Source organism: Lithobates pipiens, unplaced genomic scaffold (assembly GCF_037356315.1).
Source record: "Lithobates pipiens isolate NorthernLeopardFrog02 unplaced genomic scaffold, aLitPip1_a1.2 Scaffold_10, whole genome shotgun sequence".
In the NCBI taxonomy this organism is placed as follows: Eukaryota; Metazoa; Chordata; class Amphibia; order Anura; family Ranidae; genus Lithobates; species Lithobates pipiens.
Genome location: NW_027507686.1, coordinates 40,337,162 through 40,409,250, shown reverse-complemented (window position 1 = coordinate 40,409,250; position 72,089 = coordinate 40,337,162).

The following is a 72,089-nucleotide window of genomic DNA, read 5'->3' as shown; positions in this document are numbered from 1 at the left end:
AGTGTTCCTTAACTAGCGGCATCACAGTTCGGATCCTCTCCTGCATTTGAGAGACATATTCAAGAACACTCTTATGCTGAATTGGTTCACTTTCCCATTCTTCTTTAACAAAGTCCAGTAATCCACGAGGTCTCCGCCCATATACCAATTCAAAGGGCGAAAACCCAGTGGAGGCCTGGGGCACTTCTCGGATAGCAAACAGGAGAGCTGGTAACAGGCAGTCCCAGTCTTTCCCATCCCTTTGTACCACTCTCTTGAGCATAGACTTAAGGGTCTTATTAAAATGTTCTACCAATCCATCTGTTTGGGGATGGTAGACCGATGTGCGCAGCTGTTTAATCCGGAACAGTTTGCATACATCAGCCATAACCTTCGACATAAACGGGGTGCCCTGGTCTGTGAGTATTTCTTTGGGAAAACCTGTCCGTGTAAACAACTGGAATAACTCCCGTGCAATAGCCTTAGAGGAGGTATTCCGCAGGGGTAGCGCCTCAGGATATCGAGTGGCATAGTCGAGGATCACTAGTATGTAAGAATGACCTCGAGCCGACTTTACCAAGGGACCCACTATATCCATGGCTATCCTCTCGAATGGGACCTCAATTATGGGCAGAGGGACCAACGGGCTCTGGAAATGGGTCGCCGGAGCGGTCAACTGACAGGTGGGACAAGAGGTACAGTATCTCCTTACCTCTGCTTTCAAGCCTGGCCAGTAAAACCGGTCGGCGATCCGTGCCTCCGTCTTTTCAACTCCCAGGTGTCCCCCTAAAACATCATCATGGGCCAGGTCCAGGACCTTGCGTCTATATTGTTGGGGTACCAATAATTGTTCTACCACATTTTCTCTCACTTTAGTAACCCGATAAAGCAACTCATTACATATTGAAAAATGTGGCCACCGCTCATTAGCACCTGGCTCTTGGGGCTCCCCATTTATTACTACAACCTGTTCCTGTGCCCTGGCCAAAGTGGGGTCCTGCATCTGGGCAGTACCAAATGCCCCCTGGGGAACACCCAAATCTAGCAAGTCAGGGGTAGAGGCCATTTCCTCATCGTCTTCCCCCAGCATTACCTGAAGCGGGGAAGGTTCCCCCCCCCCCCCTCAGTGTTCAGGTAGGTCTGAGAACCCCACATATTGACATCCTTAACAGTATCAGCACTATTTTCATCATTATTAACCAAAGTCTTGGCGTTTTTATCAACTGGGTCCATATTATGAACATGTGGCATCTCAGGGTTATTACCCTCCACAACAGGAACAGAGGGACTAGTTTCTTCCCAGTCTCTGGACCTTTCAGATAGTTCTCCTTGTCTCCAAAGTTTTGCAAACAATGGACAGTCTCGTCCTATGATAACGTCATGTACCAAGTTCTTTACCACCCCCACCTCTTGAGTACCAGTGCCACATGCGGTGGAGATGGACACCGAGATGAGAGGGTACTCTCTAGTGTCCCCATGAATGCACACAACCCGCAAAATTTTGCTTACCGGACCGATCTTCCCAATTACTCTAGGGTGAACCAGGGTTACCATGCTTCCAGAGTCCAGCAAGGCCAGTGCAGGGTGGTGGTTCACTTGGACTTCACACTCAAAATTCCTCTCTCCAAGGTCAAGATGTGTTGTACACGATTTATGGGCATAAAAAGACCCCCTCCGAAGAACCCCGCATTCCATGGGTTCTTCCTGCAATGGGCAGTGGGCCCGGGTATGGCCCCAGGCATGACATCGCCAACATTGTACATCCCCTCCTCTCCGATCAGGAACAGGTCGCTGAGGGGGTAACGGATGTGACTCTTGGCCTTCCGGGGTGTTGGTTCCAGGGCTCCTGGGGACATCCTTTCGAAGAGCGGCAGTTGGACGGAAAGGCCTTGGCAGACTGGGCCCTTGACGCTTGGCGGGGCCAAGCAGATCCTCCACCACTGTATATCGTTCCACCATCTCGACAAGGTGGTTCGCGGTTTTGGGGTCTCCATGGCTGACCCACCGTTGAAGGTCGTCTGGCAGTGACCTTAAGTATCGGTCCAGCACGACCCGCTCCACAATTTGGGGGCCAGACAACACTTCGGGCTGCAGCCATTTTTTTACAAGTTGCACCAGGTCATGCATTTGAGATCACGGTGGCCAGTTTGAACGATACTTCCATTGGTACACTCGTTGGGCCCGAACAGCCGTAGTCACTCCCAACCGAGCCAGTATTTCTGCCTTTAGTTTTTGATAATCTTTAGCATCTTCTGGTGGTAGGTCAAAATAGGCTTTTTGAGGATCTCCGGTGAGGAAAGGAGCAATTAAGCCAGCCCACTGGTCCTGGGGCCACCCTTCTCTCTCTGCTGTCCTCTCAAATGTTGCCAGAAATGCCTCTACGTCATCACTCAGGGACAACTTCTGCAAGAAATGGCTTGCCCTTATGGTCACCTGGTTGCCAGGGGCAACGGCCACTTGTTCACGGCCCTGAGAAAGCTGCTGCACTACTTCTTTTAAGGCAGTTATCTGAGCCTGCAACACCCCTTGTTGGGTCGCTTGCTGGGCTGCTAACTGGGCCACCAACAGGCGAGTATTTTCTTGCTGCAGAGCCAGCGCCTCATTGTGGTGTGTTTTTTGTACCTCCAGCTGGGTTGCTAAGCGCTGATTAGCTTCCTCATGGCGAGTCTGCGCTTGCATATTAGCCAAGGACAGCTGTTTAATTAGCTCCTCCATTGTTTCAGCTTTCAACAGTTGTGCAGCTTTAACCCAGGACATAAATTCACTGTACTGTCCCTTTAAATGTCAGTTCAAATCCAATGCAAAAAAAAAAAATAGCAAGAAAAACGCCTGTTACTTTGTCCTGCCCGCATTCGAGCACCACTTGTAATGTTCGGGGGAACAGGTAGATCGCTGGACACAGGCTTTTCACACAGCAAAGGGTTTATTAAACTTAAATAGCTTACAGCAGCCAAAAAACAAAAGGAAAAAGGTCTGTAGTCTCACCGACTTGCAAAGTCCAGAACAGCTGTCTTTATCAGAAACAGAGCTTGGTCTTGATGGCAGGTAGCTTCCCCTGCCAGGAGCCTTCCAAACAGGACACTGCTGTCCACTTCAGTTGCTGCAACCTAAAACAAACACCAAACACCATCCACCATGTGTTCTCCACTCCTCCACACCCATCTACCACTTCCTGTCTTGTTTTTTAAAGGCACTCCCTTAACAGGTGGGTTAATCAATTTTATTCATTTAAAAAGACCACAACCCAAACAGAGGGGAAATATAGCGTCCTTCCAGGACCCAGCCACGGCGTCCTGTACAGTGGATAGAACTGAACAACTGAAAACAAGAGAAGTATGTCCTGGGTTCTGTATCGCTCACCATACACTCAGGGCCGGCGCTACCGCTAGGCAAACTATGCAGCCGCTCAGGGCACACTGCCACCTAGGGCACAGCCACAGCCACTGTAGAAGGACAGAGTCTGCACAGCCCATATACACTGACATACTTTCACCACGCCACAGCCATATAAACAGGAAGATGATCCCCGTTCTTGTTGCTATCATTTGCAGTTAAGCACGGCGGACCAATCACAGGTGCTGATGTCAGTGGTGGGCGGTTTGTCTTTCACCCCCACAGAGCCGTGCCACCTGGGTGGCCGGTGCTCAGCACTTGTAGTGTCTTCTTCCCCCATGGAGGAGTAAGCAGGGTCTAGTGTGCCAAGCCTGGCCTTCTTTTCCAGTCATGGAGCCGGGAGTGTGCAAGTGATGTGCCGGGCACTAGAGGACTTGTATGTGCTGACAAGGGATGTGTGGTGAGGTCAGTGGCTGATGAGGCACTGGCTAGTATCAGAGCCAGGTTACATACCCCACGACCATTAGAGCAAGAGCAATAATTCTAGCACAAGACCTCCTCTGTAACTCTAAACATATAACCTGTAAACATTTTTAAAGCTTCACCAATGGAGATTTATAAGAACATAAGTTCTCACAAGTGTGCACAATTTAAACCATTTAAGGACCGGCCTATTTTTAAAACTTGTTTTAAAAATACCACCAAAGGGGGTTCACCTGACGCCACCACCATAGGGATTACCTGACATCACCACTACCATAGGGCATCACCTGACACCACCACCACCATAGGGCATCACCTGATACCACCATCAACATAGGGGATCACCTGATGCCACCTCCACCATAGGGGTCACCTGACTCCTCCTTTACCATATGAGGTCACCTGATGCTACCACCACCATAGGGCATCACCTGACACCACCACCACCATAGGGCATCACCTGATACCACCATCAAACATAGGGGATCAACTGATGCCACCTCCACCATAGGGGTCACCTGACACCTCCTTCACCATAGGGGATCACCTGACACCACCATAGGGAGTCACCTGATGCTGCCACCACCATAGGGGATCACCTGACACCACCACCACCCTAGGGGGGGTCAGCTGACACACCCTCCACCATAGGGGGTCACCTGACAACACTTCCACCATCGGGGATCACCTGACACCACCTCCACCATAGGGGGGTCACCTAACACCTAACACCACCTTCACCATAGGGGATCCCCTGACACCACCTCCACCATAGGAGGCCACCTGACACCACCCCCACCATAGGGGGTCACCTGACACCACCACCACCATAGGCAGCCCGGGCACCGTGATTGATAGGCCTGAAGGAGGGAGAAGGAGGAGAAGGTAATGTAGTGTGCAGTTTTTTTTGTTTCTTGGGGGGGAAGGGGGTGCAGGAAGCTGGTCTTGCTTAGGGCACAAAATAGTCTAGCACCGGCCCTGGATATACTATACAATCAGATTTTACACTGATTTTACAATCATTTAGATCTGCTATCAACAATTCAACTATGTAGTGCAAGGGCCTGCCTGTTTGGAAACTGAGTGGTTGGATAGATGGTGTGTCAGATTGTATAGTCCATGGCCACCTTTATAACCTAAAATTAACTAGTTGCACATTGAAAAATTAGCAAAAAATTGAGCAAAACACACAGTAAAAACATGCAACCCACAATATGCCAAAATTGTGCATGAAGTACTTTTCCATGTTTAACGCAGCCTATTGAATTCAATGGGCTGCCCTATGCGTGTGATGGGAAAAATGTGCCCAAAAAATGTGCACTCTCACTACACTAGGTGTGAATGGGTCCTAAAGGTGAAATTGGTGTTGCTACTCCCTCCTATGTATTTGTATAAAGCTGGCCATGCACTATGCAATCTAATTATACAGTCTGTATAATTTCCTTGAGATTTACAAGAACTGTGGAATAGGACGACGCACCTGTCAATGCATTCACTCACTACCCAATCAAGCAGGTCTTTGCACTAGAGATACAAAAAACACAGTCACTTCCAGTGATAATATTCCAAGGTTAGGAGTAACAGATGTTACTTTTCTTGCATGTCTGCCTCAGATCTACAGCAACTGCACTTCCAAGTGCACTTTCAAGTTCTGGCCAATAAAATGAATTAACACCCATACACTTGATGTGGGTAAACGCTTTACACACTTTTACACGTGTCAAGCATTTTTTTTTCTACCAAAAATGCCCCTAGCCAGGAAGAAAGTCATCCAGGGGGCAAAGCATAACATCCAGTGTGCATGAGACCTTAATCTGGATTAATTCATTTGAGGTTAATTTGTAAGAATTGTTGGTAAATAAACATTTTGCTAAGTCCCAGGGTGAGACAGCAGTATGCGTACTCTTACCCACCCCCATCTTTCATGTACTCCAGACTGTGTCCAGAACTAATGCCCCGTATACACGAGCGGACTTTTCAACATCCAAAGTCCGTCAGACCGAGTCCGTCAGACTATCCGATCGTGTGTGGGCTGCAACGGACTTTAGCTTCGCAAAAGTCTGACGGACTTTAGAAATGAAGCATGCTTCAAATTTTCCCGACGGAACTCCGCCGGACCCGGTCCCCTTCGAAAAATCCGCTCGTGTGTATGCTACTCCGACGGACTAAAACCGACGCTAGGGCAGCTATTGGCTACTGGTTATGAACTTCCTTATTCGAGTCGGGTCGTACGTCATCACGTTCGAATCCGTCGGAGTTTAGTGTGATCGTGTGTGGCCAAGTCCGTTCGGCCGAAAAGTCTGTCAGAACTCCGGCGGAATTCCGGCGGAACTCCTTTGGAAGTCTGTCGGACATAAGTCCTCTCGTGTGTACGGGGCATTAGGGTTTTATCTCCTGACGGAATATCTGAAGGACCACCCTACTAGGGCAATGCCTCAGTGGCTGTGGGAGGAGGATGTGATGGGTGATCAGTGGAAGGAAGCCTTTCATCTGGCTAATATATGCTCTCTTAATGTATCTCAGAAGGTATCCCAACTGTACATTCTACTCAGAGTGCACTATACCCCAGTGAAACTCCACCGGATGGGCAGGTTACCGGACTCGCTGTGTGGTAAATGCAGACAAATGTCTGGGGACCTTACTTATCTCCTCTGGCTATGCCCAAAGCTTCATTATTGCTGGAGCGAGGTCCTCTCCACGCTCAATAGAATTTTCCAAGAGTCTGTTCCCCGGAATCTTATTTACCGTTTGCTTGGAATTCTTGAGGCGGTGAGCTCAGAGAAAATGACAGGGATAGCCTTTACTATGGCTTTATTCCAGGCCAGGAAGGTTATTCTCCTTGGGTGGAAATCTGCAACCCCCCCAATCAGTTAAAACATGGGTGATTTATATGGGGACTACACTTCTCCTGGAGAGATAGATCACAGGGGCCGGCTAAATAAATTAGAAAAACTGTGGTCTCCATGGCTCAATGCCCCTGGGATGTCCCCCAGGGAGCTTGTCCTGATAAAAACTCTGCAGTGTCCCGCGGGACCCTCGGAGACTCCTGGGATCACAGAAGGGGTATGTACGAGATATACATTACTCTATAGGTCCCATGACCCAACTATTTGATCCCCATATATTTGTCTGTGCAGATTGCTGTAGTCTATAGGGCTGGGATATATCAAGCATGACCGGATAAAGATGCAACATGCCTTTGCAATTGTTATTTTTGAAAGGTAAGTTGTATATGGTTATATATTTGGATCTATTGTTTTGGACATTTTGTACTTGTCTTTTGTACTTTGTATTCTTTCAATAAAAGCTTTTATGATTAAAAAAATAAATAAACATTTTGCACGTTTATACCTGGGTGCTATCTAATCTTTCGAACAGAATAGTGATTCCTTTCTACCCGCCAGATCATAAAATTGTCTGTCTTCGACAGGGCAGGGGTTCCCATAAACATGAAAGTGTTATCCCGCATACACACAATCAAAAAAGGATGTTTTTTCCGTTGGAATTCCTATGGAATTCCGCTCAAGCTTGTGTTGCCTACACACGGTCACACCTACACGCGGTGACGTTCAACACTACGACGAGCTGCGAAAATGAAGTTCAATGCTTCTGAGCATGCGTCGAATTGTTTCCGAGCATGCGTCAGAATTTTGCGTGTCAGAATTGCCACAGACGATTGTAATTTTGCCGTCTGAAAAATTGAGAACATGCTCTCAATCTTTTGCTGGCCAAAATATCAGCAGCAAAATTACGATGGAGCCCACACATGGTTGCATTTTCCAATGAAAAGCTCTCATCTGTCTTTTGCTGGCCGAATTTCCGATAATGTGTACGCGGCATAAGACCGATTCAACATTAATTGGCCAGATCCAGTGATCATCATTACCTTTAGTGCCTGGGGTCTTAGTGGAGTCATTATTGAGCCTTTCTAAGTATATTTATTCCCCCTCTGTTTATGGTTCAGTATTTTTATATTCTTCTGGCTCCTTGTACTTTTCACAGTTCTATTAGTTGGCACAGATGTCCCCAGTGTATGCAGTAATGCATACAGAATCGAATGAAGTGTATTGTATATAGGAAATGTTAAAGTGAATGTAAAGTTTTTTGTTTTTTTTTAAATAACAAACGTTATACTTACAAGGGTTTTGCACAGAGCGGCCCCAATCCTACTTTTCTGGGGTCCCCCCGGCGGGGCTTCTGGCCCTTCCTCTTCAGTGAGTGCCCCCATGGAGAGCCGATTTCCATGGGGGCACTCCTGCGGGCATGCTCCTGAGTCCTGCTGCTGCGTCCATTGATACAGACAGCAGCACTCGGCCCCACCTCCGGCTTCTGTGTCACTGGATTTGATTGACAGCAGTGGGAGCCAATGGCTCCTGCTGTTATAAATCTATCCAATGAGGACCCAAGGCAGTGGCTGGAGCTGCTGTGCTTGTCCCCGTCACTGGAACGATCGGGTTCAGGTAAGAAAAAGGGGCGTGCCATGACTGGATTATGGTGAGTTGAATGATTTCATTCTATATTGCAATGTAATAATAGTAATAATGCGTCTCAATCATCCTGACACCACAACAACCATGGTGCTGGGATGATTGAAGCGCTAACACCAGGTATTTGGAGTATCTTTATCTGCTGATTTGTTAAACTCTGGAATACTTATTTCTATTGTGGTGTAGGGTCTGGGCCTGCTGTCCCTCCATCCCTCTTTCCTTCCTTCTCTCTCCGTCCCTCCTTCTTTTCTTCTTTCTCTCTCCCTCCCTCCCTCTTTTCCCCTTTCTTTCTCCATCTCTTATTCATCTCAGATTCTAACCACACCCCCATTTGAACCAGGTCCATATACGACACGCCAACTATTTCATGTTAACTACGCCAATTTTTCGGCGAGGCACACTGCGTGAGCCACATTTTTCTTTTTTTGCTATGTCACGCCTACAAATGCATGCCCCGCCCCTAATTATAATAAGTCTCTGCCTACAGCCAAAAAACTGTTCCTATACATTTTTTTTCAATGTTGGCAACTATGGGTCATGCAGCCTCATAGGACAATCAGAGGAGAATGAAAACCCCTCCTACAAGCTTTAACCAGTGACCAGACACTGATAGCAGTCACAAGACTGTATATACTACTGATGAGAAAAGTTTTTTAGCAGTTTATATTTACAAAAATAATTTAATCTCCATGTTCTGTGTACTGTGGGAGACCGGATACAGTGAATGCAGGGTCCTGGGTTTAATAACATTTAGTTACTATATAGCTGGTTTTAGTAAACATATAGGAATGTATATCATATTCTTCATCAAGTGTTTTCTGGTTTTCAGGTCTAGGCAAATGATGTCATGCACTTCCCAGAAGCAATGTATCTTTTCTACATTTAAGAGGAGAAATAAACATAGGGTCAAGCTGTACAGTGACTGATCACTGTGATAGCCAATCACAGGCTATCACAGCAGTCAGGTGACTCAGATCCGGTCCTCCCGGTTCTCAATCAGTAGTACAAGACCCAGAGCATGGCATCTGAGCAGGGAGTGCACTGTGCAGCATGACTGATCCCAGTACAAGCACAGCAGGGCTTATATGCGGTCCCACAGATAAATACCTACTTCCATGAAGCCGCATATATTTGTACACTCAGCGGGAAGGAGTTAATACAGTGTTGAATCTGAGAAACCCACCTACCCATAAAGACTATGAAGCACTGCATCCATTTTGGCTAATTGCATCAGAATGTTGGTATGGTTGTGCTCAAAGCATGATGCTGGTTCATAACCATTACTGGTCTACTTTTAATATAAACTCCAGGCAAATATAAAAGACACTTAATGCAGATCTGTATTCATTAAAGTCCTTCTAAAAGCTGAATGCATGAAGGTAAAAAAAAAACTTCAGTGTGCAGCACCCCCCCCCCCCCCCCAGTCCCTCCTAAATACTGTACTTACCTGAGACTGATCCAGCGATGTGCACGAGAGCATCAACTTTCCTGGATTTCTGCCTCCTCATTGGCTCAGAGACAGCGGTGGGAGCCATTGGCTCCTGCTGCTGTCAATCACAGCCAGTGAGGAGGTAGAGGGGCATGGGGCTGAGCCATGCTCTGTGTGTCTTATTGACATACAGAGCAGGGCTCAGGAGCGAGCACACATGAGTGCTCTCATAGCAAGTAGCTTACTATGGGGGCACTCAGTGGTGGGGGAGGAGTTAGGAGAGCCAACGGGGCACCAGAGAAGAGGAGGATCTGGGCTGCTTTGTGCAAAACCACTGCACAGATCAGGCAAGTATAACATGTTTGTTATAATTTTTTTTTTTTAATTGCCTTTAATATCACTTTTTTGTTTTGTTCCAGTAATGTTTTATTCAAAAGAGGGCAGAAAAAACAGCAATATGCATCTTACAACAGTTTCGGAATAACAGTAAGTAAAGAACATGGATATAAAAACTGATGGTCCACAAGATACTAACACCCACACTTGAAGTACGACCACTGCTACAGGAAAATAAATTGAAAGCTGACACTTTGAATAAATTAAATATGAAAAAAACATTTACCCAGTGTGTCTTGTATCTCACCAACATGAGCATCACTTTCTGGTTTAGCGTCCAACATCACATCACTGGTTGCTGTACAGCCACATCCCGACGCATTTCGTCATTACGAGTTACTCATGGGATTGCTCATGGTGTGGTGGAAGATTTGGAAGATATTATTTTTGTAAAATGTCACATGTGCCATAATGTCTCATCTATGGACTGTTTAATCACAGACTATGATTTTAACATCATTATTTATTTTTGATTTACTTTTGTCACTGGGTGGTTATTGTGTATTTTTCAGGCAGTAGCACCAATATTTACTTTGATACACAGGCTAAATTTTTTTTCAAAGAACGTGGATAATTGACAATCAAGGAGATATAGTTACAACATGTGACTCAGAATGGTAGAATATTTCAAGTGGCCAATTTTTTATTTTTTAATGTAATAAATAACACAGATCTACCTGTAAGAGGGTCAGGTAGACAGTGGTAAGGGTAGTAAGATATCTGGAGCCTCATTGGAATAGGTTCCAGGTTTCTTTAGAACAAGGGTGCCCAACCGGGGAACCTTCTGATGTGACCAATGACCCCTTGCTATGGGATGGCGGGTCGGCAAGCCCAGATTTCAGGTTCCCGACCTGCCATCCCAGAGCATCAGTGTTCTTAATGTAGCCAGTGCTAGAGGAAGCACGGCTGCGGAGGGGGCAGTGCCGTATAAGCTGATGCTTCCTGTATAGTGCCGGCTCCTATCACAGGTGGAGTTATACCAAATGCCTGGGACAGCAATATCTGGCAATACCCGTAGCAAGGGAGATTCCTGAATAGAAGTCTATTAAAGATCCGTTTATATTCTAAAATCACAGTGTAAATATGGGCATATCTCTTCTGCAGTAGTTACTGGGCTGCTTTCAAACTGATTTGTAAGTGCACCGGGTTACCTGCACTGAGCCATAGCCTTCTGTTATTATCTGTGGGTTTGGTGCACTTTCTGAAAGTGCACCACACCTGCAGGATATACAGTAATAGAAGTCTATGGCAAAGTGCATCTAACCAAATCCACAGGTGCACTGCGCTGCACCCGCAGAACGTCTAAACAACAGAGCATCAGTGTGAAAGCAGTCTAATGCCGCGTACACACAACCGCACTTCCCAGCAGACTAGGTCCCGACGGACTTTTGACAAGGTTCCGATGGCCTTCCGAATGAACGGACTAAGTCTGTTTGAAAGTCTGTTTGTTTTGAACGTGATGACATAAGACGGGACTAAAAAAGGAAGTACAATAGCCAGTAGCCAATAGCTTCCCTTGCGTCATATTTGGTCCATCGGACCTGCATACAGACGAACGGTTTTCCTGATAGGAATTGAGTACGTCGGACAGATTTGAAACATGTTCTATTTCTAGGTCCGTCTGATTTTTTAAATGAAAAATGATCAGATTAGCCCACACAGGATTGGAATGTCATAAGGCCTTTTTCACACGATTGGTCTGATCGGGTCTGCCTGTCCATTTTACAGGTAGGCCCAATCGAAACCTCCATTCACCTCCATGGAGCGGCATATGTAAATGGACTTGTGTCAGTTTATACCAACTTACCGTGTTTCCCCGAAAGTAAGACAGTGTCTTACTTTCTTTTTATCCCCAAAAGCCCCACTATGTCTTACTTTCGGGGTATGTCTTATATTGGAAAAAAATTGTCGAATTTTTTGTTTTAACCATAAAATTAACATTTATTAACAACCTGAACAGTATTGTATTCACCACAAAACAGTTTTATAAAAGGAAGTGCCAAGAATGTCTTGTTACAACATTGCATAACATGTAAAACAATGAAAAATGGTAAGAATGAACAGTGGAATACTGGAAGATAAAACAGATTTATGTGTGATACAGTACCACCTGCTGTATTTAATCCAGTGTGACACCTGCTGATACCCACTGGGTTACATACAGCAGATGATACCCCAGTATGCCAGTGTGTATGTTTTACTGATGTATGATTAATACTGTGTGCATTACCGTATTTTAAGCAGGAGGCGGCAGTGACAAGTGCAGGGGACGGCGCGGTGACGTATGGAGAGGGGGACGGCTCAGGCGTGGGTAGTAGGCGACGCTCATTAAAATCAGAGGGAAATGGCAGACGCGGCGACGTATGGAGAGGGGGACGGTGCGGACGTGGGCAGGAGGCGGCGCGCAGCTAGATGAGAGGGAGGCGGCAATACCCCCGTGTTTCCCCGAAAGTAAGACATATGTCTTACTTTCGGGGTACGGCTTATATTAGCCGACCCCTCTGAAACTCCCGATACGTCTTACAATCGGGGGTGTCTTACTATCGGGGAAACAGGGTACCTCCAATCCGATCCTCTAAAAAAAAAAAAAAAGAAGGGAGTCTGTCCCCTTCCATCTTCAGATCGGAGAACCCATAGAGTAGAGCCCTGACCAGTTACCAAGTCACGTAAGTGGCCCTTGCTCTTCAAAAGATTGGGCACCCCTGCTTGAGACTCCCCTAACTCCTTTAATAAATCCCTTCGTTATGGGCCACCCCCCCCCCCTCCTAGGAAAGGGAAATTTAGGCTTCATACACACGGATATTGTTTAACCTCTCCTTAATGATTTAACTTGACAGCTAGAAACCGGCGTCTAAAAACGTCACTTTAGCCACGTTTACATGCTGCGTTTAGCCGTTTTTGCGTCTAGAAGCGTTTGTAAAAAAAAAAAAAAAAAAAAAGGCTGTAAATGAAATGCTGCTAAACGCGAGTTACCGTGTTTAGCTGCGTTTACAAGCTGGTACAGGCATTTGGCATTTCAAATGCCTCTGAACATCCGTCTGAACCCATTTTTTGCGTTCCAAAATATGCTTCTTAACTCAAATGCCTATAAATGACTATAAACAACCCTGTGCACATGTAATGATAAGATAACGTAGAGGAGAGTTCAGGGGCAGCTGAAAAAAGTCCAACTGCTCCTAAACATCCGTTTACCACCAGTAGTGTACATTAAGCCTAAAGGGAATACTAGGTCCATGATTGCCTTACAGGGAGAGAGCTAGGACATATGGATAGCGGTCATAAAGGTGCATACATTTAAGGGATAGATTCCATCAGTGGCGGCCCGCCCATAGGGGGCGCCCGGGCGCGCCCCCCCCCCCCCCCCCCCTCCAGGCAGTCACCAAAAAAATTTTGAAAAAAAAAATATTTTTTTTTCAAATGGCCCTTTAAAAAAAAAAATTTAAAAAAAAATGTCCCTTAAGTGCACTGTGTACGAGCGCCGGACACAGTGCAGCGCTGGACACAGTGCACTATGTGAAGCGCCACGTCAATGCAATCACAAGATTGCAGACGCGACGATTCATTTGCGGGGTTTTAACCCGCCTTGTGGCGCAATGAAAAGTGCCGATCTGCATCTGCCCGGCGCCCATAGGTTTACTATGCTATGTGCTTTGAGTGACAGACTAGTTAGTCTGTCACTTCCGGTTTTCCCCTGTGTCAGACCAGTGCGCCGAGCGGAGGAGCAGAGGAGTGAACTCCTGCACTTGCCGCTATGAAACAACAACAAAGTAGATGCTGGAAATCCACAGGAGGGGTGCAGAGCTCAATGATTCCACTGACAGCCAAACGAGGCACAGCAACACCAGTGGAGATATTAGAATCACTGACGATCACACAAGGCTGGTCTCCTTATTTCTACAGGATGGATGGAGGGGGAGGCTTCACACGGGCTGTGTGTTTATCAAGTGCTGATCGTCAATGCTTCTATTATCTCCACTGGTGTTGCTGTGTCTCGGTTTGGCAGTGTCAGTGTAGGCTCTTGTGAAACACACAGCCCATATGAAGCCTCCCCCCACCCACCCATCCCTCTGCCCCTGATTCATCCCACCCACCATCTCTCTGTCCCTGATCCTTGATCCATCCCACCCACCCACCATCCCTCTGTCCCTGATTCATCCCACCCACCAGCTATCTGTCCCTGATCACTGATCCATCCCACCCACCCACCATCCCTCTGTCCCTGATTCATCCCACCCACCAGCTCTCTGTCCCTGATCCCTGATCCATCCCACCCACCCACCATCCTTCTGTCCCTGATCCATCCCACCCACCCATCCCTCTGTCCCTGATTCATCTCACCCACCATCTCTCTGTCCCTCATCCCTGATCCATCCCACCCACCCACCATCCCTCTGTCCCTGATTCATCCCACCCACCAGCTCTCTGTCCCTGATCCCTGATCCATCCCACCCACCCACCATCCCTCTGTCCCTGATTCATCCCACCCACCAGCTCTCTGTCCCTGATCCATCCCACCCACCCACCATCCTTCTGTCCCTGATCCATCCCACCCACCACCTCTGTCCCTGATCCATCCCACCCACCCACCATCCTTCTGCCCCTGATCCATTCCACTATCCTTCTGTCCCTGATCCACCCCACCTACCATCTCTCTGTCCCTGGTCCATCCCACCAACCATATCTCTGTCCCTGATCCATCCCACCATCCTTCTGTCCCTGATCCATCCCACCCATCCATCCCTCTGTCCCCGATCCATACCACCCATCCATCCCTCTGTCCCTGATCCATCCCACCCACCCATCCCTCTGTCCCTGATCCATCCCACCATCCTTCTGCCCCTGATCCATCCACCCATCCCTCTGTCCCTGATCCATCCCACCCACCCATACCTCTGTCCATGATCCATCCCACCCACCATCCCCCTGTCCCTGATCCATCCCACCACCCCTCTGTCCCTGATCCCATCCCACCCACCACTGATCCAACTCCCCACCCCACCTCCATCCCTCTGTCTCTGATCATCACCATCCCTCTGATCCCACCACCAAAGGCAAACATTTAAGATATTGCATTATTGCAGTCACTAAATGTGATGACTGTATTTGTTTTATTTTATTAGGCTTTCTTGTACTTCATTGTCTGTGGTGACCTCTGCCTATTGCTGTTTCCCGAGCACCTTTTTTGTGTTTCCTATTTTTTTTTTCTCTGGTGAACGAGGAGTGTGGCTGGGCTGTCAGACATATTGATGTGTCATTAGAACCTGGTGCATAATGTAGAGCCTGGTATATGATGTACAGAGCCCTGTCTATAATGTAGAGCCTGGTATATGAAGTATAGAGCCCTGTGTATAATGTAGAGCCTTGTATATGATGTACTACAGGGGACGGAGTTGGTGGATTCTATAATGGGTGTGGCTTATGAGAAGTGGGATGGGTCAAAAGGGTGGGCGTGGTCTAGCGCCCCCCCATCTTAAAACTTCACCAGCCACCACTGGATTCCATGGGGTGTTGGAATTGGTCAGTCATTTGAAAGTTAAGCCAATAAATGTGTTTTTTATTAATTCAGTAAAAGTATCTGAATTTGACATTAGCTTCCTGTGTTTCGTTTATTTAAACGTAGTTGAAATTATAAAGGTGTTCTCCAAAAGCATGTATGTTACTGCCATTGTGAATGGGGCCTTACAATCCTCTAAACCAGTGATTCTAAACCAGGGTTCCGTGGAACTCTAGGGTTCCTCCAGAGGTTGCTAGGGGTTCCTTCAGCATTGGGCAATGTCTGCCTTTAGATAAGTTCCCACTGACACCATTGATCTTTTTGGGAATATGTAAGGAGATAATTCTTCCCAATGACCACAAGTGTAAGGACCATTCTTCCCACTGACCATCACACAAATGCATTATGAGTTGTAGATTTCAAAATTTTAGCAGGTGTTCCTCAAGATCGGAGAACTATTTCAAGGGTTCCTCTGTGTTGAAAAGGTTGAGAAAGGCTTGTCTAAACATACTTTGTGTGAGGGGAAGAAGCAGGACTAGGAGCCAAGTGTGTTATGCAAATCTGGTGTGCAACACGAAGAAAGGAGCATGAAACGGGATGAGCAGAAGAGTGATCTCATTAGCCCACTGCTGTTCTTTCACTGTCCAGTAAGAAGGCTGGAAGAGAAGAGAGGACAACATTGTACACCTTCTTCAATATATCACTATAACCAGAGTTTATGGTGTCATCTGCTTGACTATGCTATGTGGCAGGGCTGTGTAAGACAAAGTAATACTTTAACAGAAAAAAAAAGACTTTGGCAAGTTAAACCACTTCCTTATATATCCTTCCTCCATATTTAGAAATTATTTAAAATAATAAGAATTCAAGAATCCAAGCAATAAAAAAAAAGCCAACATTTTATATAAGCTATACCAAAAATGTTGACCCTTTAAAAAGATTTGTGCTCATACATACATTTTTCTTCCATTATTTTACTAACAGTTCATTGTGAGCATCCAAAAGCCAGCGTACTCTGGAAGAAAGACCATTAAATATAAGTTAATAGGAGCAGAAAGGTCATCCAACTTCCAAGTTACAATGGCTTAATAATTACAATTCCCTAGTTCATAATTATTGCCAACTGCAACATTTTGGAAAATGTGTATTTTTACGAGAGTCAGTATTCTATTACATTTATTTATTACAATTTTTTACTTTTTATTTTTGTGCTAAGCAATTCTATCTAACCCTTTATTTAATAAGATGTCTTGGAAATAATGTTTTTGTAGAAAAACATCTGTATTAAGCTTGCAGTTTAATAGAATGCTAGCTGAAACCTTTCCATGGCCATAGATTATTGATGCCAAGATGCCCAGGCCAAATTTAGTAGCATCAACATGCATCTGTTAACTTAAAAATAACTCACTGACTTATTTTCATACCAAAATCATTTTTATGTTTAAGGTTTTTTTTAAGAATACTTTTTTAATTAAAAACCCCCGCTATATTCTTTTATTATAGGCTGGCAAATGTAATGCAGATTTTTGTTTCTATTTTTTTCAAACTGTAATTGTATCTACCATTTATACTATTAAATAGGTAATGCTGATGCCACTGCAGCCCGAAGGTGGCTCATCTGCAAGCTACAGACCTTTATTTTTTCATGCCTGCATTAGATCTGTATAGCTACCTTAGTTATCACATAATTGGGAACCACTCTGGTTGGTTCCTTTTCATCAGTGGGGACCCCAGCTGTCAGTGACCCTGTCAGTTTTAGGGCCTGAACTTTGGCTGTTAGGGCGTTTGTCTGAACATTGGACTTTTTACTCATTTGACAGTAGACAAATGTCATGTATGGTAGCTGTAAAAATACCAGGCACCCTTCTCATCCTTAGGAACCAGAGATATCACTTGGCCCCAATCATTTACTAGTCGAGAATCCTCTGACATGTAAACAAAGGGGCAGGGTTAGCATCATATCACTGATCTCTTCATCAGGCATGTGAAGGGATCATGCAAGACTCCGAACCGTTGCTTCTGCAATTATGATGTGATAGCCGAATAAAGCTTTGAACCTGTTCTGGAGATTCTTGCCACTACCTGAATAATTGCCTGTCCAGCCACCTAATGTGATGTCTTCATCACATCCCAGGAGGCAATGTTGCAGTAATTTTGCACAAAATCCTGCATATGCACTGACATGCCTTTCTGCCTGCCTAAGGAACCTGACAGAGACCCATGGTGTGTCTGCTCAAGTGCAGTGTAATTCCAGCATTTGCTGACACCCGTGGCATGTCTGTGGATGCATAGGATTTAATTTCAAGATGATAGTGTGAGAGCAGATCAATTAAGGAGAATTTTTCAAGTAAATGTATATTTTATTTTCATACAGATAGTTATCAGGGATTAGAAATGTAATTTTAACTACTTGCCACCCGAAGCTTTACTGCAAGCAGGTAGTAGCTACATACCAGACACTGTACCTGTACGTCACCGGCATATGCGGTTGGTGCATCCCCTGAGGTGTGCATGGCGCCACGCTTGTGACCGATGTGTCCGGTGGTGTCTCCAGGTACCTGCCCGCTTTGAGCAGCCAGGATATCGCATAATCGCTATGCAATCACATAATCACAATGTCAACACAACTCTCCTGAATGGATTTCATTCATAACAGCTGTGCTTAGTATGCGATGCAGTGATTGGCCCACAGCTATCACGTCGTACCTAGGCCAATCGCAACACCCTGTACCATGTGATAGATGTGGGCCACTCATACTGTCACACTAGTAATCACAGCTGTTATGAATGAAACCCATATATGAGTGTTCAAAACTGAGTAGTACAGAGACTGAACTACACTGATGACAGAGGTAAGACATGTAAAAAAAAGAAAAAAAAGTTAAAAAAAGTAAAGAAAAATATATATTTTTTTAACCTACTGTCCCCAGTAGGGATGAGCCGGACAAACCCCCCCCCCGGTTTGGTTCGCATCAGAACATTCGAGCGGACTGAAAGTTCACGTGAACTTTCGAACCCCGTTAAAGTCTATGAGACTCAAACGTGAGAAATCAAAGGTTAAAGGCTAATATGCAAGTTATTGTCCTTAATAGGGTTTGGGGACCCAGGTCCTGCCCCAGGGTACATGTATCAATGCAATTTTTTTTTAAATGGCCGTTTTTTCGGTAGCAGTGATTTTAATGATGCTTAAAGTGAAAAAATAAAAGTGAAATATTCCTTTAAATATCGTGCCGGGGGGGGGGGGGGGTGTCTATAGTGTGTCTGTAAAGTGGCGTGTGTTTGCCGTGTTTAGAACAGTCCCTGCTTAAAATGACATTTCTAAAGGAAAAAAGTAATTTATTGCTTGCAGTGTTGAGAACCCCCCTCCAGCACATTACCAGCCCCTTTGGGTCTTGTATGGATATTAAGGGGAACCCAAATTAAAAAAAGGAAAGGCATGAGGCCCCGGCCCCCAGGCCCTATATACTCTGAACAGCAGTATACAGGCGGTGCAAACAAGACAGGGACTGTAGGTTTGTTCTTAAATAGAATCTGTTTATAATTTTGAACTGGTACATTTTTTATGTGTAGCTCCAACCCAAAAATTCTATTTTTAAGCCTTTTGGAAAAAATAGGGAAGGATTATCACCCCTGTAACATTTATTTTGCTGTCTGTGCAGCTGTTCAGAAGATTTCCCCTCACTTTCTGTCCCAATGACAATTGGATTTTTTAAAATTTGGGGTTTTTAGTGAAACAATGAACTCTTACAGGAGAGAATTTCCCTTCCTAGGGGTAGATTTCCTCTCACTTCCTGTTGTCTCCTGTTTGCAAGTAGGAGTTGTTTGTAACTTGGATGTTTGAAAGTAGGGACCTGCCCTATATACTGTGCAGAAATTTGGGCCTTAGGTGTTGGTGTTGCCACAACACTATAAGCCCTCACAGTTACTCTTGGTGGGCACAGGAACGGGCCCTGCAGTGAAATAATAGATCAAGAATAGTAATTACATGCCCCTGTTGAACAGGGTCAGAAAAATTGGGCCTTTGGTGGTGGTCGGTGTGGTGGTGTTGCCACAACACTATAAGCCCTCACAGTTACTCTTGGTGGGCACAGGAACGGGCCCTGCAGTGAAATAATAGATCAAGAATAGTAATTACATGCCCCTGTTAAACAGGGGCAGAAAAATTGGGCCTAAGGCACTAGTGCTGGTGCCACAACACTGCAACCGCTCACAAATACTCTAGTTGGAGCACAGAAATGAGCCCTGCTGCAAAGTATTGCATCAAAAATTGTAATTACACGCCCCTGTTAAACAGGGGCAGAAAAATTGGGCCTTAGGCACTGGTGCTGGTACCACAACAGTGCAACCCCTCACAGATAATCTAGTTGGGGGTGCAGGAATGAGCCCTGCTGAAAAGTATTGCATCAAAAATTATAATTACATGCCCCTGTTAAACAGGGTCTGGAAAATTGGGCCTTAGCCACTGGTGGCAGTGCCCATAACCAAAAACGTTCTTACAAGCTATCAGCATGGACATTGATGAGGGAGAGGATAGTCACTCAGCATAACAGGATAGTAACTCAGCATCAGCATAGGCAGTCTTGAAGGGATCTCACATAAAAAAAAAAATATATATTTGGTTACATCAGCATCAGGTGCTTGGTAGCTGGTGATCCAAAATGTATTCATTTTTATGAAGGTCAGCCAATCGAACGATTCGGTGGACAGGCGCACCCTGTGATCGGTTACAAAGCCTCCAGCAGCACTGAATGTGCATTCCGAAAGAACGCTGGATGCAGGACAGGCCGGTAGCTCAATTGCATACTGTGCAAGCTCTGGCCAGCGATCCATCCTCAAGACCCAGTAACCCAGAGCATTTTTGGTGGGAAAGGTGTCCAATTCTGATCTTGCCCCTAGGTATTCCTGCACCATGTAAATCAGACGCTGGTGATGGTTGCTGGAACTGATCATACCTTGGGGCTCTGGACTAAAAAATCATCTGAACGCATCGGTCAGACGGCCACCTTTTCCACCACTCCTTCTGTGACTGACCAAAGCCTCAGCAACACATTGTCCAGGAGGACCAGGAAATTGTAACCTCCCAGGCTCTGGAAATGCGTTGCACAAACCTTTCTGCAAGGCCTTTCAAAGATGTTTCATCCTCTGCTCCCTCTGCGCTGGCAAGATAAGGTCCGCAACCTTACCCTTGTAACGTGGATCAAGGAGGGTTTCCAGCCAGTAATGATCCCTCTCCTTGATACCACGAATACGAGGATCCTTCTGCAGGCTTTGCAGGATCAGGGAGGCCATGCAGCATAGGCTTTCTGAGGCATTCGGCCTGGAGTCCCCTGGGTCACTAAGGATGACATGATCCACAGCCACCTCCTCCCAGCCACGTACAAGTCCATGGGTTTCTTCGGACTGTAAATGATCCCTTGAAGACTGCTGCTGATGCTGAGTGCTAGGCTCCACCTCTATGCTGACACAATCATCCTCCTCCTCATCCTCTTTCTGTGTGATCGGTGGGCACGCAGGAACACTGTCTGGATAAAGGGGACCTTGAGAGGTAAGGAAGTCCTCCTCTTCCTGACTCTGTTCTGCCTCAAGTGCCCTGTCCATTATTCCACAACGTGTGTGCTTCAACAGGTGGACAAGAGGGACAGTGTCACTGATGCATGCACTGTCACTGCTCACCATCCTTGTGGCCTCCTCAAATGGTGACATGACAGTGCATGCATCCCTGATCATGGCCCACTGGCCTGGGGAAACAAAACCAAGCTCCTCTGACCCTGTCCTGGTGCCATAGTCGCACAAGTACTCATTGATGGCCCTCTGCTGCGCATGCAGCCGCTGCAGCATGGCCAAGTTGAGTTCCACCTGGTGGGCATGTCACAGATTAGGCGGTTCTTGGGCAGGTTAAATTCCTTTTGGAGGTCAGCCAGCCAAGCACTGGCATTGTATGGGCGATGGAAATGCACACAGACTTTCCTGGCCTGCCTCAGGACATCCTGTAAGCCCAGTTACCTGCCCAAGAACCCATGCACCACCAAGTTAAGGATGTGAGCCAAACAGGGCACATGGGTCAGTTGTCCCTGTCAGAGGGCGGAGAGGAGGTTGGTGCCATTGTCGCAAACCACCATTCCTGGCTTAAGCAGGCACGGCATCAACCACCACTGAGCCTTCCCCTGCTGACAGAATCTTTGCCCTAGTGTGGCTCTTGTCTCCCAAGCACACCAGCTCAAGCACGGCATGGCATTTTGTTGCCTGCGTGCTTGTGTAGACCCTTGAAGGCCTATGGAGCACCGCTGGTTCCGAGGACAAATCAGCACAGGAAGAGGCCACGGAGGAAGAAGAAAAGGAGGGAGTGGAGGAGAGAGGTGTGGCAGCATCACTAGTAGAATTTTGGAGGCATGGTGGCGGAACAACCTCCAAAACTACTGCACCCTGTCCTGCATCCTTCCCAGCTGCCAGCAGAGTCACCCAGTGTGCGGTGAAAGATAGGTAACGTGCCTGCTGGACCATGAGTCAGCAGTAATATGCACCTTACCGCTGACCGCCCTATCCAGGGAGGCATGGACATTGTCTTCCACATGCCGGTAGAGAGCCAGAATCGCCTTCTGTGAAAAAAAGTGGCGTTTGGGAACCTGCCATTGAGGTACCGCACATTCCACAAACTCACAGAATGGGGCATAGTCTACCAACTGAAAAGGCAGCAGTTGAAGTGCTAGCAATTTAGCCAAGCTATCATTCAACCGCTGGGCATGTGGATGGCTGGGAGCGAACTTCTTTTACCGGTGGAGCAACTGGGGTAGGGAAATCTGCCTGCTAGAAGCGGACGTTGGTGTACCGATAGCAGATTGCCCACAAGTACTTGGCAGTGGCACACCTAATTCTACACCTTCATTCCTCTCAGTGTAGGTTTCTGAGAGGACTGAAGGTATAGCGGGGTTGGAGATCCCAGCTGATGAGGAGGAGCAAGGAGAGGTCTTCCTTGTTCTTTGGTGTGGGTCTTTTAGACAGTGTTGCCAACGGGCTGCATGATATGTCCGATTAAGCATGTGGTGCCCAATCACTTGCTGTCTAGTCCACGCTTGATACGCTTCAGACATATGTTGCAAATAGCAATGGTGCGATCTGCTGCACACATCTCAAAAAAGGCCCACACCGAAGAACTTTTGGAATAACGTGCAGAGTCACCAGCGCCCTGCAGTTGCGGTGTGATGCAGTCGGTTGGTTCCCCTTAAGCTGGCCCTTGGAGGGCATCCTGCCTCATTGGAGATGTGCCTCCTCCTCCTCCGCCTCCTCCTCCTCTCTCCTATCAGGCGCCCACGTAGAGTCAGTGAGCTCATCCTCCCCTCCCTCCTCGTCACTGGAGAAAACCTGGCAGTAGACTCCTCCGGTGGGGCTAGGGAAGGAGTAACTGATGATGACCTTGAGTCCAAGGAATAGGCCGTTTTGGCACCTGAATTGGCAGCCAAGGTAGCCTGGGTGATAGAGGATGAGGAGGATGAGGATGGCTTGGTCATCTACTCTACCAACTCTTCGGCATGTTGTGGCTCAACACGGTTAGCTTCTGAGAAAAAGGGCAAATGTGCCCCACAGCCACGTGCTGAGGAGGATGCATTGTGTCCATGACCAGCACTGTTGCCTCTAGACACAGAGCCGGCTTGCCCTCTTTTATTGGCCTGTGACTGTCTGCCTCTCCTTGTTGGCCTTCCAGACATACTGTCTTTGATGTATTGGAATAGGTACACAAGGAATGGCCTGCAGTGAGATGTAGCAGCACAAAGCTGGGATGTATATATACAGTGATTATACTGCAGCTAGCTGAATCGCCTGCCTGCCTGTAGTATTATTACATTGTCTCATGATATAAACAGAAGATCTGTAATCTGACAGCATGAGGAGAAAAAAAGCCGGTCACCAGCTTCGGTTTGAAGGGACATCGGTCCCAAAGAGGAAGAGACTCATACTTGCCCACCAGTACTGCCTGCCAGTGCACGAATCAGTGCCCACAGTGCCATGAATCAGTGCTCACAGTAAGTTCCAGCAATCAGTGCCACCTATCAGTGCTCACAAGTGCCACCTATCCATGCCCACCAGTGGTGCCAATCAGTGCCTCATCAGTGCCATCTAGCAGTGCTGCCTATCAGTGTTACCTACCAGTACCCATCACTGCCACCCATCAGTGTCCATCAGTGCCCATCAGTGCCAGCTACCAGTGCCACCTAGTAGTGCCCTTCAGTGCCGCTTATTAGTGCCACCCATCAGTGCCACCTCTCAGTGTCCACCAATGTCACCTATCAGTGCCCACCAGTGCCACCTTATCAGTGCCCATCAGTGCCACCTTATCAGTGCTCATCAGTGTCACCTTATCAGTGCCCATCAATGCAGCCTATCAGTGCCCATCGGTGTAGCCTCATCAGCGTACATCAATCAAGGAGGCAAATGACCTGTTTTCAAAATTTATTAACAAAATATAAAACGGTTTTGTATTATTTTTAAAAGAATGTGGTATTTTTAAATTTTTTTTAACAAAAAAAAACCCCAGAGGTGGTCAATTACCATCATAAGAAAGCTCTATTTGTGGGGGAGAAAAAACAATAAAATTTTCATTTAGGTACAGTGTTGTATGACCACGCAATTGTCATTCAAAGAGTGACAGCGCTGAAAGCTGAACATTGGTCTGGGCAGGGGGGGGGTTTAAGTGCCCAGTAAGCAAGTGGTTAATCTGGCTTATTTAGGTAAGAAAAGTGGAGTAGGAAAAGTGTAAGTAGTGCTGTTGACCCATATTGTGTTATAACTCTAAAACTGACTTCAGCTATTGTACAGACGACAAGGGAATGTATTAATACATAAAGTATTTCAGGCCATAGCATGGTTTAATGAATAACTTACAGCAACTGTTCAATGAAAAAAAATATATGAACTAAACTAAAATTATTTGCATTTATCTTGATATCCTCGTTTGTTGAAAAATGTGTTTGAGCTACAGAACTAATAAAAAAATAAAAGCGCAAATCTCAAACAAAAAGAAAGTAAATAAAGGAAGAGAAATAAAAAAAAGTAAAGGAACAAGAACAGAAGCGGATTATGTTACACTAGAACAAGCAAAAATACATAACACCCTCAAGGGAACAAAAGAACCATTGTAAATGTACTAGAAATAAAGCTGAGCATTAAATTAGAGCTGGTTCACTTCAGTAACAAAGTAACTAAACAAGGACAAAATATCCATGGGACATTCATCTGTTTATTCAGCTTCCTACCAAGTCTGGAGAAAAGGCGCAATAAACATATAATTTGAAGCTCGATGGTGAATGTGTTTTTTTTTTGATGTTCGACAATACAAAACGCAGCACATTGTGCTCCAACCTATAAACTGTCTACAGCCTGACATTTCATCTTTTCTGGAGCATAACATTCACCTTTTATTACAGAGCGTTTTACTACAGATAGTTTTAAATGGGTCTGTCAGCTTCACACAGAGTAGACAAGAAGCCATTTTGTAGTGGTGAACAAATATTGAACATATGAGCGATTCTAAGAACTTCTCCTGCATTCATCGTGGATATTTTCAAACAGATTTTAGTTCTGGCAAATTAGGAACATCGCCGTAGGTTGGTGTCATATTTTTCACCATTAACCGTTTCTCAACCGCCTCACGCCGATATACTGTGGCAGAAAGGCACGTACAGGAAGATTAACGTACCCGTACATTGCCCTTTAACCACTTTCAGACCGGACCATTTTGCAGGCCAATGACCAGATCACTTTTTGCGATTCGGCACTGCTTCGCTTTAACTGACATTTGCGCGGTTGTGCGACATGGCTCCCAAACAAAATTGACGTCCTTTTTTCCCCACAAATAGAGCTTTCTTTTGGTGGTATTTGAACACCTCTGCGTTTTTTATTTTTTGCGCTATAAACAAAAATAGAGCGACAATTTTGAAAAAAACACATAATTTTTTACTTTTTGTTATAATAAATATCCCCCAAAAATATTTAAAAAACATTTTTTTCCCTCAGTTTAGGCCGATACGTATTCTTGCACATATTTTTGGTAAAAAAAATCAAAATAAGCGATTGACTGGTTTGCGCAAAAGTTATAGCGTTTACAAAAGAGGGGATAGTTTTATGGCATTTTTATTAATAATTTTTTTTTACTAGTAATGGCGGCGATCAGCGATTTTTATTGTGACTGCGACATTATGGCGGACACATCGGACATTTCTGACACATTTTTGGGACCGTTGCCATTTATACAGCAATCACTGCTATACAAATGCAGTGATTCCTGTGTAAATGACACTGGCAGCGAAGGGGTTAACTAGTGGGTGGCAGTGTAGGGGTTAAGTGTTCCTAGGGGCATGTTACTGTGGGGGGCTGGGCTTTGTTTTAGTGAACACTGATCTCTGCTCCAATCACATCGAGCAGAGATCAGCGTCACTTGTTGCTAGGCAGAACGGGAAGATGCTGTTTACAACGGCATCTCCTCATTCAGCCGCCCCGTGAGACGATCGTGGGTATGCCCGTGGCGATCGAGTCCGCGTGACCCGAGACCAGACCCATGGGGGTCCCGCGACTGGACTCACGGGGGTCCCGGCCGGCGACGCGCTCGCGATGGCAGGGGGGCATTTAAAACTGGACATATCTGTACGCCAATATGCCCGCCCATGCCATTCTGCCGACGTACATCAGCGTGCACCGTTTGGGAAGTGGTGAAGAGGCGGCTCGCCGGGAGCTCTGTGTCTGCAGGGATACCCACGATCATCTCAAAGTGAGGAAGAACGGGGAGATGCTAATGTAAGAAAGGGGGAGCCACCACTCCAGGAGGATTGTTAGGTAACAAGGCTTTATGCCCAGCTAAAGAAGCCACAGGTGCCGGCAATGCATATAGCAATGAATGAAAAATAGTTCTGGACAGCCGCACTCCAAAAAAGCCTTTTATTCAAAAAGACACACGAAATCCAAAATGCATGTCACAGCAGAACAACACATTTGACGCGTTTCACACTACATGCAGTGCTTAGTCATAGCATATTGTAAACAAGCATCTCCCCGTTCTACCTAGTGACACTGTCACTGATCACAGCTCCTTGTAATCGGGAGTGTTGCTCAGTGACGTGTCACAAACAGCCCCTCCCGCCACAGTTAGAATCACTCCCTAGGACACACTTAACCCCTACAGCGCCACCTAGTGGTTAACCCCTTCACTCCCAGTCACATTTTTAGTTATCAGTGCACTTTTTTTTGCATTGATCGCTGTATTAATGCCATTGGTCACAAAAATGTGTCAAAGGTGTCCGATGTGTCCACTATAATGTCGCAGTCACGATAAAAATCGCTGATCGCCGCCATTACAATAAAAAAGAAAAATTATCAATAAAAATGCCATAATACTATCCCCTATTTTGTATATGCTATAACTTTTGTGCAAACCGATCAATGAACGCTTATTGAGATTTTTTTCACCAAAAATATGTAGAAGAATACGAAATGTTTTTTTATATATTTTTGGGGGATATTTATTACAGCAAAAAGTAAAATATATTGCGTTTTTTTTTAAGAAACAAGGTCTCTGTTACCAAATATGGTGAGAAAGACAGGGAGAAATCTTGTTAGGACCTCTTGAAGGTTTCTCCTGAATTTACCAGAAAGAACCAATAAAACATGGGCCGGTATGATAGTGAGTACCTGAAGGTGTTACCTTAAAAAATGGGTTGTAATCTAGTTGTAGACCCAGCCCATCAAGCTGTAGCTTGCCCCCTGGTCATGTTACACCCATGTATTAACCACAGTTTGCACTTATACAATAAAGCTTCACAGTCGCAAAGGCTTTGTAAGCCAACGTAAATTTCTTCATCAGGACTCCAATAGCTACGTGAAGATGAAACAAAAAAAAAAGGAAAAAATAATTTGCATAGCAAATGTGACCTTGAAGTTAAGAGACACGTTATATTATTGTTCAGAGAGTGACCAAATATTCTTTGTTCCTCTCCCCTGGGCATTTAATATCGGATAAGAGCATAAAGTACCCAGTGACTCTGAATAAGTAAGATTGACATAGATGGATGGCTGTTTATATAAAGCTGTAGGGAAAGGCTTAAATTTTTGGAATTCAATTAAAGACTTTCAGATGTTGAATTTAGCCATTTAAACAATTGAAAATCAAAGCACCTTTGTGGGCAAAGTCACCACCTTGTGCATCTGGGAACAGACTGGCGGGCAAAAATAACAAATGACTCTGGTGGAATAGCGCGTATAAATAAACATAACATTTTAACCTCATTGTACCTGGGAAAAATGTAAATCTGCTCCATTCTGAGCACACTGGGTTTGTTGGAGAGAGAAAAATACATTTCTAATTTATGTACATTCTAGTTAACATTTAAACTGCCATATGAAAAGAAATTAGTGTTTTGGTGTAAATACATACAGTATATTAAAGTGATTGTAAATGATCACCTTTTAATACAACCCATTCAGTTTAAAAAATAAATGAAAGACAAAACATTTTTGTATTAATATAAAAAAAAAACATTATACATACCTTTTTTTCTCTTTTTTTTATAAGTGATCACATTCCCTCTGTTCTCAGCTGCATAAGAGCTGGGGAAGGAGAAGCAGCAGCAAACTGAACTTTCCAGCGAATGGTTGTGCAGTGGGGGGTAAGGGGGTGTGTGAGGACACGTCTGACCATTGGAGGAGAGTACACAGAGTTCCCAGCACAGCTAGAGAACTAACCACAGTGTGTTCTCCTGCTCAGTGTGGTCAGTTTTTAATAGGAAATTAGAGAGACTGGCAGAATTACCAGATATTTCACATAAAGGAAGCAATACAAAGAGAACAGGATACTTTCTCATACAAGTACAAGGTACGGCAGTATGTGTTGGGGTAGCAAACGCTTTAATGCATGTTTGAACTGCAGCTAATAAAAGTGTAGGTGATTTTTAAACCAGCCAATCAGATTTGGGCATTTTGTTTTTTGAAATAGAATACAAACCCATCTGAAGGGGTTCATAGGAAAAGCATCTTTCATTTATTTTCTCTCCACTGTTTATGTAATGTTGACTTGATGTCATTTTGAGCAAACAATAACAGGTATTCAGAAGCATTGACCAAAGACAGACCTTGGGTCTCAAAGCCAAACTACAGAATTTTCTTGTATTGAATAACTACGTTAGTCCACCTTGGTACAATGTAAGTGTTGTGTTAACCCTTGGGGGGACTTCTGGAAATACATTGCCCCCCCCTTACCTGTTCAAAGCTTGCCCCCCGTTTCCAGTTTCCAAGGCACATCGACAAATTCATGCTCCAGTCTAGGTGTCCTTTTAAGATTTATTGCAACAGTTCTTGATAAGCAACTTCTGATGTCTCACTCTCAAGAGGAACTTCCACACATGGAGCTTCAGGCAATCCAATCTGAATAGATCCCCAAACATATATCCTCCCCCCATCCACACCTTCTTGGTCAGGCTCCCAGGATTTGGCTGGAGTCCAAAAAATATTTATAACCTGATTACAGCAGACCCCTACACTAAATTTAGCTAGCCCAGGGCAGGAGGGCTAGATAAATATGCATATTTTATACCATTGGCCACTGGGTAAGTGAGAACTATTAGTAAACAGAACAAGGGTGCACACACCACTTCAGGCAAAAATGGACACACCTGGTCCAAGGTGCTGGTCCTGGCTCATCCCCATAGGCAGTATCAAGAAAAGAAGAAAATATTGAATCCAAAATATGCTGTAGAGATTTCTTTATTTACATGAGCCAGACAAAATTACAATGATGATCAGTTGACGCGTTTCACAGAAAAAGAACCATGCTAGGGAAATATTAGTAGTAGTTGGTAATACTTGAGTGACAGCTGCAATTTTCTAGATCCTTCTCAGTTTCTCTGGGAGCAACTTCCCTCTGCACATGGACCACATGAGTTCACTTGCTCTGCACTGCTGCTATTAATGAAACATCTTGTATTTTTTTTTTTAATGAGTACAGAGTATTCTTTGATTGGACAAGCTGGGGATTTTGATGTCATCGCCCCTCCAGTGTGCTACCCACTGCTGCTGGTTTTAAATGGGTTGTAATGGCTGGAGGCTGTTTAACTTAATGCATTCTCTGCATTAGGGTAAAAAAATAAAAAAAACCCTCTCTATGCAGCCCCCCCCCCCATGCATCCCCCCCAGCCCCCCAAATAATTACCAAACCCAATCTTGATCCAGCAATATGCCTGATAGCATTGGCCCTCTCTCTATCCATCATCACTGGACTCAATGAGCAGCAATCAAATCCAATGACAAGGGGGCAGGGACACACATGATGTATGTCCATAAGAATCGAGCCTGGATGTGTGTCCCCATAGGAAGCAGCTTCCTGTGGTGGCATTCAGAGAAGAGGAAGAGCCGGGAGCACCAATGGGGAACCCGAGAAGAGAAAGATAAGGGATGCTCTGTGCAATACCATATAAAACGTGTCATACAGAGCAGGTAAGTATGACAAGTTTTATATTAATATTGTACAGTGGAACCTTGGATTACGAGCATAATCCATTCCAGGAGAATGCTTGTTATCCAAAGCACTCACATATCAAAGCGATTTTGCCCATAGAAGTCAATGGAAACGAAGTTAATTTGTTCTGCATCAACTTCAATTGCGTGCAATACCGCATGTGGCCAGCAGTGGGGGGGCGCCAGAGAGCCTCGTAAATACTCATGGACAGCTCGGCTGAACTCGGAAACCCTCGGAAAGGACTCGGAAACACTCGGGAATGGAGTATTTCTGAGTATTTCTGATTCTATGCTCCAAACTCTTCTCCGAACTATTCACCGGCGCCCCCGCACCACTGGCCAAATGTGGTACTGCACACCCCATTAGATTGAATTCTGCTCGTTTGCTAAAGAGTCAGGATTAAAAAAAAAAAAGTTGCTCGCCTTTCAAAACGGCCATTAACCGCGTTACTCATTAACCAAGGTTCCACTGTATATTAATTATAATAACTGTACAATCACTTTAAAGTCCAATTATGGGCAATTTTCCAGTGAAAAAATGGCGCATACCCACAGTCCAGCAGTGGACTGGTTCTGGTTTATGGAGCCTGCTCTGGGCTTGATGACATCAGGTCCACAATTCAAGACCACTGGATGGGGGGGGGGGGGGGTGCTGACCCGGTCTTGTGCTGAGAGGATCTAAGAAAAAGGTAAGTAAATGTGCTTTCTTTCTCCCCTAGACAAAAACAAGCAGTTAACCAATAAAGTGTGGGAAAAACTTTTTTTCCCAGAGTTCGGCTGTAAGTTTAGGCAGCACACAGTCTAGAATTATAAAAAAATTGCTGTATACATAAGAGAAAAGTGGACCCCGCAAGTTCAAGAATAGATTCTCATTGTGGCACCATCCCATACATTACATATTCCAGACCATACAGTATTATGGGAGACCAGAACCCAACTGAATGTGGGACTCTCTATTCACAGGGGAGGGGAATTTAAGTGTGCCAAACCAAAAAAAAAAAAAAATCAAAATTTTTTTTTTTATAATATATGCCGAAATAAGCTCACGTCATTAAAAACATACAACAATACAAAAAGTCAAACAGGCATATATGGGCATTACAAGCATGTGACATTGACGCATTTCACTACATTTGCTTCTTCAGGGTACACGTTCGAAGATGGAAACTGAAAAAGTAATAAAAAAAACCTTAACAAGGCTCAAAGAACATAATAAGAAAAGGAATTAAACAAATGCTTTACTGCATATACAGACTGATTTAACTGTTGTGGGTTTAGCAACACTTTAACGAACATCAGGAGATATCGGGAACATTTTGATAACTTGTAATTATTGGGGAAGGTGAAATGAGGATGTTTTTTCACAATTTGTAAGGGTGAAATGAGTGTTAAATGGCTCCTGAAGGTTTTGGAAATTCCCCCCAACTATCCTGGACCTGTTCTTGTGCCAATAAATGAGCTCTCATTAGTCTTGTTATTTTACTAGGTTTTCCACACAAAGATGATAGCAAAAAACTATTAAAGTGATAGTACGTAACTGATCAAATACACAAAAAGGGAAAAACATGCAAATACACAACACTAAATTAAATACTAGACATGTGTGGTTTGTTTCATTCCGCATAAATATTCAGAAAAATGTTTGTTATTCTGAGATTAGGATATGTCCGAATACCTGAATTACAGTAGAAACAAAGTTTACCGATTGCTCCGAATAACAAAACTAAATTCATCCCAACTACCAAAATTAGAATCAAATTTTACATTGAATTCCATTTGAACTTCGAACTGTAAACATATTTCTGGAATCAAAGACTGTGTATATTATTAGCCCTTGTACACACGGTCGGACATTCCGACAACAAAATCCGTCGGCTTTTGTCTGACGGATTTTGTCAGAAACTGGTATTGCATACACACAGTCGGACAAAGTTGTCGCAAAATCCGATCGTTCGGAACGTGATGACGTTATTTAGTTACGACCGGACTACGTTCAGGCTAGTAGCCCATAGCTTTGGTCTAGGAATTTGATTTGAGCATGCGTGGCACTTTGTCCTATCGGAATTCTCTACAAACGATCGACAAAGTCCGATTGGATCATGTTGTCGGAAACTTTTTATATCCAGCTCTCAAACTTTGTTGGCCGGACATTCCGACGGAAAAAGTCAGATGAAGCCCACACACGGTCGGATTATCCAACAACGCGGTCCGATCGGACATTTTTCGTTATAATGTCTGACCGTGTGTACAAGGGTACCATTTCAAACTTATGTGGCTTTATTAACCCGCTTGTCGACCAGCCGCCGTCATTATACTGCGGCAGGTTGGATCGTTCCCACAAATCTCTGTAGGTGTACGTTGGCTTGTGAACTCAATTGCCAGCTGGGGGGAGCCAATCAGCGGGTCTATGGGACTCGATGTCCGCCGGTCACCCGTGATCGTTTCCCACAGTGACAGAGCAGGGATCTGCCTGTGTAAACAAGGCAGATCTCCGTTCTGGCAGAGGAGATCACACAGATCCTGTCTTTCTGCTATGCAGGGAAATGGATTTGTGAGTTTCCCCAGTCACACAGTCCCCTATACAGTTATGCCGCGTACACACGATCGGACATTCCGACAGCAAAATCCATGGGATTTTTTCTGACGGATGTTGGCTCAAACTTGTCTTGCATACACACGGTCACACAATGTTGTTGGAAATTCCGAACGTCAAGAACGCAATGACTTACAATGAGCTGAGAAAATTGAAGTTCATTAGCCAGTGAGGCTCTTCTGCTTGATTCCTAGCATGCATAGAACTTTGTGCGTCAGAACTGTGCACACGGTATCAGAATCCAGATCTCAAATTTTGTGTGTCTGAAATTCCGATGGAAAATGTCCAATGTAGCCTACACACGATCAGAATTTCCGACAAAAAGCTCCCATCGAGGAGTGTATAGAGGTCTGCAGATGAGACTCAGCTCACGGTTTCCACACAAATGGAGCAAGGACGGCATAAGGTACCTGGGGATCACCCTGACCTCCACTACCAAAGATCTATACGCTAGCAACTACATTTCCTTTCTAAAATCTTTACCGTGTAAACTACAAGACCTAGATAAAACGGAACTTATCTGGTCAGGTCGATTAGCAGCAATAAAAATGATAATACTGCCACAAACGCTCTACCTATTTAGGTCTCTGCCCATTCCTGCCCCCAAACACTATTTCACCAAGGTGCAATCTACCGTGAACAACTTCCTATGGAAAGGGAAAAAAGCTAGGTGGGCCTTTAAGAACTCAATAGCATCAAGAACAACCAGGGGGGTAGGAAATATTCAGATTCGTGATTACTATATAGCCTCAATCCTAGTACAACTGAGGGCATGGTTCCCTGGATCACCCACAACGAGATGGCAGGAACTAGAAGAAAGCCAAATCCCCAACAACAGTCTATATGACAAGCACATCCAACATCTCCCGCATTACGTCTCTGGCACCTTCTATATTAGCATCTCTACGGGCTTGGAAAACACTCCTCGATTAAACCTTCACAACTCCTACCTCTCCAATACAAATTCCAATTACCAGTCTTACTGGGCTCATCCCCAATCTGCAAACATCTCATTGGCTAGGGAAAGGCATCACCTACATAGATGATATTAGGATAGGACCGGCAATAAAGACATTCCGAGCATTACAAATTGAATATGGGCTAGAGGAGTCTGATAACTATAGATATATACAAATCAAGCATCTTCTCCGCTCCAATAATCTCCCACCTATACAACTCCCCTGGAGGATTGTTCTATACCTTACTAAACCCTCCACCACCATAAAGGGGATTTCCTTATTCTACAATACCCTCAATGATAAATTAACATTCAGTAAGACCCCTAATATTAATGCATGGGAAAAAGACTTAAGTAAAACGTTCACAGTAGATCAATGGCGAATGGCACTTCAAACAACATATGCCTCCACCAAATGTATTAATTTATGGGAATTGACACAAAAAATTCTACGGCGATGGTACCTTACCCCATATAGGATCTCCAAATTTGCTCCCAACACCTCCCCACTATGCTGGAGACAATGCGACCATGCAGGTATCTTGTACCATATACTCTGGGAATGTCCGAAAATACAAACACTCTGGGACGAAGTATTTCATATATGCTCACAAATAACAAAGACCCACATCCCCATCAACCCGGAATTGGCCATTTTATCCTTAGACATAGATTTGATTCCCAAACCTACTAGAACGATTATATCCCATTTACTTCTAAGCACCAAACTGGTTATCACACGACACTGGAAAGATCACAATACACCAACATTAAAGGAAGTCATTATGACCACTGACACCCATGCCACGTATGAAACCATGTTTGCTTCATCCCAGGGTAAACTTCTCATAGCGAAAACTAAATGGAAACCGTGGACTGACTGGCTTAATAACACAAAACTGATATGATTCTAACCCGATAATGACCTAGACTTGTATGACAGCATGCGCAACAGTGGGATATGGCTCCGAGGATACTGTTCTTTTTCTTTTTAATTTATTATATATTATTTCATTTTACTTTGGGTTATAATTTTTATTTTTAACCTTCTTTTATTTTAAACATCTATTATTTTATTTCAATTATTGTATTTTTTTTTTCTCGCCTTTATGTTAGTTGACTGTTACAGTTTACACAATGAGTAACAATCCGTTGAAATAGTTCTGTTGATTTATTACGCACCACCTGCATTGTAGACTTATATAAAATATGCATCGAAACATGACATCCGCTTTGGAGTCTCACAGATAAAATTGTGATGTTTAGCATTGTGAGATGGAGATTGCCGAACTAGGGGAGGAAGGAGGTATTCCCTCACTAGGCACAGCGTGTACCCATTAGGGGTGCCGGAGGGAAGGCTTCCTCTTCCTAATGGTGAGCTCATTAATTAAACTGACTGCCCACGCAAATCCTTGGGCAACCAAATTTATCAGGTGATGTACTGAGGAATCATTTTTTTTTTGTTTTCTCTATAATGCATATAGGTTGATCCATGTTATTATACACTACAAAAGGCGGCACAGTGGTGTAGTGGTTAGCACTCTTACCTAGCAGTAAAAAGAGTCGCTGGTTCGAATCCCAACCATGACACTACCTGCCTGGAGTTTGCATGTTCTCCTTGTGCCTGCGTGGGTTTCCTCCAGTTTCCTCCCACACTCCAAAGACATGCAGGTAGGTTAATTGGCTTCTGTCCAAAATTGGCCTTAGTATATGAATGGGGACCTTAGTTTGTGGGCTCCTTGAGGGTAGGGACCAATGTGAGTGTGCAATGTACAGGGACAGGGGTAGACACTGACTCTGGATGGACTGGTGTCTTTATTCAACCTTACTAACTATGAAACTATGAAACGATGTATATGTATATCATCATGTAAAACTATTGAAAGTAAAAAGCTCCCATCGAACATTTTCCGTCAGAAAAACCGGCCGTGTGTATGCGGTATTAGAAAACACAAACAGGGAACCCATTTAACCCTTTGATCGCCCCTGATGTTAACCCCTTCTCTGCCAGTGTCATTAGTACAATAACAGTGCGTATTTTTAGCACATTACTGTAATAATGTCAGTGGTTCCCAAAAAGTGTCAAAAATGACGGTTAGGTGTCCGATCTGTCTGCCACAATGCCGCAATCCTGCTAAAAATCACTGATCGCTGCCATTGCTAGTAAAAAAATAAAATAAAAAAATGGCATAAATCTATCCCCTATTTTGTAGACGTGATAGCTTTTGTACAAACCAATCATTATATGCTTATTGCGATTTTTTTTACCAAAAATGCGTAGCAGGATACATATCGGCCTAAACTGATGAATAAATTGCTTTTTTTTTTTGGAAAGGTTTTATAGCAGAAAGTAAAAAATGTTTTTTTCAAAATTGTCGCTCTTTTTTTTTGTTTATAGCGCAAAAAAATAAAAACAGCAGAGATGATCAAATACCACCAAAAGAAAGCCCTATTTGTGGGGAAATAATGACATCAATTTTGTTTGGGTGCAACATCATACGACTGCGCAATTGTCAGTTAAAGCGACACAGTGCTGTATCAGAAAAAATGGCTTGGTCAGGAAGTGGGTAAATCCTTCTGCAGTGGTTAAAACAAGAAGGAAAATACATGAGTATAAAAACATTTTAATCTTACATTCACGGAAGACCAGTGTTACAGTTTTCTTTACACTTTGGGAAGAAAAAGGATTTAAAAACGTGTTAAAAATGTTTGTAAAAGACTTCATTCACTCGTACCATATTCATCATCATAATGCCGTGTACACACGATCGGACATTCCGACAACCAAATCCTGGGATTTATTTCTGACGGATGTTGGCTCAAACTTGTCTTGAATACAAACGGTAGCACAAATGTTGTCAGACATTCCGACAAAAAATGTCCGATGGAGCCTACACATGGTCGGAATTTCCGACAACAAATGTCCGATGGAGCCTACACACGGTTGGAATTTCCAACAACAAGCTCACATCGAACATTTGTTGTCAGAAAATCTGATCGTGTGTATGCGGCATAAGGGTTAAGGCTGGTAAGTAGAGTCCCACTGCATCTCCTATTCTGTGCAAAATGCAGTCATTTACCAAAGGCATCAAAGCAAATATGTTAAATATTCATGTTTTTAGAGAATTGAAATCTCCCCTTTGCATATTATTTCCAGCACAACTGAAGAGGAGAGATCCATCTGAGCATATTCTACTGTTTTCCCAGCTCTGGTGATGGGGAAAGGGACGTTCGGCTGAGAGCTGCGACTGTTGACAGTGGCAGAGAATAGCAAAATGATTGTACCTGCCTAAGGTACTTAAAGTGATTAATTCTATTATCCTTATCACTGGCAGCAACAAGGTCAGAGTGTCGGTCTATCAAATTAAATAATGCATGTAGTTGATGATTATAGTCAAAACTAAGGAAACCGTAGCAAGTCAGACCTACTGGCAAATTGATTTTTCCCTTTTTATCTCGTGTTCTTTTTCTTTTAAACTAGCAGACAAAAAAAAAAAAAAAAAAAAAAAAAAACAACAACAAACAGTTGGCGCGGCCAAAATTGCTTCTGTGCCTTGTCTCTGAATAAAATAAAAAAAGGCAAAAAAGCTGTATATTTGTGCTGCTCTTCATGATTGCAAGAGGACCTCGGCTTACCAGATAGCAAGAGGATGAAGATTCTAATAATTCTTGCTAGCACATTTATTACTGTGCGGGTGTAATGTTCTTGGAGAAAAATATAGTATTATACAAACGAGCGTCTGGCCTGAGGAAGTCTTATTAATGTTTACATGGAATAAAGGTCAGTACGGAATGTCCTGTGCTTGGACTTCAATTAGATCATAAATGGCTGATGGTTAGAGAAAATAAACACAACGGCGGGAATTAATAAGTGTCTGAGACAAACTTTTTCTCAACTGAAGTGCAATCAGCTACATTTTCATTTTCAAAAAAAAAAAAAGGTAGAAGCTGATTGGTTGATATGAGCAATGGCACCAGTTAACGTACACAACAGACCCTCTTTGAAGGCTAAAATACATTTCCAGATGTTAGACTGAATATCTGAAAACGTTTTTACCTACTGTTCTTTCAAAGTGAAGACATTTTGGTGAGGTGGTTGAGATACTCGTGGGATGCTCCAAATGGGGCTGTAAATTTAAAATCGGAAGAGAGCTTACTAAAAGCTGGATTGGACCTCCTAATTTACACGCACAGACTTATGAATTTTCCCAAGAAGAGTTCAGAGAAAATCTACAGCTTACCCATGAGATCTAGCAGATATCAATTTTGGAATAGACTTGGTTGGCTTGACCTTGGAATTAAAAAATGTATTTTGCTGTGTTGCTTATTTGGATTTTAGGAAGCATAAGCCCTTGTACACACGGTCGGAGATTCCGACTACCAAATCCGTCGGAGTAATTCTGACGGATTAATTCCGGAAGAGGTCCGGAAGTGATGTTGCATACACACGGTCGGACTAAGTTGTCGTAAAATCCGATTGTACATAACGTGATGACGTTATTTCGTTACGACGGGACTAAGTTCAGGCTAGTAGCCAATAGCTTTGGTCTAGGAATTTGATCTGAGCATGCGTGGCACTTTGTCCATCGGAGTAGGCTACACATGATCGGAGTATGTTCGATAGGAGCATTTTGTCGGAAAATTGTTGGAAAACTTGGTCCGTCGGATATTCCGACAGAAAAACAGTCCGATGCAGACCACACACAGTCAGAATATCCAACAAAATGGTCCGATAGGACACATTCCGTCGGAATCTCCGACCGTGTCTACAAGGGCTAAGACCACATAGACTATAGATACAACATTGCTGTGAGTGATGATGTTAGGTTTGGTAATTATATTTTTATTTGTCTTTGCTATTAATTCTCTCTTTTGTACTGTCTGACAAGAGATGTAATATGCTTTATGAGGTGCTACAAACAGTTTTCACATAAAAACAAGCATCTGGAGTCAGACTTTACAGAGATTCTCATTTATGTAAGAAGGTGTGAACTTGTGTTTTCACCAGGCAATTATCCTCAATGAAAATTACCTTTTAATGCTTAACTTATATCATCTACTCATGACATTATAGGGAATGGCATACTGTATATGCACAGATTTAAACATATCTAAATGCTTACATTTTCTAGGAGCACAGGTGGTGTGGCGGGGGTGAGAAAACAAAGGTGTTAAGAGCTGGACCTGAACCAGGGACCTCTGCTGTGTCTGGCAGTAACTCTTCTCACTGAAACTTGCCTTGAACCTTGTTTCTGGTGAACCTTGAACCCTTTACTCCTCCCATGAACTTCCTATTAAAGCCATGTTTTGCCCTTCCTTATTAGAAAAGATAAGCTGGCAACCCAATAGCCTCTTCATTCAAAGGACTTTATTTTTGCACAACAACATTAGCAGGAGCCAATAAAATGCTACTGAATGTGGCTGAAATGTGTTAACATTTTATTGGATCCTGTTATCATTGTTGTGCAGAAATAAAGTCCTTTAAACGAAGAAGCTGATCCCTACCTGCTATTGCACCCGGTTTGCTTATGTTCTGATGGGGCAATCCTGAGGACCACAAACTTGTGCTAACATGCAGTAAAGCCCATTTTCCTCCATTCGGAGCTCTAGCTTAAATCATTTAGTACTTAGACCCCAAAATTCAGGAGAGCCCATGTCATCTTACCAGGATGACCTGCTTGTTCAATAATCTAGCTGGTCATTAGGAGCCTCTCCTACTATAACAGGGATATGCAATTAGCAGACCTCCAGCTGTTACAAAACTACAAGTCCCATCATGCTTCTGCCTCTGGGTGTAATGCTTGTGGCTGTCAGAGTCTTGCTATGCCTCATGAGACTTGTAGTTTTGCAACAGTTGGAGGTCCGCTAATTGTATATCCCTGGACTATACCTACTGGTTTCTGAGCCTAACCTCTGACCATGACAAAAGGTAATCTGATACACCTTGTGGTGCCTTATCTTCAACCCTACATTTACATTGTATTTTCTTTGTCCAGAACAAACCTGCTGTTTCCAGTGATCTAACCTTAATGCGTCAGCACCCCCCAGCCCTGAACAACCTAAACAGAGGGACATAGCGATAGGACAGGTTGGAAAACCTTATTCAATTTCTGTTCTCCCTACGATAATTTTATGCAAGTGTTTCTTCTATGGTAGACACAGTCTGGCTTACAAGACAAAGGCATTCCACTTTAAGGCCGCGTACACACGGGCAGACTGTCCGCCCAACTATGTTCGTCAAACAGTTTGACAAACAGTCCGTTCAAAATTTGCATGAGCGGACTTGACCACACACGACGAACGAACAGTCCGCTGAAAACTTGCGCGATGACGTGAACGGCACGTACGACGGGACGAGAAATTTGGCGTCCGATACACTGCAATGCAACCTTTGCCGTGTAAATTCTTTCTGAGCATGCGCGAGACTTAGTTTGCCGAACAAGCCTACACACGAGCGGACTGTTCGCTCAAACCAAGTTTCAGCGGACAGTCTTACGGAAATTCCGAAAAACTTTGTTCGTCAGACTGTCCAATGAAACTGTCCGCTGAAGCCCACACACGAGCGGACTGTCCGCTGAAACACTGTTCAGCGGACAAAGTTGGACGAACAGTCCGCCCGTGTGTACGCGGCCTTAGGCTAAAGGTGGCCCAAAAAATGGAGGGAAAATTGCATGGATGTCTCTTGCCTGCTTACAAAATATTCCTTAGTTGGCATCTTGTAGATATACTGCATAAACTTCTCTACTCCCAACTGCCTATTACTCTTGCACTCTCTATAATAACACTACACTAGTATAGAGTTATCCTGATCCTTCTTGGATAAGGCAGCAACCAGTTTTGTCTTAGATGATTCAAGTATTTGTAAGGCTTCTGGCCAATCCTCATTCCATTTTAGCTGCCTATCATGGAAGTGTAACATTGCAATAAAATATAATTCTGCTAAACAAAACTTGATATATTCCATCAATCCTAATGTAAGTGTAACTGTATCAAATGTATCAAATGATACATATTATGCATAATGTTCCTTAATATAGCAGCTATATGGTTCCTGGAATTTGCATCAAAGCCAAATCTTTCTCTGCGTAAAGTGCCAATTAGTTTTGGAAAGACGCTGGAAAGGCTGTGCAGTTTCGAGATGTATGCATCCTACATATGAATGAAGCTTCTGCGTGGAAATATGATAGAGCAAAATGAGGGGGGAGGGGCATAATGCTCTCTCTTTTGTAATAATACTTCTATTCTTTAGTATTCATTTCAGAAAAGAAAAGTAAAACAAATGCTGGTAATGTGAATTAAAAAAAGAAAGCAATATATGTATATATAATTATACTATATATTGTAGAAGCAAAGTTAAGCATTCTATATCGGCCACATAGCATGACCCCAATATAATTTCAAGATAAAAAAAAAAAAAACACTTTCTGTGTGTGTATATATATATATATATATATATATATATATATATATATATATATATATATATTGTTTTTTTAGGTTAGCTTCACACCTTGCACGTATTGCCATAGCATATAGGCCCACCATGCATGAGTTCATTTTAAATGGCGCCTCTAGGCACTAAAGGAAATCGCCTACATTGAAGTGGGAAAAATAGTGAAGAGGTGTTTTATTTTTCAATGCTGGTGCATTGACAGTCCAATCCAAACAGATGGGCTGACTTAACGTAACAAATGTTAACGTGTGTGTTAATGCACCGAAAAAGGTGTGAAGGGGGCCTTATGCCGCGTACATACGAGCGGACTTTCCGGCAGACTAGGTCCGATGGTCTTCCCGGCGGACTTTCGATGGAGTTCCTATGGACTTTCTAAACTAAAAGACTTGGCCACACATGAACGGACTAAGCCCGTTCGTAGGTCCGTTAGTTTTGAACCTGATGATGTAAGATGGGACTAAAAAAGGAAGTTCAATAGCCAGTAGCCAATAGCTTCCCTTGTGTCATATTTGGTCAGTCGGACCAGCATACAGATGAACGGTTTTCCCGATAGGAATTGAGTCAATCTTACAGATTTGAAACATATTATATTTCTAAGTCCTTTTTTGAAAAATGATTGGATTAGCCCACACACGATTGGATTGTGTGATTCCGTCAGACCTAGTCTGCCGGAAAGTCCGGTCGTGTGCACGCGGCATTAGGGGTTCCCTGGTCTCTAAAACAGCAGAAACGTGTAAAAAAATTGCATGCCCATTCCTTCTTAACATGTCACAGTGGAGCAAATCAGAACCAAGGAAATGTACTTCCATTGATGTGAAAGGAGCTATTCTGTTTTGCTCTATGTATATTGTTCTGTCACTTAGCATGATGTGCCGGAAGATGGGAGCACAGCCATATATATTCACATTATGAAACATTGGGTTCTCACCAGCGCCGGAATACCAAATAGGCAGAGTAAGCACTGCCCTATGGGCACCATACCATTTAAGGGCCCTATGACAACAGTCAAAATAATATTGATTTGATACTGAAAGAAAATTATAAAAATTTTACATTAACCACTTGACCTCTGTAATATGTATCCCCCTTCATGACCAGGCCATTTTTTTGCGATACGGTACTACACTTTTTAAACTGACAATTGTGTGGTCATGCAATGCTGTACCCAAATAAAATGTATTTAATTTTTTCCCACAAATAGAGCTTTCTTTTGGTGGTATTTGATCAGCACTGCAGATTTTTTATTTTTTTTGTGCTATAAACAAAAAGGGGGACAATTAAAAAAAAAAAAATTATTTTTTACTTTCAGCTATAATACACATCCAATAAAAAAAATAAAATAAATTTATATATACATTTAGGCCAATACGTATTCTGCTACATATTTTTGGTAAAAATAAAAATCCCAATAAGCGTATATTGATTGGTTTGCGCAAAAGTTACAGCGTCTGCAAACCTATCCCTTGTTGCTTATACTGACGTTTGCCTCATATTGCCAGCTTCTTTAGCCTGTTGGACACTAGCGTTTAAGTTGGATCATACATGTAACTGAAGGCTTGGATCATGAGGAAGCGATAATCTTGTGAAATGCGTCAATCTGTTACACAATTTTGTCCAATTGAGTCCATTGTACTACATTGTTATGACCAATGGGAAATTTATACTTGTAATGTGTATTTTAAGTGTGTTTCTGTGTTGCAATAATACTTTGTTTTATACACTTTTTATCTTTGTCTATACATGTTTCTTCCAAAGTGCATTTAAAGAGGAAGTAAACCCTTCCAAACAACTTGGACCTATAGGTAAGCCTAGATTAAGGCTTACCTGTAGGTCCAAGCAATATCTCCTAAACCTATATGGTTTAGGAGATATTTGGCTGAAAATGGGCACCGCTGTCTACGGCGCATGCGCCGTAGACAGCGGCGCGCAGGCGCACTAAATGCGACAAATCCAAGAATGGATTTGCCAAATTTGTCGACTCCCGTGCGCATGCGCGGGAGTGACGTCATCGCGGCTTCGCCGTATGGCAGCGGCGGAGCTGCGAGACGCGACTCCCGTGCGCATGCGCGGGAGTGACGTCATCGCGGTTGCGCCGCTGTGATTAGTCGGAGCTGCGAGACGCCACAAGCAACATGGATGCGGCGGACTACAGGGGACAGCGGCGACTTCGCTGGCTCCTGTGTCAGGTAAGTGACACATAATGAGCTACTATGCGATGCATAGTAGTCCATTATGCTTTACCTTTGCTGGGAAAAAAAGAGGAAGTAAACCCATCAGGGTTTACTTCCTCTTTAAAGTCCCTTGTTTGAGTGGTTGGGGGGATTTTGAAAGTATGTATTTATGAAACATATTTTACTGTTTTTTATATGGAAATATCGTCTATTGAGAAAAATGTATATGCAGTCAAATTAAGCTCCTTTAACCACTTAAAGTTTAAGTACCCCCCCCCCCCCTATCATTTTCGGACAAGGAAGCTGCCATCTTTGCCTCTGTTTAATCTACAACTGCCATGATACTGCACATGTGATCAGTTATGACACCAGCCATTGGATAGTTTGACAGTTTGGTTGAGAGCAAGCACAACCAATCCAATGGGAGTGTTACATTTCCGTCATGTGCCGGAAATGAAACTTTTTTGAAACTGGTAAATGGATGGGTTTACTTCCGCTTTAAGGACTGGAAGGATTTGCCACCTTAATGGCAAGACCATTTTTTACGATATGGCACTGCGTCGCTTTAACTGACAATTGCACGGTCGTGTGATGTTGTACCCAAACAAAATGTATGTCATTTGTTTCCCACAGAGCTTTCTTTCGTTTTTTATTTTTTGCACTATAAACAAAAAAATATATATATTTTTACTTTTTGTTATAATAAATATCACCCCCCCCCCCCCAAAAAAAAAGTCTTCATCAGTTTAAGCCAATATGTATTCTTCTACATATTTTAGGTAAAAAATCACAATAAGCGTATATAGATTGGTTTGCGCGAATGTTATAGCATCTACAAAATAAGGGATAGATTTATGGCATTTTTTTTTTTTTTTTTACTAGTAATAGTGGCGATCTGCGATTTTTTGTGGGACTGCGACATCGTGGTGGACAGATCGGACACTTTTTTGGGACCATTGACATTTATACAGTGATCAGTGCTATAAAAATACATTGATTACTGTGTAATGGCACTGGCACTCTGTGGAGTGATCACTGGTTCTGGCAGCGTGCACGCGCCCCCATCGCTCTTAAAGCGCCTGACGTACATCTACAGCGATTCGCACAGCTGTGCTAACCTGCTGCAGTATAATGACGGCGGCTCGTTTGAGGTAGCAGTGTAAGTATCACAAGTTCTAACCCTCAGTTAGTAAGTCTAAAATTTAATACAATGTTTTTAGCTGTAGTTGGGGTTTACTCAAAGGTTCCAGCAAAGCATTCAGATAAAATATATATCCTAAACATCTGAAACTGATATAGTCAACATTGATCTTGTACACTCATACAGAAAAATTTGAAAATATGCCAAGTGAAGATAAGTTGCATGCTACCCAATTTCCCCAGAACATAACTACCCCTGGGAAGGGAGCGGGTACATCACCATGTGTGGTAAAGAGTTTGGTGGAAACCAACTTTTCTATTTATAGGGAACAAGGACAAAGAAAAGGGAGGTTATGGTTATGCTTAATAACCAAGAGGCTAACTATAGGGGTACTAGTGAATTTTAATAGTAAGTCGTTGGGGGTGAGGGCTGAGAAAAAGATCAACGGGAGGGGAGACCGGGTAAGGAAGAGAAAAGGAACAGAGTAGAAGAAGGAAAAAATGGGTCAAGGAACTGAAGGAGGAGAGCATGCCCTCAACAAGTTTGGATACTATTTTGTTTTTCAGAATATAGTATATTGCAGATATTAGGTGGAGAATCGGCAAGGCAGAGGTTATGTTCTCCATAGTCTGTGTATTATTCACCCTGGCAAACCACTGGCGGGCTTGTTTGTTTCCAAGTGCTGGCCATGGAAGCATTTAGATGGATCAGGGGTTTCAAGTTTAAAAGGACAGCTGCAGGATTGTTAGAAAGAAAGATATCAGTAAGTTGAATTATGATTTGGATAACCTGTTGTCAGAACGGGTGCAACACAGAGCATTCACAAAAAAATGTAGTAGAGTGCCAATGTGGTTTTTTAATGTATTGTATGTAGTTAATATGTGTTTTATAGAATAATATTAATATTATTATTATTATTAATAAAATAAAAGACGGTAGTCATTATTATTAGTTTGGCTACCTGTATTTTTATTGTGTTGCATGTGGTGATTATGTGTAATCATTATTAGTTTGGCTACCTATATTTGTATTGTATTGCATGTGATTATTAAGTGTAATAATAATAATTATTATTTGTTAGGCTACCTGTATTTTATTTTATTGCATGTGATCATTATGTGTAATCATTATTTCATATAATGATACTGATATAATAATTACACATAATGACCACATGCAATACAATAAAAATACAGGTAGCCAAACTAATTATACTAATTACATAATAATAATAATAATAATAATAATAATATTAAAATTATTATTATTATTATTGTTATTATGTAAAATGATGATTACATATGTAATGATCACATGCAATACAATAAAAATACAGGTAGCCAAACTAATAATAATAATAATAAATATTATTATTATTATTATTATTATTATTATTATTATTATTATTATTATTATTATGTAATTATTATTATTATTATTATTATTATTAATTTGGCTACCTGTATTTTTATTGTATTGCATGTGATCATTACATATGTAATCATCATTTTACATAATAACAATAATAATAATAATAATAATTTTAATATGTAAAATGATGATTACATATGTAATGATCACTTGCAATACAATAAAAATACAAGTAGCCAAACTAATAATAGAAATTATTTATTACGTATTATTATTATGATTATATAAAATGACAACTACACATATAATGATCACATGTAATATAATAAAAATACAAGTAGCCAAACTAATAATAATTATTATTATTAGTATTATTATTATTATTATATAAAATGACAATTACACATATAATGATTACATGCAATACAATAAAAATACTGGTAGCTAAACTAATAATAATAATAATAATAACTATAATTATTTAGTTTGGCTACCTGTATATATTTTATTGTATTGATTATGATCATTATGTTTATTTTAAATTATTATTTTATTTAGTACTATTATGTGTGTGGCTGAATTTCTATTTTATTGAATCTTTTACCTTAGTACATTTTCCATCCATGATCTATGGAGTTCTTCTTACGATCAATTATTCTTTTGTACTCTTTGTAACGTCCACCCCGACTACCTGATACATCAGACATTTTTTTTTAAATAATCTCTACATACCATCTCCTTCTTGCCTATAGGGTCTATTCTGGAAGTTATCAGTGCTGAACACTTGTCACCATCCTCTATATTCGGCATTAGAATGTGCGCTACCGCTGATAATAAACCGCTTTGTAAAATTTAAGCCCAGGCTTTCTTTTTTTTTTGTGTGTGTGTGTAAGAGTCTGTACTTTGACTTCTAAGGAATTATATAGTTTACAAGTAAAAAAATACCCTGGCAAATTGTTATTGAACCCAAAAAAAAATAAAAAAAATCTTCAAGCTCAAGCTGAGTGCTATCTTAAAATGGAATCAGAGCTGTAAAAATAACTCGAGGTATAAAAGTAAAATAAAAAGCACAGCTCACCCATTCCTGAAAACTGGCTTTAGCCGATGCCGAATTCGTGAATCGTATCTTGGTGAAATGTCATCTTTATTTACATTCATCCTGGGTCAACAATGGCATCTTCACGCTCCATGTGTTCCTCATACATTGTTCAAAGACAGGTACACAATATATATTGTACAGAATATGCGGCCCACATTACATTTAATAGCCGCAGGGATTGCATAGATCACTTGCACTAAAACGACCGAATGATATTGAGAATATTAACCAGAAAGAAGATACAGATTTTTTAAAATTGATATGACCATTGAAATAACATTTTAATAAAATGTCTGCCTATGTGAAATAAAGATTAAACTGACATCTAAATAAGTACAATGTTCACAATCCTATGCTGCCTATGCAAAGCTTATATTCTACTCAACGTGCCAAGATATATTTGTACTAAATCCCAATTCTTTAAACAAGGGTCCATTCATACTTATCCAAGGTGGTGCATTGTAACGCACGAGTTACTGCAATGCATGTCAAGATGAGCATACACCAGTAGAATTTTGTTTAAAAGTTCTTGTTTTAAAGCGGTTGTAAACCTTTTAAGTGAAACATGAACAAAGCATATCCTTCAATAGTGTGTACTAGCCTCAATCCAATGCACCTAGCGTGGTTTCTGTCTTCTGTCTCCTTCCTCTGCTTTCTGCATGAGCCATTTCTGACAGGTTCTGCCGACTCCAAGGGATCCAGGGGATGGGAAAGCGGTGCTGCAGCACACAAGCTGTGATTGACAGTCTAAAGCCTCATACACACGATCGGACTTTGTACAAACGTTCCCGTGGATTTTTGTACAAAGGGCGTCGCCCGTGAACTTGTATTGCATACACACGGCAGGACTTTTTCAGCCAACTTTCACCAAATCACGTGTTTTTTTCTGCTCTTTACCGTCACCTTTGGTCAGCTTCTGTATTGTTGTCTGATCTTTTGCATTGGTTCTGAGCATGCGTGTTTGTACTTTGTACAAAAGTCCTATGGGTTTCTGTACACACGATCATCTGACTTTTGTTGCCGCAAAGTTTGTCCATTTGCACAGCCAACAAAAGTCAGATGAAAACCAAAAAAAAAAAAAATTTGCTGTTTTGAGACAACATCCGACCGTGTGTACACTCCATCGGACAAACTTTTTCGGTTTTCATCGGACTTGTTGGCTGTGCGAAGGGACAAACTTTTTGGCAACGTAAGTCCGATGGAGCAAAGTCCGGTCGTGTGTACACAAAACCATCGGACTTTTGTACAAAATACAAACACGCATGCTCAGAACCAATGCAAAAGATCTGACAACAATACAAAAGTTGACCAAAGGTGGCGCTGAAGTAATTGAACGTCCTCTTTTGAAGTTTCATCAGTACGTTGAAACATCACTACGTTCGTGTTTGTTGCCTAAAAAGTCAGATCGTGTGTATGCAATACAAACTTACGGCCAATGCCCTTTGTACAAAACTCCAAAGGAAAGTTTGTACAAAGTCTGATTGTGTGTATGGGGCTTTAGCTGTGCATGTTTCCCTATGAGACTGTGTACAGGGGAGTGTGTCCTTTCCCTTCACTTAGGACTTAAGGCCCGTATACACGATCTGACTTTCAAGCTGTTTTGAGGCAACATCCGACCATCGGACAAACTTTTTCGGTTTTCATCAGACTTTTGTTGGCTGTGCAAACGGACAAACTTTTTGACAACAAAAGTTTGATGGAGCAAAGTCCGATCATGTGTACACAAAACCATCGGATTTTTGTACAAAGTACAAACACGCATGCTCAGAACCAATGCAAAAGATCAGACAACAATACAGAAGTTGACCAAAGGTGGCGCTGGAGTAATTGAACGTCCTCTTTTGAAGTGTTGTCAGTATATTGAAACGTCACTACGTTCGTGTTTGTTGCCTAAAAAGTCCAATCGTATGTATGCAATACAAACTTACGGCCAGCGCCCTTTGTACAGAAATCCAAGGGAACGTTTGTACAAAGTCCGATCGTGTGTATGAGGCTTTAGAATACACATAGCTTGTTGCTCTATGCTGTGTAGTGTTTGACATCAGGTGACATCCCCCACCTTTTGATGATCAGAAATGTTGTGCAAACTATACACTTTAAACAGCTGTAGAGGAGAGAGGGCTGCAGGTAAACAGGCACAACTGATGTAGGAGGTTCTGCTTCATTTCTCTGTATCAGTTGAAGTCCTTTAGGACGAAACATATCGGGTTGCAGTGAGCCAGCTCTGTACATTACGCTTCTTTGGAACTCTTTGTGATTACATCGATTTTATCTGTACACATCAGCCTTGATATTAGTACTTATGTCTTTTTAATCACTTAAGGACCAGCCTCGTTTTGAGATTTTGGTGTTTAAATGTTTAAAACATTTATTTTTGTTAGAAAATTACATAGAACCCCCCAAACATTATATATTGTTTTTTTTTTTTCTAACACCCTAGAGCAGTGATGGGGAACCTTGGCACCCCAGATGTTTTGGAACTACATTTCCCATGATGCTCGTGCACTCTGCAGTATAGTTGAGCATCATGGGAAATGCAGTTTCAAAACAACTGGAGTGCCAAGGTTCGCCATCACTGCCCTAGAGAATAAAATGGCGGTCGTTGCAAAACTTTTTTTCACACTGTATTTGCACAGCGGTTATACAAGCGCAACTTTTTGGGAAAAAAAAAATCACTTTTTTGAATAAAAAAATAAGACAGCAATGTTTTTTATATTGTGAAAGATAATGTTACACAGAGTAAATTGATACCCAACATGTCACGCTTCAAAATTGTGCCCGCTCGTGGAATGGCGACAAATGTTTACCCTTAAAACCCTTTCTAGGCTACATTTAAAAAATTATTTTGCGTTACAGAGGAGGTCTAGGGCTAGAATTATTGCTCTCGCTCTACTGATCACGGCGATACATGTGTGGTTTTAACACCGTTTTCATATGCGGGCGCTACTTACGTATGTGTTTGCTTCTGTGCGTGAGCTCCTCGGGACAGGGCGCGTTTAAAAAAAAAAATGTATTATTATTTATTTTACCTTTTTTTTTTTTTTTTTTTTACACTGTTTTTAAAAAAAAAAATCACTTTTATTCCTATTACAATGTAAACATCCCCTTGTAATAGAAAACAACATGGCAGGTCCTCTTAAATATGAGATCTGAGGTCAAAAACTCCTCAGATCTCATATGTAGACTAAAATGCAATAAAAAAAAAATGTAATTTAAAAAAATAATTTAAACAAATTGGCCATTTAAAAGCTATGGGCGGAAGTGATGTTTTTTGAAAGTTCCTGCCGCTGGTACGTGAGTCCACAGTCTCCGGTAAGAGTACCTACCCTCTCCCCTGGGTGGTGGATGCACAATCCCCGGTGATCCTGTAACAGATGACTATCCATCACTGTCTTCATTGAATAGACATTTTCTCAGATTTTTATTTCCAGATTTGTTCAGTTTTTCCTTCTGAACGTTTACATGTGGATGTCGGAGAACTTTCCATCTTCAGCCCCATTGTTTTTTTTGCTCATCATTCAATCCATTGTGACCATCGGCAATTGATTTTGCACATATGATGTTATTTTATTAGCACTTATGCACTTCGATATTGGTACAAACCTATTCAATTAACATTAGTCACATACTGTACATGTTTATATTGTGTTAGTTTTATTACACATATAAACACTTCTGGTTTCATATATTCATGTTATACTTAGCGCTGCACTTTTCATTTTCAGTCTGTATCACCTGAGGCCGGTCACTAAACTGGGTATATGTAAGGGTATACAACCACTTTAAGAACATTCATTTGATTTTCGAAGCATTAGTGAGGTCAAATCAACATTTGTTTTTCAGCAATATTACATACACTATATTGTCAAAAGTATTGTGCCACCTACCTTTACACGCACCTGAACTTTAATGGCATCCCAGTCTTAGCCCGTAGGGTTCAATATTGAGTTGGCCCACCCTTTGCCGCTATAACGGCTTTAACTGTTCTGGGAAGGCTGTCCACAAGGTTTAGGAGTGTGTCTATAGGAATGTTTGACCATTCTTCCAGAAGCGCGTTTGCGAGGTCAGGCACTGATGTGAACAAGAAGGCCTGGCTCACAGCCTCCGCTCTAATTCATCCCAAAGGTGTTCTATATAGGTTGAGGTCAGGATGCTGTGCAGGCCAGTCAAATTTTTCCACCCAAAACTCTCCTTACTGCGGGGGTCTGATTGTTTATCAGCGCAAGTTGCGCAACCCCCCTCGGATTCCCATCCAGGACCACCAGGATGCCGCCAGGACCGCCAGGGATGCCACCACATTTGACCACCATGTATGCCACCCTAAATGACCAGGGAAATGCCAGTGTCCAGGCAGCTGCCAATCAGTGCCCATTCCCAATGCCTGCCAGTGCCATCAGTAATGCCTATCAATGCCATCTATCAGTGCCACATATCAGTGCCCATCAGTGCCACACATCAGTGCCCATCAGTGCCACACATCAGTGCCCATCAGTGCCACACATCAGTGCCCATCAGTACCCAGCAGTGCCACCTGTCAGTGCCACCAATAAGTGTCCATCAGTGCAGCCTTTCAGTACCTATCAGTGTCACCTATCAGTGCCCACCAGTGACACCCATGAGTGCCCATCAGTGCCGCCTATCAATGCCCATCAGTGCTGCATATCAGTGCCACCCATCGCTGCTACCTACCAGTGTCCATCAGTGCCGCTTATCAGTGCCCATCAGTGCCACCTCATCTGTGCCGGCTTATCAGAGCCCATCAGTGAAGGAGAAAACTTAGTTTTCAATTTTTTTTTTCTTTACATTTGTTTAGCAAAAAATAAAAAAAACACAGAAGTGATCAAATACCCCCAAAAGAAAGCTCTATTTGTGGGAACAAAATGATAAAAATTCTGTTTGGGTACACTGTAGCATGGCCACACAATTGTCATTTAGTCCCCGTTCACACCTATGCAAATTAGATGCGGCTTACACCGCATCCAATTCGTAGGACATTTTTAAATACATTCAAATGAATGTATCTTGTTCACATATGTGCAATGCATTCGCACTGCACATTGCACAAAAAAGTGTGCATTTTCTGGGCATTGTGGTGCGAATTACAAGCACATTATCCTCTATGGGAACGCATCTGATTCGCAGATGCATTGCGTTCTGAACAAGAAATCTTTCCTTCTTCTCACTACACCTCCCCCTCCTCTCCCCCCTCTCTCTGCCCAGCTGATGCGCAGAGAGAACGGAGCGGCTCCGCTGAACAGCTGCCTTTTCTCTTCACTGAGAAAATGGAGCTGGAATTCGCACTGCACTGGTGTGAACCCGAGCTTAAACAGCGACAGCGCTGAAAGCTGAAAATTGGCTTTGGCAAGAAAAAGTGTATTTTATACCAAAGAATTGCATTTGAAAAACCGATGTGCAGAAACCATGTGACATTAATAAATTGCAGCGACCGCCATTTTATTCTCTAGGGTCTCTGCTAAAAAAAAAAAAAAAATATATAGAATGATTGGAGCTTCTGAGAAATTTTCTAGCAAAAAATATGGCTTTTTACAAACAGTGCCAGAAAAAGTCCTGGTCAGCAAGTGGCTATCCACCTTTGTTTTTGATGCTACAAGCCCCACCCTGAGATGAACGCCGCTGGACTCCAAAAACAAAGAAATCCACCGTGCCAGCCATACCCGTATCTATATGGATACAGACGTCACTCAGTAGACAGAAGCCAAAGCTGACGTTCCTTCAAAACTCAAACAATTTTTAATTTTTTATTTTTTTTTAAACTCAACTTTTCAGTACTTTTGAAAGCCATTTTGCTGACAGCATCAAATTTGAATTATGTTAATGAAACCGAACTAAACAAGAGCACAGTATAAAAGATATAATTTCTATTCACAGAAAAATGCAAAACCAAACAGAATCTTGGGGGCCCCATCTGTAGTTTGTGCTGATGAGATGGTCTAAATACAAATATGTCCAGCTGGAGAGGATTCACAATACTTAAATTTGCGTTGCAGAAGCACAACAGAATGACAGTATATTATCATTGCACGCCGATTGGCGCATGGGCTGATTTGATTGTTTAGGTAATTACCTCTTGTATTCCTTGCAAAGTAGGTTTCAGATGGAATCTTTAACACTATTTTGATGAAAATTACAGGCCGTGAATTGAAGAGATTGTACTAAAACCTCCAAGTGATCCTGCATAAAATATGGATATCAACAGTCATTTCTGCCACTAAACAGCCATATTTCATGTGTGACACTTTGCTAAAGAGCTAATTAACAAAAGAGATCAATCTTTTTAGTTTTCCTTAATCCTTCAAACAAGCAAGTGCATGTAAAACCACCACGGGCAATCAACAGAGCATGCATGATTGCGCTCAATGCTGAACTCCAGACAACAAGCTAAATACACAATTGAAATACACAGGAATTACCTGCCAAACGTGCAGACAGACAGGTATGCGCACAGGGTGTTCCGGATGTGCCCGGGCACACCCCATTCACTCATAGTTGCTAACTGTCCTGGATGACCTGCACATTACTGTGACGATTCTCCTCCCCGTATCTCCTCCTCCAGCAGTTTCAGGCTCTCTCGGCTCTCAGGAGGACTCCAGGAACATCCTAAAGATGGAAACTGCCTCCTCCTTGCTTTCTTCTAGTACTGCTAGTTTCAGTGGGCAGGATGGAGATGCGCCAGCCTCGGAGATCGTGCTGGGTCCACCTTCTTCTGGTGAGTGTCACCTGTATGCTGAGCTGAAGAAGCCAGAGGGAGTGTGTGCAGAATATGTATGTAGCCATAATGTTAGCACTACTGACAAGCAATCCGCCAAACCTCAACACTGCCAGACGTCGTGCATCCTTTCCAGAGACAATGAACAGTCATTTGCGAGCTTTGTTTTTGTTGTTTTTTTGAGGGGTACAACTTGGATAGGGATTGGGATATGGGATGCCCATAGAATTGATCATTGCCATCATATTTACAGGTTTCAATATACTTTGATCTGTTTAGAGCCTCAAGATAGAATGTGTACACTTGACTAAGTAGAAATCTTCAGCTCCCTTCTCCTATAGACTGTTAGAGCCCGTTCACACTGAGGCAGCACGACTTGCAGCGCGACTGCCTCAGGCGTCTGGGATCCGACTTTAGCGGTGGCTTGTGAAATGACTTCTGTATAGAAGTCAATGCAAGTCGCCCCAAAAGTCGTACAGGAACCTTTTCCTAAGTCGGAGCGACTTGAGTCGCTCCGATTAGAACGGTTCCATTGCATAGAGCGGGACACGACTTGTCAGGCCGGTAAGTCGCCTGACGGGTCGACCCTGTGTGAACCGACCCTTACTCCCTCTGCATCACCTATGCAGACTATTGCTTCCTGCATCTCCATGCAGATTGCTGTTACTAAGTTCTCCATCCATCTTTCCGACATTCGAATTTCGTATAGAATGAATTCGAATTTGAATAGAAAAGATTAGAATAGAAATAGAGAATAGACTAGAACAATAGAACAGAATAGAATATAGATACTATCTATTTAATTTAAAAAAAAATTGCCATTTTTTTAATAAGATCTCCTGCAGACTATTAGCATCTATTACATTTTTTGCAGATCTCCAGCAGACTATTAGTATCTATTTATTTTTTTCACCAGATCTCCTGCAGACTATTAGCATCTATTTCATTTTTATTTTAATTTTTTTTGCATTAGAACAGCCATTTCCTTTAGTACAGATCTCCTGCAGACTATTAGCATGTATATAATTTTTTTGCAGATCTCCTGCAGACTATTAGTATCTATTTAATTTTCTCATCAGATCTGCAGGCTATAAGCATCTATTTATTTTTTGCTGGTCTCCTGCAGACTATTAGCAGCCATTTCCCTGTGTATAGAGATATAAGCGGTGATGTCTTTCTTGTTGTCTCTTCCTCATACCGTTCCTTCATTCATAAATGAAATAGATGCTAATAGTCTGCAGGAGATCTGCTGAAATAAAGGAAATGGCTGCTCTAATGCAAAATAAGAAAAGATAAATGAAATAGATGCTAATAGTCTGCAGGAGATCTGCAAAAAAAATGAAATAGAGGTTAATATACTGCAGGAGATCTGATGGAAATAAATAGTAATCTGCAAAAAAAAATTAAATTGATTCTAACAGTCTGTAGAAGATCTGCAAAAAAGTGAAATGGCTGTTAATAGTCTACAGGAGATCTGCTAAAAAAAAAAAAAGAAATAGATGCTAATAGTCGGCAGGAGATCTGGTGAGAAAACGAAATAGATACTAATAGTCTGCAGGAGATCTGCAAAAAAGGAAATAGATGCTAATAGTCTACAGGAGACTATTATTTATTTCATTTATATTTATCACATCAATGAAGTTGTCAGCATGCCTGATTGAAGAAGTCACGGATGTCGATCGCAAGGCAAGTACATATGCTGTATGTCATTGTCCACTTGCCACGTCACCTGTCACAAGTTGTGTATTGTCCACTTGCCATGACACCTGCCACGAGTGCCACGTGACCGGCCACGAGTGCCACGTGACCTGCCACGAGTGCCACATGACCAAGTTGTGGATTGTCCACTTGCCACATCACCTGCCACAAGTTGTGGGGTTCCTAGCACCAAGTGACCCCGAGATATGAACAATATGTCAAGTACTTTTCTGCAGAAGAGAATGACCTTTTGCGACCCGACTTTGGGGCCATGTATCTCGGGGCCACTTGTAGCTAGGAACCCCAAATTTGGTATGCAAACACAGTAGAACTAGCATGACAAAATCCCCAAATTTGGGGTTATTTCAACCAAATTCGAAAATATTTCTACAGGATTCGAAATGATTTCAACATGATTTGAAATTATTTCAACCGCATTTGAAACTATTTCAACCGGATTCGAAAATATTTTGCGACCCGATTTTAGGGCCATGTATCTCGGGGTCACTTGGTGCTAGAAACCCCAAATTTGGAGATGTTGTAGTGCTAATTCTATTGTATTTGCATACCAAATTTGGTGTTTCTAGCTATAAGTGACCCCGAGATATGTGGCCCCAAAATTGTGTCATAAAATGTAACTCTGCTGCAGAAAAGTGCTTGACATTTTGCGACCCGACTTTGGGGCCCCGTAACTCGGGGTCACTTGGTGCTAGAAACCCCACATTTGGAGATGTTGTAGTTCTACTGTGTTTGCATACCAAATTTGGGGTTTCTAGCTATAAGTTGCCCTGAGATACGTGGCCCCAAATTTGGGTCGCAAAATGTAATTTTTCAAATTTGATTTGAATTTCGTTTGAATTCGTTAGCATTGTAATTCGGTAATTCGGACGCATCCGAATGTCCGAATAATGAAAATTCGTCCGAATTTCGATTTGGAACGAAACAAAATGCACATGTCTACTAGGAAGGCTGTCCACAGGGTTTAGGAGTGTGTCTATGGGAATGTTTGACCATTCTTCCATAAGCGCATTTTTGAGGTCAGGCACTGATGTGGACAAGAAGGCCTGGCTCACTCCAATTCATCCCAAAGGTGTTCTATCAAGTTGAGGCCAGGAGTCAGGACAGTCACGTTCCTCCACCCCAAACTCACTTGCTATCCTGCAAGACACACTTTGAGGAGAGGAAGGAAATATTATTTTGACCTTTAAATACCAACATCCACTGCATCATGTTGTTTGCCTGAGCCTTCTGCGTATAATAAAGATAGTTAAAATAAAGAGAGTTCAGCTATCTAATTACGAGTGTCTACCGTAATGGTCTCAGCTACATTCAGGCCAGACTCAGAGGTCTTAGTAAGGGATAAGCCACAAATACAACAATTGACGTCAGAATAGTCTAAAAGAATATGTCCTTCCTTTCCATAATGTGTGTTTTGGAGAAAGGATCACAGGAACTTACAATGAGGAAGAAGGAAATTGCATCATACAAAGGAGAGGATACACATAAAAAGCTGTAATTAATATATGACCAGAGGGTGGCAACATAACAATAACTTGGTGAAAAGCACAGGGAACACACATTGGCTATTTAAAGTGATTGTAAAGTCTTGTTTAAAAAAATAAAAATAAAATAACAAACATGTTATATTTACCTCCTCTGTGCAGTAGTTTTGCACAGAGCAGCCTGGATCCTCCTCTTCTCTGGTCCCTCTTTGGCTCTCCTGGCCTCACCCTCCTGTTGAGTGCCCCACAGCAAGCAGCTTACTATGGGGGCACCTGAGCTGAGTCACAGCTCTGTGTGTCCATTTAGACATGAAGCACTGACCTAGCCCTGCCCCCCCCCCTCCACTGATTGGCTAACTGACTTTAATTGACAGCCGGAGCAGGAGCCAATGGCACTGCTGCTGTGTTTCAGCCAGTCAGGAGGAGAGTCCCAGATGACTAAGACACTCAAGGACATTGCTGGACATATATGGAGCTCAGGTAAGTAAATAGGGGTGCTTGGGAGGTTGGTACACACAGAAGATTTTTTATCTTAATGCACAGAATGCATTAAGATAAAAAACCTTCTGCCTTTACAACTCCTTTAACTGCAGGATCCTCCCAGGATAATAGGGCTCCCCTGGCCTAATGTACATAACATGCCTGGGGGTTGTCCTTAACCAGCCAGTGAAATGGTACATCTGCACAATATATACAGCCTACTACATCAAAACTAACTTTACATAGAAAATAATGCAGGATCAATAGCCAACAAATGACAGCTCCCAGCTGCCTATTCTGTTTGTAAAAAGATGTTTGGAGATTTCCTTCATCTGTACTGAACCCTGATCCTAATCTAGATGTAGCGCTAACCCCCAAAAGAACCACATATTGCAACATGTTCTTTTCCATAACTAATGCAGAGACAGCTGGGAACACAGTAACCATCATTCACTCTGGCTCATTGATCAGTCAAAGGGGTTGTCTAGTTATGTTTTATTTCAGATTATACATTTGGTAAGGTCACGGTGGAGGGATCTGTGGGATACTCCAACAATACTGTACAATAATAAGAGTTCTGCTCATTATCAACACTTCTTGGCATAGTCCCTCCAGTAGAGGCGCAGGGAAGAAGCAACACTGAATATTGTAAGCTTTGTCTCGGTCCAGGCAATCACTGGCATTCATGAACTAGGGAGAGCATCAAAACAGTCACTCGCACTCTAGGCTCAGGTCTGTACTCACAATTAAGGCTGAGCCGAATACCCCCCGGTTCGGTTCGCACCAGAACTTGCAAACAGGCACAAAATTTGGACGAACACATGAACACCGTTAAAGTCTATGGGACATGAATGTGAAAAATCAAACATGCTCATTTTAAAGGCTTATATGCAAGGTATGCCTCGTGACGTCAGAGGAAGGAGGGGTCACCCGTTTACGTCACAGAGTGGCCCCACCCTCAGCTATATAACAGCTGTCACCAAGAAGAAGCATTACCCAGAGGGAGTCTCCCATGGAGGTGGAGCTGTTGCGTTTTTTTATTTTTTCAGTACATCGGGTGGTGTGATAGAAGATGAATGGACATTGCGGGACATTTTTATTTTTTTATTTTTAATAAAGGACTTCTCCCAAAGTGTTGTCCGTCTTTATTATATTTTACCCTTTTTTGTGTGAAATGGTAGGGGCACAATGTACCCCTTACCAATTCACATGGGGGGAGGCAGGGATCTGGTGGTCCCCTTGTTAAAGGAGGCTTCCAGATTCTGATAAGCCCCCTGCCTGCAGACCCCCACAAACACTGGGCAAGGGTTGTGGGGATGAGGCCATTGTCCCCATCAACATGGGAACAAGGTGCTTTGGGGGGCTACTCCAAAGAACCCTCCCCATGTTGAGGGCATGTGGCCTGTTACAGTTCAGGTTATTTTCTTGCGGCCTGTCAGGTTACGTGCTCGGATAAAGGTCTGGTAGGGATTTTGGGGGGGACGCCACTATGCCATTTTCTTTTTAAATTTGGCACAGGGTTCCCATTAATTTCCATACCAGACCTGAAGGGCCTGATGTGGATTTTGGGGGGATCCCCACGGAATTAAAAAAATTGTTTGGGGGTTCCCCTTAATATTCATAACAGACCCAAAGGGCCTGGTAATGGACTGGGGGAACCCATGCTGTTTTTTCCAATTAGTTTTATCTATATTGCAATTCATTACAGCCAGTTTCAAATGCCTTTTTTCCTTTAGAAATTTCATTTTGCTGTGGTACTGTTCTAAACATGGGAAAACTGTGCCGCTTTACAGGCATACTATAGACACATCCCAGGCACAATATTTAAATGAATATTTAATTTTTATTGTTTCACTTGCTTCCAAAAAAACAGATGTTTTAAAACTTTTTTTTGCATTGATACATGTCCCCTGGAGCAGGACCCGGGTCCCCACACACTTTTTTATGACAATAACTTGTATATAAGCCTTTAAAATTAAAACTTTTGGTTTTTCACGCTAACGTCACATAGACTTTAATGGTGTTCCGTGGCTTTTGAATTTGCCGCAAACATCGCATAATGTTCATTGTTCACCGAACGTCCGAACAATCAAAGGCCGAACCGTTCGCCAACAATGTACCTGGATAATTGGTTGCCTCCTTCCAATATCAGCCAGACATTCACCCAGGAGCTCCCCTGACCAGATACTTAGTGAAATCCCTCGATCAGCTCCAAGGATTCACCAAAAAGTAGGCCCTCCAGCACTGTCTTAGCTGGGAACTCGATGAACGCATCACACATAACTTCAGCTGAGCTGCCCAGAAGGGTAGCATCCCTTCAGGCGGTGGACTTCTCATCCTGGACAAGACACCACTGCCCCAGTCCCCAGACTATTTTCTTTTTAAATTTGGCACAGGGTTCCCTTTAATTTCCATACCAGACCTAAAGGGCCTGGTATAGATTATGGGGGGACCCTCCGCAATAAAAAAAAAATCTTCATTGCATAATTATTCAGAACGCTCATTTACCTGATCATCGAGAAGGCAGGGAGAAATTAATCAAACCCGCAGCCCATGACACCCAGATCAGACCAACTGCTCCACTGATTACAGAGGATCCCAAAAATAACAAAATGTACCTAACATCCTAGCACCTAACTAGGAGGGTGCTACATCAAAGTTAATGGGGGACCTCACACAAAAAAAAGTACATGTCAGATAGAGATGCACTGATACCATTATTTTACAACTAGTTATTTACAAATGAAAAACATTTTTTTTTTTTCATTTTGCATTTTTTTATGTCAAATGTGTAAATATATTAACAATCAAAGCAAACAAAAAGTATTAATAATACATATCAATAGTTTATAAAATAGAGGTGAACTAAAAAAATAAATACAAAATCAGCAGGAAAATAATAATTAAAGGAGAATAAGGAGTTAATTAAGGCATATTAGAGCAAATTAAAGGTTAATAAGGGGTTAAACAGAAACATTTAAATAAAAAACAAAAACTGTTTTTTTTTTTTTTTACTTGACAGGTTGCTTTAAACTGACTTCATCTGCAGATTGAATTTCATCCCTTTAATCTGTAGGTAAATAAACAATAAGATACAAAAAGACACAATGTTTCTTTTGATCTGTTTCATTGGCTGAGCAATGTTGCTGCTTTTTTTCTTTTTTTTGACAGCTCCAATTTCCAGCACTTTGTTTACAACAGGGGAACCCCACTTACAGCTAACACTGAAAGACATTGGGCACCCCATGCGAAAAAAAAAAACAGCATGGGGTTTCCCCAAAGTCTGGTATGAATTTTAGAAGGGAACCCCACACAAAATAAAACAAGAAAAAAAAATGTTGGTTCTCATTGCCTTGACTTTCAAAAATAATTATTATTACTGTCAATGTCCTCATGGAGAGATTTTGCTCACTTTCTTTATGAAGGAAATTCTCCTTTAACGACTTCAGAAACAGTAATATAAACCTGGCAGTGTTATGTAATTTGCTTACTCTTTCCAAAGCCAACATTTTTGGCTGGAGTAGTGCTTTAAGATTTATAGTGGTGGTAAGATCATCCCACACACAGTGCAAACAGAGGATTTCTTTTGTAAACTCTGCAACAGTTTTTAATTGTTCTCTACAGACTTGTGTACATTTCTACTCTCTCTATTCAAGCCTATGACAGAAGAAAGTATTATTCCCATCGATTCGGCAGCGTGATTATTTTGACTTATATGCAGCTGCTCTTTTATATTTTGCCTTTTCTTTACGGCGGTGTCTAATTATTTCCACTGATTAGTTCATGGAGCTGTGTTTGATTGACATAATCCTTAAATTGCTTCTAAGTACCTGCCCCTCTGTGAATCACAATATTGCAATCTCAGCTTCCATTCCTTACCAGTTGTGTCTGTGACCACCTGAATGCTAGGAATGAGAATGGTGTCAAAGCCGAGGGCACAAGTCCCAGCAATAAATGGAGGCACGGGGGTCTTTGATAAAATAATCTATGCTCTCCAAACTAGACATTTTGAACAGAACACAGAAATCTATTATTTTCAGGGGGAACGCAATTCCGGCACCTCTAGCACTGAATGTATGTAATGGCTGGAGGGTCTTTGATGCTGACTGCTGGGGGATATATTGTAACTGGTAGGGATCTATATTTGCATGGAGGTCTATTGTTGCTAGGGGGCGTCTTATGTTGCTGAGGGGTCAATTGTTGCTGGGAGGGATCTATTGTTGAGGGAGAAGTCTATTGTTGCTGGCTGCTGGAAGATCTGTTGCTGCTGGGGGTATAATGTTGTGTGGGGGATGTATTGTTGCTGGTGGGATATATTATTGCTAGGGTGGGGTCTTTTGTTGCTAGGGGGATCTATTGTGTTTTGGGGTGGAGTCTATTGTCGCTTGGGGGGAGATCTATTGCTTCTGGGTTGATCTGTTATCAAAGGGGGGTCTAGTGTGCCTGGAATGGGGGTTTATTGTTGCTGGGGGGAGCTATTGTTGCTGGGGTGGGGTCTATTGTTGCTGGCTTTAGGGGATCTATTTTACTGCTTTTTTTGTTAGCGTTAACAAATTGCATACAAATTACTTAGCACCACAAAATAATACTTGGTTATGTACTGGGAGGTATGCAGGGGATGGAACCGAGGGAAGGTACTTGGAAGTGGGTAGGAGGTGGAGACAAGGGGGGCTTAAAAAGGGGGGAGGTCCTGCACCTATTCTCTGAGAAAAAAAGCCCTGATTATTTCCAAAACATTTTGTGACTTTTGGTATAGGTTGGGGGTCTTTTCAGGATTTGTATATATATGTTTATTTAGTTTTTTCAGTAAGTACTACATTTGTATGTGTGCTTTTAGCACTTACAGGTATATACAATTCTAATGTGCCGGTGCCTTCCATATATTATTGTATGTCTGTATACTTTTATTATTTTTTAGATTAATATTCCTCATGAACAAAAACTCCTGAAGAAGCGGGTACTAGATGGAGCTGAAGCTACAGATATTATTGACTTACAAAAAAAATAAAGGACACATTTCATTCAGCATTCACAAATGCTTCTGACATCCATGCAATAAATGTTTTGTAAATAGACCTTTATGTTTTAAAGTGGTTGTAAACCCTTACAAACCACTTTGACTTACAGGTAAGCCTAGATTAAGGCTTACCTGTAGGTCCAAGAAATATCTCCCAAACCTATACGGTTTAGGAGATATTTGCCAGAAGACGGGCACCGCTATCTACGGCGCATGCGCCGTAGACAGCGGCGCGCAGGCGCACTGAGCGGGGCATCGTCGATGACGGCAATACCGCGAGTCTTGGCTCCCGTGCGCATGTGCGGGAGTGACGTCATCGTTGCTCCGGCGAATCACAGCGCTGGAGCAGCGAGACCCACGGAGACCCACCAAGAAGATGGACGCTCGGAACTACAGGGGACAGCGGTGACTTCGCTGGCTCCTGTGTCAGGTAAGTGACACATAATGGACTACTATGCGATGCATAGTAGTCCATTATGCTTTGAATTTACAGGGAATGAAAGAGGAAGTAAACTCATCAGGGTTTACTTCCTCTTTAAATGTAGCACCCTCTACCAAATAGGTAGGTGCTAGTATGGGATTTTTACTAGGGAGACTGTCACCATAGGTACATTTAGGCAGGCCTATGCTTTAAGCTAGGCATGTCTGTTTTGATCTGGGGGCTGGGAGTGGTTAGTGTAGCAGTGGGTGTGACCACCTGTGCTCTAGTTCTCAGGCATCTCCCCTACTTCCAGGGAGAATGTTCTGGAAGAGGGGCAGGGCCTAGAACTGAAGTGGCAAGGAGCTCATGTGGGAGCCCTGACCAATCCCCAACTGGTATTGGCTGGGGGCGAGCCTTCTATATAAGTTGAGTTAACATGCCATTAGGGGAGAGTTGTCAGCCAAGTGAAGTGGAGAGTGGAGTACTAGACAGCAGGAGGGCACCCCCATCTGGGGGGGGTGCTGATCGCAGGAGGGAGAGCTGTGAGGGAACTTCACTTTTACACGGTCATTAGTGAAGTCAGTCATTGATGAGAAACTCCTGGAGCAGAGGGGCAGGTGCAGCTGTCGGAACGTACGGTCCGGTTAAGTTCTCCATGAAGGACTTGGGGCAGAGAAAGGTCGGTTATTATTTTAATTTTTGTTTATCACAGTGGAGGGCTGGATTTGCCAGGCAGTCTGTGAGGGAACTTCATTACATGGTCATTGATGAAGAGTCCTGGATCAGAGGAGAGACTGTGGGGCTTAGTGCCAAACCGATGTGGCCTGAGGGCACAGGATTTGCAAGCTGGGCTAGCTGGGAACAGTAGTCCACCGTTCAGAAGATGCTTTTAAACTACTAGGCCTCCGGGGAGATGTACTGCAGGCCTCTGGCCTAGTAGCAGCGAGCAACCTCAGCATTAGCGACTATTGAGAGTGGGTTCTTTTGCTTACAGAAGAAGATGTGACAAGAAATGATTATGCTACAGTATAAGTTTGTGCAGGAGGAGGGCATTTCTGGGAACATCATCCTTACACGGTCAAGGGTGATTTCCTCATCTTTAAACGGTCATTGATGAGGAAGTTCTGGAAGCAATAGTCTGCAGGAGTTATGCAGAGGAGGAGCAATGGTCTGCAGGGTGATGCAGGAAAAAGAATGTAGCTGTTAAAGACGCTCATCATTTCTTCAGGCTTAAAGTATGTGCTAAATCTGTAAAATCTCGAAATATGATGGCAAAGTGATCTGTTCTATGGGAATCCCACATACCCCTTTCCCCAAACAAGTTGTACCCCCAATAAACTAAACAAAGCGAATGACTGTTCATTGTCTCTGCAAGATATATATGGGAGTCTGGCAGCGGGGTGATATGGTGGATGTTTGTTACTAGTGGCAACTATACCGCTGCAAATACTTATGCATATTTTAAAAGCATTAGACCCAATTTGCACACATCAAACAAATAAACACTTTTCCAAAGAGTAGTGTGTACAGGGAGCTTTTACGGAGCATTTTCAAAGCTTATAGTCAGCCTCAAAAGCTTTTTTTATTTTTTATTTGGGAAGGTGTCGGTCTAACATAAGTATTTCATAATGTGCAAGTAAGCGATGAATACTAGCACATTACGTCATTGCTTTGTAAGGAATTTTTTTTTAAATACTTTACTTTGTTTACTACCACATTAAAGAGAAGAGGTAGCACAACTTCTCCTTTAACCACCTTGAGTCTTGACACTTTCACTCACTTCCTGTGCTCGCCATTTTTAAGCTTTCAGGGCTGTCACACTTTGAATGCCAATTACTCAGTAAAGCAACACTGTACCAAATATTTTTTTTTTTTTTTTTTTTTTTTAAACAGTTAGAGCTTCCTTTTGGTGGTATTTAATCACCACTGGGTTTTTTTATTTTTTGCTATAGAAACAAAAAAATTTACGGAAATTTCACAAATTGTTTTTGTTTTACATACTCCACAGTAGTGTGCCACCATATGACTGATGTGGTGGTAATCAGGGACATTGACTGGTGAGAGTATGTAAAAAAAAAAAATAAAAAAATAAAAAAAAGAAGAAAATTATACTGGTAATTATATATTTTTTTCCAATTTTTTTTTACACTGTACTGCTCTGGGGAAGTGATTAGGATTTTTTTTTTTTAACACTATGATTGCTTATTTCAGTAATGATCACTGTATAAGCAATAATTTTTACTTTGTGAGTGGCATCCATTCATGTGCCATTGTGTACTATTGTAATAGCTGTGATTGACCACAGCTATCACAGTACACCACTACAACTGTCCCTGCACCATGTGATCACTGTGACCAATCACAGAGTTCACAGTAGGACACAATGAAAGGCTATGAATCAAAGCCATTGTGTACAACTAACGTGTGATCTTTGTTATTTGCCACAGCAATCACATGGTACCAGGACTGCCGCAGTACAATGATCTGTGTTCCACTGTGTTCGTTGGAAACAGCAGGTCACAGATTGCACAGCTGCACAGCCCCTAGGGTGCTTGCAATGCCTGATGAAGGGGTCCTGCGTGGCTCCGAAACATTGCAATCCGCTGTAACAATGTGATCACTGATTAAAGCTCTGGACCTACTCTGGAGATCCTTGGTGTGCTGGTGACATCTGTTTTACTAGGGTGCCTACAAGGCACAAAACTGGGAGGAGGTCATATGATGTCTATCTGGGTTAACAGTGTTCCCCCCCGGCCATATTTTTATAATAGGCTGGGTAAGGGGTGTTTAAAGAGAATGTATGGTGTATTTATTTTATGTAACAAGTAATCAGCAGTTATAACATTGCTTTATACTTCCTTTAAAGTTAAACTCCCAGATGTGGTTTCCCTTAAAGAGTGCTGTCCTAGCCTGTATATTGTGCAGGGCTGCACTATATAATAAAGCTGGAAATGCTTATGCTGACGAGCTGACCTTCCTCTAATGTAGATCAACTCAAGATGTATCCATGAACATCCCTATGCTGTTTCACACTGTGGGCACCACCCAAGTGACATAGCAGGTACTAAAAATATATACCCTTATGAGTCAACGTTGGCTCCCCAAATCTAACGAGTGCTTTGTGTCCACTGAACTTAAGGCATTAGTTCACCTTTGCAGGAAAAAAATGAAAAGGTAAAAAAACACAGTACAGCCTCTCCACTGGTGTTGGTGGCAAAGCACACATTAGTCCTATACTGGGCTCCTCCCCTCACTAATGGTAGAACTAAAGAGAAGAACTTCCTCTAAAAGGATTGCACACTAAAGAAATAAGGGCAGGTGGGGACATCTAGAGATAGAAGTAAGAACTACACAGAGATTTCACTGAGGGCAGGCAAAACAATGGCCACCCAATATGGTTTAACAATCTTACCTCTCAGACAGCATAGAGAAAGCAATACTAAGCTATCAATCTGAGCCCACATCAGAAACCTCAGTAACATGTGCTAGGATGACTGCATTCCTGAGCATGCGTAGCAACGATGTTATCCTGTGCTGTCCAACCCAAATGGATGAAGACAGCACCTGGAAAAGCCAGGGACAAGATGTTACCACTGGCAAGGGAGCTCATGGGCATCAGACCTTTGGAACAGAGGTAGGTATCTGTGCCTTTAGTTCTGCTTTAAATATCCCATTCAAATCAACTGCCCTTTTGGAAATTTTGCATTCTAATATCACTACATTTTTAATCCAATCTGTTGCACTAAGACTTTATCTTCTGCTAATTTTTTGTTTGAAAGCAAGTGTCCAGTATTGTTTTATGGTAAGTGCAGATGTAGCACTCTCCTGGCTCCTAAGTTGTTAATTACATTGGTTATTCTGGTTCTCACAGACTGTAGACTTGATTGTTCTCCCCTGCCTTCCAGAGGCTTCGAGAACATAAGGGGTGGCCACGGCAAATCCCAGCATGATTATTGATTTTGCTCCAGACAATCTTTGGGGAAGTGTACCCAGAAGGTGTCTGGGAGGAATATAAATATTTTGAGATTTAGAGCAGCAGGGACTCTTCTTCTTTTCCCTGTTGAGGAGAATCCACACGCCTGGGTGGAGGTGGCTAACCCCACCTGCACCCATTATCCAAATACCAGCAGATATTCATAGAGGTCCCAGCTGTGGCAGAGATGGGGAGGGGGGGGGGTCTACTTCTTAGAATGCATTTAGGAGCCAGTCATGGGATTTCTCACTGAGAACCTGGTCCAGAGAGCTTACTGAAGAGTGCCTGGTGGATACTGGGAGGAGGCACCTGGTAATCCTGTGACATTGTGAGTACCATAATTGTATGCTGTACCATTCAGGATGGATAAACCAGTAGTATTTTATAGCCTGGGACAACTGATACTGGATAACAGACTAATTCCGTGTACACACGACCGGACATTGACGGACTAGGTCCGATGGTCTTCCCAACTGACTTTTGGCAGAGTTCCGACGGACTTTCCGAATGAACAGACTTGGCCATACACAATCACACCAAAGTCCAACAGATTTGAATGTAATGATGTACGACTGGACTAGAATAAGGAAGTTCATAGCCAGTAGCCAATATCTGCCCTAGCGCCGGTTTTTGTCCGTCGGACTAGCATACACACAAGCAGATTTCCGGCGGAAAAAAATTGAAATATTCTATTTCTAAAGTCCGTCAGATTTTTGGACAGCAAAGGTCCGATGGAGCCCACACACGATCGAATTGTTAGACGGATTCATTCTGTCGGACCTTTGCTGTCAAAAAGTCCGGTCGTGTGTAGAAACAAATTACTGGAAGGTCCACTTTCAGATCCGATTGCTGTAGCGCTACATTCTGATAAGGTAGAAGTTTTTAGTTTTTTTTAACAGAGGTTCCAAAATTGACTTGGCCTACCGCCCCCTTTTCAGAAACCCAAAAATTTACTTAGCACACCCTGGAAATATATCTTCTTGAACAGAAACATGCAGTGACACATTTCCGTGTTTTTATGTATCTATATTTCTAGCTACATCCTGCAACATAGTAAAGAAAGATGTTGTTGCAATAATCTTGAAGATTGAAATTCTAAAATATTTTTTTAAAGTCAACCACAGTGTGAGGGATTACCTAGGTTGGAGTCCATGGCGCAGAGATGTACGCTCACCCTTGCAAATAGACACAGCCCACGGTAACAAAGAGATAAGCTACCTGGGCTGTGAATCTGTGCACGGGGGCTTGACAGGAATTTGCCAAAGGATTGTCCAGGTAAAGCCATAGTCAGGGATTCCATAAGTCAGGATCACAATAAACAAAGCCAGCGTCTGAAGCCGGGGTCAGTCTTGGAACACGGGAAACTCTACAACAGAAGACAGGAGCACAAGAACACTTGGCAAACATGACAAAATGAACTGCCAAAACTCCCCGGGGTGAGACAGGGTTTTATATCCAGCTAATTAGGTAACTTGCCTCAGCTGATCCAGGAGTGACAGGTACAAACAGAAAATTGCCCACAGTACTTTATGCTAAGCTAGGCATGGCTGGAAAGCAGGCTGAAAAGAGCTGAGGTGTGGCAAGAACAGACAGTCCTTAGTTCCATACCACCCAGAGCCACTTTGGGCGTGACCACGCCTGGCTGTCTAAAAGACATGGTAGAGACCGTGACACACAGTAACATTCACATGAGGGGAAAGATGAAAGGAAATATACTTACACGATCCTCCACTTCTCTCTGCACAAGATTGACTCCCGCAGCTCCTTCAACCCTATGCTTTAGTGGTCTTGAGTCCTGGCATCATCAAGCCCAGGGCAACATCCAAAAACCTTCTCATGACATCCAGACACCAGGAATAGTGAACCCCTGGATTGTGGGAGCACCATTTGCCGGGGATTGGAGGTTTGATTAAGTATAAAGCCTCGTACATACGATCAGACTTTCCAACAACAAAACCGTGAAATTGTGTCTGAAGGGTGTTGGCTCCAACTTGTCTTGCATACACAAGGTCACACAAATGTTGGCCAACAATTACAAACATAGTGATGTACTACATGGCTTTTTAGTGCTACCTTTTGGACTCCTTCTGCTAATTTTGTGTTGGTAGAAGTTTGTTGATTCATGCTTTTCTTTTTCGCGCTTTTCATTTCATGCTTTCTGAACGGCCGTTCGTCAACCAGACATGTTGCGGAACCGGAGGAGATAGCGTGTTATTTATTATTGGCCTTGGAGTTATTGCTTTGACATAATTGTTTTGGTTGAATAATGATTTGATATGGCAAATTTTCTATATTTTTGGATGCATAGAATGCACTTTTTGGTTATTTTCTATTGGCAGATAGCATGTCTAATTTTATTTTTTAATGCACAATAAAGAAATTGTGGAGCATAATACTTGGCTATGTGTTTTAGTGTCTATGTGTCTAGTTTGGAAGTAGGCAGTTACATAAAAAATACAATGTAAAATTGACAAGGGACACCAAGATACTTGAATCTTTGTTCTTAAAAACTATGGGATAATGGTGACGTGGTAACTTGCACAAATAAAAAAAAAAAAAAAAAAAACATAATAATATTATTCTTGCTATCACTAGAAAAAAAAAAAGCCTTTGAAAATTAGTTTGCAATAACTCCATCAGAATCAGAAGCATAGCTTCATTATTATCCCATTAAAGAAGAAGAGAATTGTGCGCTGTATTTGGAGATTTCATAATTTTCAATGTCACGAATGTTAATTCTCCATTATGAATGCTAGTTTACAAGACTGACTGCTTCTGCTTCCGAGGATGTGTGTTTGTACTTTGGACTTTTGTCCGACGGAATTGTGTACACACGATCGGGAAATCTGACAACACACATTTGTTGGCGGAGAATTTGAAAAAATGCTAGCCAACATTTGTTGGCAGAAAGTCCGACAACAATTGTCCGATGGAGCATACACACGGTCGGACTTACGGACAACAACCTCACATGCACATTCGATCGTGTGTACACAGCATAAGGGTTTCTCCTCTCCCCTGCACAAAACAAGCACTAACAATTACTGTGCAGGCACAGCCCCACTGTAAGGGATACATTTTTTTTCTGGCTGGAGTTGGGCTTTAGGACCTGTTGTCAAATCACTGATCAGTTATAACTTGCATTTTGTGTGTTAATTAGGAAAATAAAGTACCGTAATTGCTACAACTTTAAATCTATGTTACACAACAGTTGAAACATATACAAGTGCTTTTTCTAAATTCAATTCTCTTCTCTTCCCCCACCCCTGTATTGTTATTTAACACACCCAAATTGCACCCAAGGTTACTACTCCCCCCCCCCCCCCCGGATCATTCCAGTGCCCCCTAGGCGATGATATCACCCACTTTGGGCAGCACTGTTTTATATGGATATGTGCCTGCATGTCTATACAAACACAGAGGTGCACAGTGAACATTTGCTGTGACCAGACTCTTAATATCAACCATGCTCAGAGTGACGGTCTTCAGCCCTGACCACAATGACTTTCATTTGATGATCAATGTGATAACAATGATCAACTGGCAGAGCAGCGTTGCATAAACCTTCTCCCTCCTACTGTCAAAGAGATAAACTACTACACTGTGCTGAAGGACTTCACAGCTTAAGAGAAAGAAAAACTGACTTTAATCACTCTCCAACCATATAGGCATAAAATACCCCTTGTCATGAAGAGGTTAATGAAATCCGGACACTTCAGATATTTCACGTCAAATCCTGTTCGGGCATACTTCAATGCACTGAGCCTGTAAATATCTAATATTATAATGTATATTTCAAAAATTCCTGAATGTTTATTTGATTCTAATGAATAGGAGAACATAATATTACTCACCCTTAACTAAAAAAAACACTGCGTCAAAGGCAAAAAATAACGTTACTGAGCACTAGGTGGCACTGGATCGTTTCTTTTCAGCTCTAGCGTTTTAACACCAGTTTTGTTCTCTGATAATGTGTCTTATTCCGCTGTAGAAACCTCTTTAGAAGATAAAGAAGCTCTTCAGGAGGAAGAATAGATGCAACCGATAGATTGATAGGGGGTCACTTGGAAGCAATGAAGAAGGAACAAGGGAGCGCCTTAGTTAGAGACCTATTCAGCCAGCATTTTGTTTAGTTGACTCGTTCCCACATGGACACACAATGTGATAGTGACCTAAAAAGAGAGAAGTAAGACATTACTGCCATCGATATTCTGTTATTGCTGTAATAAAGCTGGTTGTAAAAGCTGAACTGTAAATTGGGCTGCCCTCCACTGGAACACCTGACACACACACACACACACGCACACTTATGGTTTTACAATATTTTGTATATGTACACCATTTTTTCCCCCAGAGTCTTCTCTCTGGTTATGTGGGATCCTTCTCTTCCTCCTGCATTGCTAGTCCTCTAAGCAACATACAGTGCCTTGCAAAAGTATTCGCCCCCTTGGCATTTTGAATGAATGAATGAATGAAATACTTGTATAGCGCACAATGCGAACTGAATCGCCTCTAGGCGCTGTGGCAAGATTTGATCATCTGCTAAAAGAGGAAGGTCTTGAGTTTTTTCCTAAAAGCCAAGTGATTTTCTTCCAGGCGGATGTTGATTGGTAGAGCATTCCATAGCCGAGGCCCTTGGACAGCGAATGTCCGATCCCCCCCTTTTACCTATTTTGTTACATTACAGCCTTTAGTTCAAATGATATGTGATGGATCAGAACACAATAGTCTAAGCTGGTGAAGTAAAATTTGAAAAATATATACATAAAACTATTTTTCAAAAATTAAAAACTGATCATTGTCATGTGCATATGTATTCACCGCCTTTGTTACGAAGGCCATAAAAAGCTCTGGTGCAACCAATTACCCTCAGAAGTTTTATGTTAAGTTTTTGTATTATCCTTTATGTATGTATTATCTAATGTTTATGATATTTTTATATAGATATCCTCCTGAAGAAGCGGGCCTTTTCCCGCGAAACTAGTCGAGGAAATTTTTGTGCACCTTTTATGGTTGAATGCTTCCTGTGGAGAATCCGTCAGGAATACTCTAACTGTGATGTGCATATTATTGTACTTCTTAAGTGATATTCTATTATTGTTTTGTTTTATACCTTTATTAAAATTATATTGATTTTAAATGTCATTAGTGTTTGTCCATTACCAAGTACCGGTATAGTCCAATTTATTATATGGCTGAATGGAACTACGTATGGGGTTGGTGTGAGCGACTACCAGGTAATTCCATTTAAGCTTTCTCCTTTAAAATTACAACTTCTGGATGATGGTACTTTATATGGTATTATAACGATATAGATCAGAGGCGATACTCATAGTATGCTACCCTCAGAAGTTACATAATTAGTGAAATGATGTCCACCTGTGTGCAATC